Source organism: Oncorhynchus mykiss, chromosome 26, assembly GCF_013265735.2.
Source record: "Oncorhynchus mykiss isolate Arlee chromosome 26, USDA_OmykA_1.1, whole genome shotgun sequence".
Taxonomy (NCBI): domain Eukaryota; kingdom Metazoa; phylum Chordata; class Actinopteri; order Salmoniformes; family Salmonidae; genus Oncorhynchus; species Oncorhynchus mykiss.
Genome location: NC_048590.1, coordinates 7,860,446 through 7,913,278, shown reverse-complemented (window position 1 = coordinate 7,913,278; position 52,833 = coordinate 7,860,446). Strand labels below are relative to the sequence as shown.

Here is a 52,833-nt window from a genome sequence, read left to right as displayed (position 1 = left end):
CCAATCTCAGATAGGGTATTAACCTAGTACATTACATTGAACCTCCTCTATACCAATCTCAGATAGGATATTAACCTAGTACATTACATTGAACCTCCTCTATACCAATCTCAGATAGGATATTAACCTAGTACATTACATTGAACCTCCTCTATACCAATCTCAGATAGGGTATTGACATGCATGACAAGGTGCAAAGTGCACCAACAAGGGTTAGGGTGTTAGGGGGTGATGGTAGTTGATGACATCATTGTCGTCTGCTCTCAATCTTGGTCACATGACTCTGGACCCAGGCTTTAGAAGGGTCAACACAAAATGTGTTCCCTTTCTTTGTGGTGAAACTGCAACAGATACACAACACATTGTCTCTCAGAACATCCAGTCTGTAATATGAATGCTCCATCTTGTCTTGTACAGTGTAGCCTGGATGTAGCCTGGTTCCAGGTGTGTTTGTGCTATCATACCAACTCCTTGTCACTCCTGGTCCTGTTTGGCATGACAAGGAGTTGACGTGAAGTCACAAACAGATCTGGGACCAGGCTAGCCCAGATGTTGACAGTTTACAGTAGACTATGCTTACTTACATCAGTGCTTTGCGAGGGCAGCTACTGGAGGTTGTTCTGAGAGAAACTACTTGTTGAAGAGGGATCCTCGGGCTGAACTTTAGACAGCAGTCAGTTGACGTTTCCAACTTAATGACATCTGTAAACAAATTATCATAAACCACAGTTAACATGAAGAGCTCCAGCGTATTACACAATATGGGTAGTCATCCACTCCCCAACACACACACACACACACACACACACACACACACACACACACACACACACACACACACACACACACACACACACACACACACACACACACACACACACACACACACACACACACACACACACACACACACACACACACACACACACACACACACACACACACACACACACCTGCAGACGTCATATGCAGGGAGCAGAGCAGTCCCAGGAGGAGTAGAGCAGTCAGGGTCTTCATGGTTCAGAGATGGTTGAGATGCTGAAGATTGTATTGTCTGAGATGTTCTCTGATGTTCTGGTCTTCTATGTCTGAGTTCTGTTCTCTCATTATATATAAACAGCTATTACATAACAACTCAACCATGAAAAGCCCTTCCCTCAATTTCTGTTCCTCTTCCCTGGTCAAAAGTGGACTCACTTCTTCATTGCTGACAATAACAACTTGTGTAGAATTGCTTGCTCAGCATTCATATGTACATTATGCATTGGTTCTGACATTCTTGAAAGGTATCAAAATAGTTTGTTGGTTAATGTTCAGAGTTATAGACCTGTTAGGTTGTTGGTTAATGTTCACAGAGTTATAGACCTGTTAGGTTGTTGGTTAATGTTCAGAGTTATAGACCTGTTAGGTTGTTGGTTAAAGTTCAGAGTTATAGACCTGTTAGGTTGTTGGTTAATGTTCAGAGTTATAGACCTGTTAGGTTGTTGGTTAATGTTCAGAGTTATAGACCTGTTAGGTTGTTGGTTAAAGTTCAGAGTTATAGACCTGTTAGGTTGTTGGTTAATGTTCAGAGTTATAGACCTGTTAGGTTGTTGGTTAAAGTTCAGAGTTATAGACCTGTTAGGTTGTTGGTTAAAGTTCACAGAGTTACAGACCTGTTAGGTTGTGGGCTAAAGATCACAGCTTTTGGTCCGTTAGGTGTCAGAGGAAGGCACATTATGTAAAATAACATTCATGCAGAAACGATCTGCCTCCAAGTCTACAGCCATACTGGAGCAAGAAGTCAACTTGCAACACACACAACACTCTCTTGGATAAAACCTAAATCTTTCACAACGTGGGTTCTAGCGTTGCTTGGCCCCAGTCACACACAACGTATCGGATCCAAGCTATGAGGTGTGATATTGCCTCCTAGAACTGCCCCCCGAAATCCCTGCCCGCTCCCCACCCCACTCCCCTGTTTTCAAATAAGCTGATGTCAGATGTGATACAGAGACTGACTCCAGGTCAGTTTGGCACTGGTGTTGTGCTGTGAGATGTGTGTTGGTCAGTATGGAGCTGCACTGGCCTGGGGTCAGATCTATAATAGCACTGAGTGGCAAGGAGACTCTTTTCTGCTATGGATAGAACAAATACCATATTAAACAGAATAAACCATTTATATTTAAATGTTTATGTTCATGTTTGTTGTTGATGTATTGATTTCTGATTGGTTGATCTGTAGAAATCTAAATACCAAAATATTAAAATATGAACACTTCTCAGATCAGTGTCTAATACATTCCAAAATGTAAATTACAGAAAGTTATAGACCTCAGTTTCAAAGTGTCGTTTTAATAAATAATCTGTGAATCCCAGATTATTTCCAGAACATAAATTGTTCAACATTCATGCAATACAAATGATAAGAGAGTGATGATTAAAATGCAGTCTACAGAAGTCTAACTTCAGCAGGGCTGCGTTCAGCAGGTTGTAATACACTGAACACTGCAGAGAGAAATGCTATGAATAGAGCTGACACAATTCCACAACGTAGTGCCCTGCTGAACGCAGCCCAGGTGAGTTCTAATCTAAACCCATCCAAGGCACGTCAACAACACCACCTTTCTCCTCTAAAGCTGATCACGCATGTGAATTTTTTGGCTGCCTGACGGTATGTATTAAGGTTGCCATGGTAGCATATGATCTCAGGAGGCCTGTCCCTTTACATAAGGGTGTGTTCCTCTGCCCAGATGTTGGGCCAGTTGTGTGCCCCCCTATGGGACTCCCAGTCACGGCCGGTTGTGATACAGCCTGGAAGATACATTTCTATCTGGTCTGACTGGTCTGAACATCCATTGGCACTTGGTAGTTTCAGCTTCTTTAGATTCTTAGTGTTCTTTACCTGGGATCTGGAGTAGAACTTAGTGCTCCTTGGTGTTCTTTAACTGTGTTCTGGAGTAGAACTGAGTGCTCCTTAGTGTTCTTTAACTGACTTCTGGAGTAGAACTGAGTGCTCCTTGGTGTTCTTTACCTGTGTTCTGGAATAGAACTGAGTGCTCCTTGGTGTTCTTTACCTGTGTTCTGGAATAGAACTGAGTGCTCCTTGGTGTTCTTTACCTGTGTTCTGGAATAGAACTGAGTGCTCCTTGGTGTTCTTTACCTGGGTTCTGGAATAGAACTGAGTGCTCCTTGGTGTTCTTTACCTGTGTTCTGGAATAGAACTGAGTGCTCCTTGGTGTTCTTTACCTGTGTTCTGGAATAGAACTGAGTGCTCCTTGGTGTTCTTTACCTGTGTTCTGGAATAGAACTGAGTGCTCCTTGGTGTTCTTTACCTGTGTTCTGGAATAGAACTGAGTGCTCCTTGGTGTTCTTTACCTGTGTTCTGGAATAGAACTGAGTGCTCCTTGGTGTTCTTTACCTGTGTTCTGGAATAGAACTGAGTCCTCCTTGGTGTTCTTTACCTGTGTTCTGGAGTAGAACTGAGTGCTCCTTAGTGTTCTTTAACTGACTTCTGGAGTAGAATTGAGTGCTCCTTAGTGTTCTTTACCTGTGTTCTGGAGTAGAACTGAGTGCTCCTTAGTGTTCTTTAACTGACTTCTGGAGTAGAATTGAGTGCTCCTTGGTGTTCTTTACCTGACTTCTGGAATAGAACTGAGTGCTCCTTAGTGTTCTTTAACTGACTTCTGGAGTAGAATTGAGTGCTCCTTGGTGTTCTTTACCTGTGTTCTGGAATAGAACTGAGTGCTCCTTAGTGTTCTTTAACTGACTTCTGGAGTAGAATTGAGTGCTCCTTGGTGTTCTTTACCTGACTTCTGGAATAGAACTGAGTGCTCCTTAGTGTTCTTTTTGGCAAAGTTGAACAATGTAAAGTTTCAAACAATGATCTCCACAAAAAGGAGACACACTGAGTGTACAAAACATTAAGAACACCTCTCTAATACTGTTCTTCCTTCAGAACAGCCTCGACATGAACACTAGGTGTCCATAGCATCCCACAGGGATACTGGCCCATGTTGACTCTTATGCTTCCCACAGGGATACTGGCCCATGTTGACTCTTATGCTTCCCACAGGGATACTGGCCCATGTTGACTCCTATGTTTCCCACAGGGATACTGGCCCATGTTGACTCCTATGTTTCCCACAGGGATACTGGTCCATGTTGACTCCTATGTTTCCCACAGGGATACTGGCCCATGTTGACTCCTATGTTTCCCACAGGGATACAGGCCCATGTTGACTCTTATGCATCCCACAGGGATACTGGCCCATGTTGACTCTTATGCTTCCCACAGGGATACAGGCCCATGTTGACTCTTATGCATCCCACAGGGATACTGGCCCATGTTGACTCCTATGTTTCCCACAGGGATACTGGTCCTATGCTTCCCACAGGGATACTGGCCCACGTTGACTCTTATGCTTCCCACAGGGATACTGGCCCATGTTGACTCCTATGTTTCCCACAGGGATACTGGTCCTATGCTTCCCACAGGGATACTGGCCCACGTTGACTCTTATGCTTCCCACAGGGATACTGGCCCATGTTGACTCCAATGTTTCCCACAGGGATACTGGCCCATGTTGACTCCTATGTTTCCCACAGGGATACTGGCCCATATTGACTCTTATGCTTCCCACAGGGAGACTGGCCCATGTTGACTCTTATGCTTCCCACAGGGATACTGGCCCATGTTGACTCCTATGTTTTCCACAGGGATACTGGTCCATGTTGACTCCTATGCTTCCCACAGGGATACTGGCCCATGTTGACTCCTATGCTTCCCACAGGGATACTGGTCCTATGCTTCCCACAGGGATACTGGCCCATGTTGACTCCTATGCTTCCCACAGGGATACTGGCCCATGTTGACTCTTATGCTTCCCACAGGGATACTGGTCCTATGCTTCCCACAGGGATACTGGTCCATGTTGACTCCATTGCTTCCCACAGTTGTGTGATGTGGATGGTGGACCATTGTTGATACACACAGGAAACTGTTGAGGATGAAAATCCCAGCAGTGTTGGAGATTATTGTGGAGCAGTTTGAGGAAAACATTGTGTTGAAAGCGTTCCACATGTTGACTCCAATTTTTCCCACAGTTGTGTGAAGTTGGCTGGATGTTCGTTGGACCATTCATGATACACACAGGAAACCTTTGAGCAAGGAAAATCCAACAGCGTGGCAGTCCTTGACAAAGTCAGACCGGTGCCCTTGACACCTACTACCGTACCCCGTTTAAAGGCACTTATATCTAACACTAGAATGAATATCATAGAATTCTTCAGAAGTCTTCATTTATTAAAAAAACAACAGATGCACAACAGTTGACAGTATAGTAGAAAAATACAATATCTACATCAGTTGAATAGACCTAGTTACAACCCATTAATATCTATATCAGTAGAATAGACCTAGTTACAACCCATTAATATCTATATCAGTAGAATAGACCTAGTTACAACCCATTAATATCTATATCAGTAGAATAGACCTAGTTACAACCCATTAATATCTATATCAGTAGAATAGACCTAGTTACAACCCATTAATATCTATATCAGTAGAATAGACCTAGTTACAACCCATTAATATTTATATCAGTAGAATAGACCTAGTTACAACCCATTAATATCTATATCAGTAGAATAGACCTAGTTACAACCCATTAATATCTATATCAGTAGAATAGACCTAGTTACAACCCATCAATATCTACATCAGTTGAATAGACCTAGTTACAACCCATTAATATCTACATCAGTTGAATAGACCTAGTTACAACCCATTAATATCTATATCAGTAGAATAGACCTAGTTACAACCCATTAATATCTATATCAGTATAGCAGAATAGACCTAGTTACAACCCATTAATATCTATATCAGTAGAATAGACCTAGTTACAACCCATTAATATCAGTGGAATAGACCTAGTTACAACCCATCAATATCTATATCAGTAGAATAGACCTAGTTACAACCCATTAATATCTATATCAGTAGAATAGACCTAGTTACAACCCATTAATATCTATATCAGTAGAATAGACCTAGTTACAACCCATTAATATCTATATCAGTAGAATAGACCTAGTTACAACCCATTAATATCTATATCAGTAGAATAGACCTAGTTACAACCCATTAATATTTATATCAGTAGAATAGACCTAGTTACAACCCATATATATCCATCAATACATTAATTGAATCATATGAACCACTCTTTCACAGGATGTTTGAAATTTTCAACGGCTTTACAAAATATAAAATATTAAATAGGTTACTGAAGAGTTACATTTTTTACAGTTATTGAAAAATAAACAATTAGTATATCCTAGACCTAGTACATTACATTGAACCTCCTTTATACCAATCTCAGATAGGGTATTGACCTAGTACATTACACTGAACCTCCTCTATACCAATCTCAGATAGGGTATAGACATGCATATGACAAGGTTTGCGTCACTAATGGCAACCTATTCTCTTTATAGTGCACCAACAAGGGGTTGGTGTGTTAGGGAGTGATGGTGGTTGATGACATCATTGTCGTCTGCTCTCAATCTTGGTCACATGACTCTGGACCCAGGCTTTAGAAGGGTCAACACAAAATGTGTTCCCTTTCTTTGTGGTAAAACTGCAACAGATACACAACACATTGTCTCTCAGAACATCCAGTCTGTAATATGAACGCTCCATCTTGTCTTGTACAGTGTAGCCTGGATGTAGCCTGGTTCCAGGTGTGTTTGTGCTATCATACCAACTCCTTGTCACTCCTGGTCCTGTTTGGCATGACAAGGAGTTGACGTAAAGTCACAAACAGATCTGGGACCAGGCTAGCCCAGATGTTTACAGTTTAGAGTAGACTATGCTTACTTACATCAGTGCTTTGCGAGGGCAGCTACTGGAGGTTGTTCTGAGAGAAACTACTTGTTGAAGAGGGATCCTCGCGCTGAATTTCATACAGCATTCAGGTGCTATTTCCAACGCGATGACACCTGTAAACAAACCACAGTTAACATAAAGATCTCCAGGTCTCCAACAGCGTATTACACAGCATTGCTACACACACACACACACACACACACACACACACACACACACACACACACACACACACACACACACACACACACACACACACACACACACACACACACACACACACACACACACACACACACGCACACCTGCAGACGTCGTATGCAGGGAGCAGAGCAGTCCCAGGAGGAGTAGAGCAGTCAGTGTCTTCATGGTTCAGAGATGGTTGAGATGCTGAAGATTGTATTGTCTGAGATGTTCTCTGATGTTCTGGTCTCTGATGTTCTGGTCTCTGATGTTGTGGTCTCTGATGTTGTGGTCTCTGATGTTCTGGTCTCTGATGTTCTGGTCTCTGATGTTCTGGTCTCTGATGTTCTGGTCTCTGATGTTCTGGCCTCTGATGCTCTGTTCTGGTTCTGTGTCAGAAGTCTAGCTGATGCTCTGGTTCTATGTCTGAGGTCTGATCTGACCTGTCTTTTATACAGAGAGCTGGTCTTTCAGACCCATTAGCAATTGACGGGGGAATCTCCCCTCTATTCCTTCATTCACTCTGAATATCTTTCTAAGAACCAACATTCTGCCCTTCAGGTTCCTCTTCTTCAATTCTCTGTAACTCTGTTTCCTCCAGGATGTTCGGCAGAGCTGCTATTTTCTGAAATACTCAGAATACATTTACTGGAGAATTGCATGTCAAAGGAAGGATATTAAAGTGGACTATATACTATATGATACATTACATCAAGTACAAGAACAATTCAAATTAAATTAAGTTCTCTACATCATAACCAACTAGTTTGTAAGTCATTCTTGAAATCAACTATGTGTCTTTCAACATTTAATTGCAGATTTTAGGATGTGTGTATTTTGATTAAAAACCTGTAGTATACTGTTAACCTTTACATCATAGTGAAATTAAATCATAGAATATTGTATAAATTAATCTCAGATTTAGTGTGGTGTGGTTTGTGTCTCCCCTCAGTTTGGAAGGTTGGTGGTTTGATCCCTGGTCGAGTTTATAACAAAAACATTCTACAGTTGCTATATCCATTATTGGACTAAAGAGAAGAATATAACTTCTAAATGCTTCTTGAGTTTAGTTGAACTGTCATACCCCATCAGAACCCAGAATATAAGCTTATTTTACTATAATTTAAAACATAGGAAATGTAAACACCCACTGTATATCCTGAGAAGGTGGTTAAAACTATAATGTTGACATCGTGGATGGTCAGTCCTTCCATCCGTAGCTCTGTCTATGAATTTGAGAGTGGTTACATTTATCCAAACCCATCCCTAGCTTTTCACAAAAACAAGGACAGGAAATGTTTTGATATACTATGGGCAGTAATGGACCGGACAAGACTCCTGTACTCTCCCCACACTCACACCAACTTCACTAGACTACTGTACTCTCCCTACACTCACACCAACATCACTAGACTCCTGTAGACTCTGTATCTCTCCCCACACTCACACCAACTTCACTAGACTACTGTAGACTCTGTATCTCTCTCCACACTCACACCAACTTCACTAGACTACTGTAGACTCTGTATCTCTCCCTACACTCACACCAACTTCACTAGACTACAGTAGACTCTGTATCTCTCCCTACACTCACACCAACTTCACTAGACTACTGTAGACTCTGTATCTCTCCCTACACTCACACCAACTTCACTAGACTACTGTAGACTCTGTATCTCTCCCTACACTCACACCAACTTCACTAGACTACAGTAGACTCTGTATCTCTCCCTACACTCACACCAACTTCACTAGACTACTGTATACTCTATCTCTCTAATCTATCTTGACCCACACTCACACTCACTTCACACTCAGCAGAAACAGCCTTTAACTGTAAAATATAATTTCAAGAAATTCTAGACAAATAATTCCATTATGTTCTCTATTCAAAATGACAGAAGACTTCCTGTAGGCCTGATATGCAATCATACTGACTGACCCATCTGTTATACAATCATACTGACTGACCCATCTGTTATACAATCATACTGACTGACCCATCTGTTATACAATCATACTGACTGACCCATCTGGCTCTACAAGCATACTGACTGACCCATCTGTTATACAATCATACTGACTGACCCATCTGTTATACAATCATACTGACTGACCCATCTGTCTCTACAATCATACTGACTGACCCATCTGTTATACAATCATACTGACTGACCCATCTGTTATACAATCATACTGACTGACCCATCTGTTATACAATCATACTGACTGACCCATCTGGCTCTACAATCATACTGACTGACCCATCTGGCTCTACAATCATACTGACTGACCCATCTGTTATACAATCATACTGACTGACCCATCTGTTATACAATCATACTGACTGACCCATCTGGTATACAATCATACTGACTGACCCATCTGTTATACAATCATACTGACTGACCCATCTGGCTCTACAATCATACTGACTGACCCATCTGGCTCTACAATCATACTGACTGACCCATCTGGCTCTACAATCATACTGACTGACCCATCTGGCTCTACAATCATACTGACTGACCCATCTGTTATACAATCATACTGACTGACCCATCTGGCTCTACAATCATACTGACTGACCCATCTGTTATACAATCATACTGACTGACCCATCTGTCTATACAATCATACTGACTGACCCATCTGTCTATACAATCATACTGACTGACCCATCTGTCTATACAATCATACTGACTGACCCATCTGGCTCTACAATCATACTGACTGACCCATCTGTTATACAATCATACTGACTGACCCATCTGTTATACAATCATACTGACTGACCCATCTGTTATACAATCATACTGACTGACCCATCTGGCTCTACAATCATACTGACTGACCCATCTGTTATACAATCATACTGACTGACCCATCTGGCTCTACAATCATACTGACTGACCCATCTGGCTCTACAATCATACTGACTGACCCATCTGTTATACAATCATACTGACTGACCCATCTGGCTCTACAATCATACTGACTGACCCATCTGGCTCTACAATCATACTGACTGACCCATCTGTTATACAATCATACTGACTGACCCATCTGGCTCTACAATCATACTGACTGACCCATCTGGCTCTACAATCATACTGACTGACCCATCTGGCTCTACAATCATACTGACTGACCCATCTGGCTCTACAATCATACTGACTGACCCATCTGTCTATACAATCATACTGACTGACTCATCTGTCTATATAATTGTACTGACTGACCCATCTGTCTATATAATTGTACTGACTGACCCATGTCTCTCTATCTATATAATTGTACTGACTGACCCATCTGTTATACAATCATACTGACTGATCCATCTGACTACAATCATACTGACTGACCCATCTGTCTATATAATTGTACTGACTGACCCATGTCTCTCTATCTATATAATTTATTAGGGTTCAGTAGAAGATACATATTTAGCTGACACACGCACTGAACCAAGTATCCTGTTTCAGTTCAGATCAGAAAGATTCAAGTAAAGAGAGACGTCTCTTTTTAATTAACTCTCACTTCCCCGTTCTGTCACCAGAACTTCGTATGATGCAAATGACTGCAGGTTTTCTAAGTACAAACACTGCGGCACTCTTCTCTCGTTGTCATTCTCTAAATGTTTGTAATAACTTGAAGCCAGAGTTCACAGTACTGCACAGAGTTACTGGTGGAAACAGGGAGGGACTGACAGTAACTGAACTGGCACGTAAATAACAAACATGTTCATTAAGAAACAGGGTGTTTTATAATGTGGTTTGACCATTTCTTTGTGTGCAACCGTTTCTGAGAGTGTTGTTCCAGTTGTAGTGTTCTGTTGTGTGATGGCATAATAGTTTAATCTTGTACGCTGCCAGTATGAAGTCTTTAAATGATTGCATCTGACATGTGAGAAACGTAACTATTTATCTTGTAAAAAATATATTTGCGATAGTATCAACTTGGTTGACTTTCTGATACAATGTAACATGTTTTCTGAATAACTTTATGGCATTATAATGATACAATTTCTCTGTCTCTCTCTCTCTCTCTTTCTCTTTCTCAATTTAATTCAATTCAAGGGTCTTTCTTGGCATGGGAAACATATGTTAACATTGCCAAAGCAAGTGAGGTAGATAATATACAAATGTGAAATAAACAATACAAATTAACAGTAAACATTACACATACAGAAGTTTCAAAACAACAAAGACATTACAAATGTCATATTATAAATACTGGATATCTCTCTCTCTCTCTCTCTCTCTCTCTCTCTCTCTCTATCTCTCTCTCTGTCTCTCTCTCTCTCTCTCTCTCTCTCTCTCTCTGTCTCTCTCTCTCTCCCTCTCTCCCTCTCTCTCTCTCCCTCTCTCGCTCTCTCTCTCTCTCCCTCTCTCTCTCCCTCTCTCTCTCCCTCTCTCTCTCTCTCTCTCTCTCCCTCTCTCTCTCTCTCTCTCTCTCTCTCTCTCCCTCTCTCTTTCCTTCTCCCTCTCTCTCTCTCTCTCTCTCTCTTTCCTTCTCCCTCTCTCTCTCTCTCTTTCCTTCTCCCTCTCCCTCCCCCTTTAAACTTTGACCTGTACTGAGGAAGAGTGAATTGGAAAGAGATGGTCTCCTGACTACCATGCCTCAGATCTGACTACCGTCCCTCAGATCCAGTGCTGAATGAACAGACCATCTCCAACACAGACACCAAGGCAATAAGTGGATCCAATGCAACATGATGGACAGAGAGGAGGTAACATACAGACACACAGAGTTCTCCCCAGAGAATGTTCGAGCGGCGCCACCTGGTGGACTGGCAGCACCATTATGTAAAACACAATACTTCAATATTTCTGAGTAGATTGCAGGAAATGTCAGTTACAGGTGTTGAAAACACCTGCTCAGCTGCACCACCTTGATAAATAATCCTGGGGAGAACCCTGACATGTACACATTCTCACACCTGTCCACACACACACACACCTGCACTCGCACAGAAACACCCAGATTGTAACAAGCCCAGAATTCCATTCTTTTGATCGTGTCTCTATTCCTTCTTGCCGTCCAGGAAAACCTTTGTTACCTCAACTTGTGACCCTTTCGTGGCAGAAACGATCTGCCTCCAAGTCTACAGCCATACTGGAGCAAGAAGTCAACTTGCAACACACACAACACTCTCTTGGATTAAACCTAAATCTTTCACAACGTGGGTTCTAGCGTTGCTTGGCCCCAGTCACACACAACGTATCGGATCCAAGCTATGAGGTGTGATATTGCCTCCTAGAACTGCCCCCCCGCCCCGAAATCCCTGCCCGCTCCCCACCCCACCCAGCTCAACTCCCCTCTGTTTTCAAATAAGCTGATGTCAGATGTGATACAGAGACTGACTCCAGGTCAGTTTGGCACTGGTGTTGTGCTGTGAGATGTGTGTTGGTCAGAATGGAGCTGCACTGGCCTGGGGTCAGATCTATAACAGCACTGAGTGGCATGGAGGCTCTTTTCTGCTATGGATAGAACAAATACTATATTAAACAGAATAAAACATTTTTATTTAAATGTTTTAGTTCATGTTTGTTGTTGATGTATTGATTTCTGATTGGTTGATCTGTAGAAATCTAAATACCTAAATATTAAAATATGAACCCTTCTCAGATCAGTGTCTAATACATTCCAAAATGTAAATTATAGAAAGTTATAGACCTCAGTTTCAAAGTGTCGTTTTAATAAATAATCTGTGAATCCCAGATTATTTCCAGAACATAAATTGTTCAACATTCATGCAATACAAATGATAAGAGAGTGATGATTAAAATGCAGTCTACAGAAGTCTAACTTCAGCAGGGCTGCGTTCAGCAGGTTGTAATACACTGAACACTGCAGAGAGAAATGCTATGAATAGAGCTGACACAATTCCACAACGTAGTGTCCTGCTGAACGCAGCCCAGGTGAGTTCTAATCTAAACCCATCCAAGGCACGTCAACAACACCACCTTTCTCCCTTACAACCAATCACGCATGTGCCTTGACAAAACATAGGAAAGGAGGAATCTGCCGTGATTGGTCAGCTTTGGCTGCCTGACGGTATGTATTAAGGTTGCCATGGTAGCATATGATCTCAGGAGGCCTGTCCCTTTACATAAGGGTGTTTTCCTCTGCCCAGACGTTGGGCCAGTTGTGTGCCCCCCTATGGGACTCCCAGTCACGGCCGGTTGTGATACAGCCTGGAAGATACATTTCTATCTGGTCTGACTGGTCTGAACATCCATTGGCACTTGGTAGTTTCAGCTTCTTTAGATTCTTAGTGTTCTTTACCTGGGATCTGGAGTACAACTGAGTGCTCCTTGGTGTTCTTTAACTGTGTTCTGGAGTAGAACTGAGTGCTCCTTAGTGTTCTTTAACTGACTTCTGGAGTAGAACTGAGTGCTCCTTGGTGTTCTTTACCTGTGTTCTGGAATAGAACTGAGTGCTCCTTGGTGTTCTTTACTTGTGTTCTGGAATAGAACTGAGTGCTCCTTGGTGTTCTTTACCTGTGTTCTGGAATAGAACTGAGTGCTCCTTGGTGTTCTTTACCTGTGTTCTGGAATAGAACTGAGTGCTCCTTGGTGTTCTTTACCTGTTTTCTGGAATAGAACTGAGTGCTTCTTGGTGTTCTTTACCTGGGTTCTGGAATATAACTGAGTCCTCCTTGGTGTTCTTTAACTGTGTTCTGGAGTAGAACTGAGTGCTCCTTAGTGTTCTTTAACTGACTTCTGGAGTAGAACTGAGTGCTCCTTGGTGTTCTTTACCTGTGTTCTGGAATAGAACTGAGTGCTCCTTGGTGTTCTTTACTTGTGTTCTGGAATAGAACTGAGTGCTCCTTGGTGTTCTTTACCTGTGTTCTGGAATAGAACTGAGTGCTCCTTGGTGTTCTTTACCTGTGTTCTGGAATAGAACTGAGTGCTCCTTGGTGTTCTTTACCTGTTTTCTGGAATAGAACTGAGTGCTTCTTGGTGTTCTTTACCTGGGTTCTGGAATAGAACTGAGTCCTCCTTGGTGTTCTTTACCTGTGTTCTGGAGTAGAACTGAGTGCTCCTTAGTGTTCTTTAACTGACTTCTGGAGTAGAATTGAGTGCTCCTTAGTGTTCTTTACCTGACTTCTGGAATAGAACTGAGTGCTCCTTAGTGTTCTTTAACTGACTTCTGGAGTAGAATTGAGTGCTCCTTGGTGTTCTTTACCTGACTTCTGGAATAGAACTGAGTGCTCCTTAGTGTTCTTTTTGGCAAAGTTGAACAATGTAAAGTCTAAAACAATGATCTCCACAAAAAGGAGACACACTGAGTGTACAAAACATTAAGAACACCTCTCTAATACTGTTCTTCCTTCAGAACAGCCTCGACATGAACACTAGGTGTCCATAGCATCCCACAGGGATACAGGCCCATGTTGACTCTTATGCTTCCCACAGGGATACAGGCCCATGTTGACTCTTATGCTTCCCACAGGGATACTGGCCCATGTTGACTCCAATGTTTCCCACAGGGATACTGGCCCATGTTGACTCTTATGCTTCCCACAGGGATACTGGCCCATGTTGACTCTTATGCTTCCCACAGGGATACTGGCCCATGTTGACTCCTATGCTTCCCACAGGGATACTGGTCCATGTTGACTCCTATGTTTTCCACAGGGATACTGGTCCATGTTGACTCCTATGCTTCCCACAGGGATACTGGCCCATGTTGACTCTTATGCTTCCCACAGGGATACTGGTCCTATGCTTCCCACAGGGATACTGGTCCATGTTGACTCCATTGCTTCCCACAGTTGTGTGATTTGGATGGTGGACCATTGTTGATACACATGGGAAACTGTTGAGCATGAAAATCCCAGCAGTGGTGGAGATTATTGTGGAGCGGTTTGAGGAAAACATTGTGTTGAAAGCATTCCACATGTTGACTCCAATGCTTCCCACAGTTGTGTGAAGTTGGCTGGATGTTCGTTGGACCATTCATGATACACACAGGAAACCTTTGAGCAAGGAAAATCCAACAGCGTGGCAGTCCTTGACAAAGTCAGACCGGTGCCCTTGACACCTACTACCGTACCCCGTTTAAAGGCACTTATATCTAACACTAGAATGAATATCATAGAATTCTTCAGAAGTCTTCATTTATTAAAAAAACAACAGATGCACAACAGTTGACAGTATAGTAGAAAAATACAATATCTACATCAGTTGAATAGACCTAGTTACAACCCATTAATATCTATATCAGTAGAATAGACCTAGTTACAACCCATTAATATCTATATCAGTAGAATAGACCTAGTTACAACCCATTAATATCTATATCAGTAGAATAGACCTAGTTACAACCCATTAATATCTATATCAGTAGAATAGACCTAGTTACAACCCATTAATATCTATATCAGTAGAATAGACCTAGTTACAACCCATTAATATCTATATCAGTAGAATAGACCTAGTTACAACCCATCAATATCTATATCAGTTGAATAGACCTAGTTACAACCCATTAATATCTATATCAGTAGAATAGACCTAGTTACAACCCATTAATATCTATATCAGTAGAATAGACCTAGTTACAACCCATCAATATCTATATCAGTAGAATAGACCTAGTTACAACCCATTAATATCTATATCAGTAGAATAGACCTAGTTACAACCCATAAATATCTACATCAGTTGAATAGACCTAGTTACAACCCATTAATATCTATATCAGTAGAATAGACCTAGTTACAACCCATTAATATCTATATCAGTAGAATAGACCTAGTTACAACCCATTAATATTTATATCAGTAGAATAGACCTAGTTACAACCCATTAATATCTATATCAGTAGAATAGACCTAGTTACAACCCATTAATATCTATATCAGTAGAATAGACCTAGTTACAACCCATTAATATTTATATCAGTAGAATAGACCTAGTTACAACCCATTAATATCTATATCAGTAGAATAGACCTAGTTACAACCCATCAATATCTATATCAGTAGAATGGACCTAGTTTACAACCCATTAATACATTAATTGAATAATATGAACCACTCTTTCGCAGGATGTTTGAAATCTTCTACAGATGTATAAAAAATAATATATTAAATAGGTTACTGAATAGTTACATGTCAAATATGTTTACAGTTATAGAAAAACAAAAATGCAGTACATTACACTGAACATATTTACTACCAATCTCAGATAGGGTATAGACATGCATGACAAGGTCTACGGCACTAATGCAACCTATTCTCTTTATAGTGCACCAACAAGGGGTTGGGGTGTTAGGGGGTGATGGTAGTTGATGACATCACTGTCGTCTGCTCTCAATCTTGGTCACATGACTCTGGACCCAGGCTTTAGAAGGGTCAACACAAAATGTGTTCCCTTTCTTTGTGGTGAAACTGCAACAGATACACAACACATTGTCTCTCAGAACATCCAGTCTGTAATATGAATGCTCCATCTTGTCTTGTACAGTGTAGCCTGGATGTAGCCTGGTTCCAGGTGTGTTTGTGCTATCATACCAACTCCTTGTCATTCCTGGTCCTGTTTGGCATGACAAGGAGTTGACGTGAAGTCACAAACAGATCTGGGACCAGGCTAGCCCAGATGTTTACAGTTTAGAGTAGACTATGCTTACTTACATCAGTGCTTTGCGAGGGCAGCTACTGGAGGTTGTTCTGAGAGAAACTACTTGTTGAAGAGGGATCCTCGCGCTGAATTTCATACAGCATTCAGGTGCTATTTCCAACGCGATGACACCTGTAAACAAACCACAGTTAACATAAAGATCTCCAGGTCTCCAACAGCGTATTACACAGCATTGCTACACACACACACACACACACACACACACACACACACACACAAACACACACCTGCAGATGTCGTATGCAGGGAGCAGAGCAGTCCCAGCAGGAGTAGAGCAGTCAGGGTCTTCATGGTTCAGAGATGGTTGAGATGCTGAAGATTGTATTGTCTGAGATGTTCTCTGATGTTCTGGTCTCTGATGTTCTGGTCTCTGATGTTCTGGTCTCTGATGTTGTGGTCTCTGATGTTCTGGTCTCTGATGTTCTGGTCTCTGATGCTCTGGTCTGGTTCTGTGTCAGAAGTCTAGCTGATGCTCTGGTCTCTGATGTTCTGGTCTCTGATGTTGTGGTCTCTGATGTTGTGGTCTCTGATGTTCTGGTCTCTGATGTTCTGGTCTCTGATATTCTGGTCTCTGATGTTCTGGTCTCTTATGCTCCGGTCTCTGAAGTTCTGGTCTGGTTCTGTGTCAGAAGTCTAGTTGATGCTCTGGTGGTCTGATCTGACCTGTCTTTTATACAGAGAGCTGGTCCTTCAGACCCATTAACAATTGACGGGGGAATCTCCCCTCTATTCCTTCATTCACTCTGAATGTCTTTCTAAGAAACAACATTCTGCCCTTCAGGTTCCTCTTCTTCAATTCTCTGTAACTCTGTTTCCTCCAGGATGTTCAGCAGAGCTGCTATTTTCTGAAATACTCAGAATACATTTACTGGAGAATTGCATGTCAAAGGAAGGATATTAAAGTGGACTATATACTATATGATACATTACATCAAGTACAAGAACAATTCAAATTAAATTAAGTTCTCTACATCATAACCAACTAGTTTGTAAGTCATTCTTGAAATCAACTATGTATCTTTCAACATTTAATTGCAGATTTTAGGATGTGTGTATTTTGATTTAAAACCTGTAGTATACTGTTAACCTTTACATCATAGTGAAATTAAATCATAGAGTCTTTTTCAATCAATTCATCTCAGATTTAGTGGGGTGTGGTATACACACATTGATTCTTGAAGAATATAACTTCTAAATGCTTCTTGAGTTTAGTTGAACTGTCATACCCCATCAGAACCCAGAATATAAGCTTATTTTACAATAATTTAAAACATAGGAAATGTAAACACCCATATATCCTGAGAAAATGGTTAAAACTATAATGTTGACATTGTGGATGGTCAGTCCTTCCATCCGTAGCTCTGTCTATGAATTTGAGAGTGGTTACATTTATCCAAACCCATCCCTGGCTTTTCACAAAAACAAGGACAGGAAATGTTTTGTTATACTATGGGCAGTTATGGACCGGACAAGACTCCTGTACTCTCCCCACACTCACACCAACTTCACTAGACTACTGTAGACTCTGTATCTCTCCCCACACTCACACCAACTTCACTAGACTACTGTAGACTCTGTATCTCTCCCTACACTCACACCAACTTCACTAGACTACTGTAGACTCTGTATCTCTCCCCACACTCACACCAACTTCACTAGACTACTGTACTCTCCCCACACTCAAACCAACTTCACTAGACTACAGTAGAATCTGTATCTCTCCCTACACTCACACCAACTTCACTAGACTACAGTAGACTCTGTATCTCTCCCCACACTCACACCAACTTCACTAGACTACAGTAGACTCTGTACCTCTGTACTGTACTGATGAAGAGTGAATCTCTCACCATCCCTTTAAACTGACCTGTACTGATGAAGAGTGAATCTCTCACCATCCCTTTAAACTGACCTGAACTGATGAAGAGTGAATCTCTCACCATCTCTTTAAACTGACCTGTACTGATGAAGAGTGAATCTCTCACCATCCCTTTAAACTGACCTGTACTGATGAAGAGTGAATCTCTCACTGTCCCTTTAAACTTTGACCTGTACTGATGAAGAGTGAATCTCTCACCATCCCTTTAAACTGACCTGTACTGATGAAGAGTGAATCTCTCACTGTCCCTTTAAACTTTGATCTGTACTGATGAAGAGTGAATCTCTCACCATCCCTTTAAACTGACCTGTACTGATGAAGAGGGAATCTCTCACTGTCCCTTTAAACTTTGATCTGTACTGATGAAGAGTGAATCTCTCACTGTCCCTTTAAACTTTGATCTGTACTGATGAAGAGTGAATCTCTCACCATCCCTTTAAACTTTGACCTGTACTGATGAAGAGTGAATTGGAAAGAGATGGTCTCCAGACTACCATGTTCTGTGTCCCTCAGATCCAGTGCTGAATGAACAGACCATCTCCAACACAGACACCAAGGCAATAAGTGGATCCAATGCAACATGATGGACAGAGAGGAGGTAACATACAGACACATACAGAGTTCTCCCCAAAGAATGTTTGAGCGGCGCCACCTGGTGGACTGGCAGCACCTTTATGTAAAATAAAATACTTAAATATTTTTGAGGAGATTACAGGAAATGTCAGTTACAAATGATAAAAGAGTGATGATTAAAATGCAGTCTACAGAAGTCTAACTTCAGCAGGGCTGCGTTCAGCAGGTTGTAATACACTGAACACTGCAGAGAGAAATGCTATGAACAGAGCTGACACAATTCCACAACGTAGTGCCCTGCTGAACGCAGCCCAGGTGAGTTCTATTCGAAAACCATCCAAGGCACAGAGGAATCTGCTGTGATTGGTCAGCTTTGGCTGCCTGACGGTATGTATTAAGGTTGCCATGGTAGCATATTATCTCAGCGGCCTGTCCCTTTACATAAGGGTGTGTTCCTCTGCCCAGATGTTGGACCAGTTGTGTGCCGCCCTATAGGACTCCCAATCACGGCCGGTTGTGATACAGCCAGGAAGATACATTTCTATCTGGTCTGACTGGTCTGAACATCCATTGGCACTTGGTAGTTTCAGCTTCTTTAGATTCTTAGTGTTCTTTATCTGTTCTGGAATAGAACTGAGTGCTCCTTGGTGTTCTTTACCTGTGTTCTGGAATAGAACTGAGTGCTCCTTAGTGTTCTTTACCTGTGTTCTGGAATAGAACTGAGTGCTCCTTGGTGTTCTTTACCTGGGTTCTGGAATAGAACTGAGTCCTCCTTGGTGTTCTTTACCTGTGTTCTGGAGTAGAACTGAGTGCTCCTTAGTGTTTTTTAACTGACTTCTGGAGTAGAACTGAGTGCTCCTTGGTGTTCTTTACCTGGGTTCTTTACTGGTCCATGTTGACTCTCATGTTTCCCACAGGGATACTGGCCCATGTTGACTCCTATGCTTCCCACAGGGATACTGGTCCTATGCTTCCCACAGGGATACTGGTCCATGTTGACTCCTATGTTTCCCACAGGGATACTGGCCCATGTTGACTCCTATGCTTCCCACAGGGATACTGGTCCTATGCTTCCCACAGGGATACTGGTCCATTTTGACTCCTATGTTTCCCACAGGGATACTGGCCCATGTTGACTCTTATGTTTCCCACAGGGTTACTGGTCCATGTTGACTCCTATGTTTCCCACAGGGATACTGGCCCATGTTGACTCTTATGCTTCCCACAGGGATACTGGTCCATGTTGACTCTTATGCTTCCCACTGGGATACTGGTCCATGTTGACTCCTATGTTTCCCACAGGGATACTGGCCCATGTTGACTCTTATGTTTCCCACAGGGATACTGGCCCATGTTGACTCCAATGTTTCCCACAGGGATACTGGCCCATGTTGACTCTTATGCATCCCACTGGGATACTGGTCCATGTTGACTCTTATGCTTCCCACTGGGATACTGGTCCATGTTGACTCTTATGCATCCCACTGGGATACTGGCCCATGTTGACTCTTATGCATCCCACTGGGATACTGGTCCATGTTGACTCTTATGCTTCCCACTGGGATACTGGCCCATGTTGACTCCTATGTTTCCCACAGGGATACTGGTCCTATGCTTCCCACAGGGATACTGGCCCATGTTGACTCTTATGCTTCCCACAGGGATACTGGTCCATGTTGACTCTTATGCTTCCCACGGGGATACTGGCCCATGTTGACTCCTATGTTTCCCACAGGGATGCTGGTCCTATGTTTCCCACAGGGGTACTGGCCCATGTTGACTCTTATGCTTCCCACAGGGATACTGGTCCATGTTGACTCTTATGCTTCCCACAGGGATACTGGCCCATGTTGACTCCTATGTTTCCCACAGTTGTGTGATGTGGATGGTGGACCATTGTTGATACACACAGGAAACTGTTGAGCATGAAAATCCCAGCAGTGTTGGAGATTATTGTGGAGCGGTTTGAGGAAAACATTGTGTTGAAAGCATTCCACATGTTGACTCCAATTTTTCCCACAGTTGTGTGAAGTTGGCTGGATGTTCGTTGGACCATTCATGATACACACAGGAAACCTTTGAGCAAGGAAAATCCAACAGCGTGGCAGTCCTTGACAAAGTCAGACCGGTGCCCTTGACACCTACTACCGTACCCCGTTTAAAGGCACTTAAATCAAACACTAGAATGAATATCATAGAATTCTTCAGAAGTCTTCATTTATTAAAAAAACAACAGATGCACAACAGTTGACAGTATAGTAGAAAAATACAATATCTACATCAGTTGAATAGACCTAGTTACAACCCATTAATATCTATATCAGTAGAATAGACCTAGTTACAACCCATTAATATCTATATCAGTTGAATAGACCTAGTTACAACCCATTAATATCTATATCAGTAGAATAGACCTAGTTACAACCCATTAATATCTATATCAGTAGAATAGACCTAGTTACAACCCATTAATATCTATATCAGTAGAATAGACCTAGTTACAACCCATTAATATCTATATCAGTAGAATAGACCTAGTTACAACCCATTAATATCTATATCAGTAGAATAGACCTAGTTACAACCCATTAATATCTATATCAGTAGAATAGACCTAGTTACAACCCATTAATATCTATATCAGTAGAATAGACCTAGTTACAACCCATTAATATCTATATCAGTAGAATAGACCTAGTTACAACCCATTAATATCTATATCAGTAGAATAGACCTAGTTACAACCCATTAATATCTATATCAGTAGAATAGACCTAGTTACAACCCATTAATATCTATATCAGTTGAATAGACCTAGTTACAACCCATTAATATCTATATCAGTAGAATAGACCTAGTTACAACCCATTAATATCTATATCAGTAGAATAGACCTAGTTACAACCCATTAATATCTATATCAGTAGAATAGACCTAGTTACAACCCATTAATATCTATATCAGTAGAATAGACCTAGTTACAACCCATTAATATCTATATCAGTAGAATAGACCTAGTTACAACCCATCAATATCTATATCAGTAGAATAGACCTAGTTACAACCCATTAATATCTATATCAGTAGAATAGACCTAGTTACAACCCATCAATATCTATATCAGTAGAATAGACCTAGTTACGACCCATTAATATCTATATCAGTAGAATAGACCTAGTTACAACCCATTAATATTTATATCAGTAGAATAGACCTAGTTACGACCCATTAATATCTATATCAGTAGAATAGACCTAGTTACAACCCATTAATATCTATATCAGTAGAATAGACCTAGTTACAACCCATTAATATCTATATCAGTAGAATAGACCTAGTTACAACCCATTAATATCTATATCAGTAGAATAGACCTAGTTACAACCCATTAATATCTATATCAGTAGAATAGACCTAGTTACAACCCATTAATATCTATATCAGTAGAATAGACCTAGTTACAACCCATTAATATCTATATCAGTAGAATAGACCTAGTTACAACCCATTAATATCTATATCAGTAGAATAGACCTAGTTACAACCCATTAATATCTATATCAGTATAATAGACCTAGTTACAACCCATCAATATCTATATCAGTAGAATAGACCTAGTTACGACCCATTAATATCTATATCAGTAGAATAGACCTAGTTACAACCCATTAATATCTATATCAGTAGAATAGACCTAGTTACAACCCATTAATATCTATATCAGTAGAATAGACCTAGTTACAACCCATTAATATCTATATCAGTATAATAGACCTAGTTACAACCCATCAATATCTATATCAGTATAGTAGAATAGACCTAGTTACAACCCATTAATATCTATATCAGTAGAATAGACCTAGTTACAACCCATTAATATCTATATCAGTAGAATAGACCTAGTTACAACCCATTAATATCTATATCAGCAGAATAGACCTAGTTACAACCCATTAATATCTATATCAGTAGAATAGACCTAGTTACAACCCATTAATATCTATATCAGTAGAATAGACCTAGTTACAATCCATTAATATCTATATCAGCAGAATAGACCTAGTTACAACCCATCAATATCTACATCAGTAGAATAGACCTAGTTACAACCCATCAATATCTACATCAGTAGAATAGACCTAGTTACAACCCATTAATATCTATATAAGTAGAATAGACCTAGTTACAACCCATTAATATCTATATAAGTAGAATAGACCTAGTTACAACCCATTAATATCTATATCAGAAGAATAGACCTAGTTACAACCCATTAATATCTACATCAGTAGAATAGACCTAGTTACGACCCATTAATATCTATATCAGTAGAATAGACCTAGTTACAACCCATTAATATCTATATCAGCAGAATAGACCTAGTTACAACCCATTAATATCTATATCAGTAGAATAGACCTAGTTACAACCCATTAATATCTACATCAGTAGAATAGACCTAGTTACAACCCATTAATATCTATATCAGTAGAATAGACCTAGTTTACAACCCATTAATATCTATATCAGTAGAATAGACCTAGTTACAACCCATTAATACATTCATTGAATAATAAGAACCACTCTTTCGCAGGATGTTTGAAATCTTCTACAGATTTATAAAAAATAATATATTAAATAGGTTACTGAATAGTTACATGTCAAATATGTTTACAGTTTTAGAAAAACAAAAATGCAGTACATTACACTGAACATATTTACTGAACCTATTCTATACCAATCTCAGATAGGGTATTAACCTAGTACATTACACTGAACATATTTACTGAACATATTCTATACCAATCTCAGATAGGGTATTAACCTAGTACATTACACTGAACATATTCTATACCAATCTCAGATAGGGTATTAACCTAGTACATTACATTGAACCTCCTCTATACCAATCTCAGATAGGGTATTGACATGCATGACAAGGTTTGCGTCACTAATGGCAACCTATTTCCTTTATAGTGCACCAACAAGGGGTTGGGGTGTTAGGGGGTGATGGTGGTTGATGACATCATTGTCGTCGGCTCTCAATCTTGGTCACATGACTCTGGACCCAGGCTTCAGAAGGGTCAACACAAAATGTCTTCCCTTTCTTTGTGGTGAAACTGCAACAGATACACAACACATTGTCTCTCAGAACATCCAGTCTGTAATATGAATGCTCCATCTTGTCTTGTACAGTGTAGCCTGGATGTAGCCTGGTTCCAGGTGTGTTTGTGCTATCATACCAACTCCTTGTCACTCCTGGTCGTGTTTGGCATGACAAGGAGTTGACGTGAAGTCACAAACAGATCTGGGACCAGGCTAGCCCAGATGTTTACAGTTTACAGTAGACTATGCTTACTTACATCAGTGCTTTGCGAGGGCAGCTACTGGAGGTTGTTCTGAGAGAAACTACTTGTTGAAGGGGGATCCTCGCGCTGAATTTCATACAGCAGTCAGTTAACGTTTCCAACGCGTTGACACCTGTAAACAAATGATCATAAACCACAGTTAACATAAAGATCACCAGGTGTGTCTCCAACAGCGTATTACACAGCATTGCTACACACACACACACACACACACACACACACACACACACACACACACACACACACACACACACACACACACACACACACACACACACACACGTACCTTGTGCAGACGTCGTATGCAGGGAGCAGAGCAGTCCCAGGAGGAGTAGAGCAGTCAGGGTCTTCATGGTTCAGAGATGGTTGAGATGCTGAAGATTGTATTGTCTGAGATGTTCTCTGATGTTCTGGTCTCTGATGCTCTGGTCTCTGATGCTCTGGTCTCTGATGCTCTGGTCTCTGATGTTGTGGTCTCTGATGTTCTGGTCTCTGATGTTCTGGTCTCTGATGTTCTGGTCTCTTATGCTCTGGTCTCTGATGCTCTAGTCTGGTTCTGTGTCAGAAGTCTAGCTGATGCTCTGGTTCTATATCTGAGGTCTGATCTGACCTGTCTTTTATACAGAGAGCTGGTCCATCAGACCCATTAACAATTGACGGGGGAATCTCCCCTCTATTCCTTCATTCACTCTGAATATCTTTCTAAGAACCAACATTCTGCCCTTCAGGTTCCTCTTCTTCAATTCTCTGTAACTCTGTTTCCTCCAGGATGTTCAGCAGAGCTGCTATTTTCTGAAATACTCAGAATACATTTACTGGAGAATTGCATGTCAAAGGAAGGATATTAAAGTGGACTATATACTATATGATACATTACATCAAGTACAAGAACAATTCAGATTAAATTAAGTTCTCTACATCATAACCAACTAGTTTATAAGTTACACTTAAATTCAACTATGTATCTTTCAACTTTTAAATGCAGATATAAGGATGTGTCCATGTTGATAAGAACAATACCTGTATTATTTCCAATTCATTCAGATATATAAAAAAGTAATTTTTATTTAGAAGAATTATAAATAATGAAGGCTAAAATATTGGTCCCTGTAGGCTGCCCACATTCGGCAAACAAGCAATTTGCTCATCGGCTCCACGATGGTCCTCAAGGCAGGTGGCCCCAAGGCAGGTCGCCTCAAGGTAGGTGAGGAGAAGAACTGTGTGCAAACCATGCCCCAAAATATTCTAATGAGCCCCCGCCTCAACACTATGAAGTAGCTGGCACTGGATGTGGACTAACCCGTTGGGCTGATGTGGGCTTTTTGTGGGCTTGGTGTGGATTAGCCCGTTGGGTTGGTGTGGGCTTGGTGTGGATTAGCCCGTTGGGTTGGTGTAGGCTTGGTGTGGGATATCCCATTGGAGTGGTGTGGGCTTGGTGTGGATTAGCCCGTTGGGTTGGTGTGGGCTTGGTGTGGATTAGCCCATTGGGTTGGTGTGGGCTTGATGTGGGCTTGGTGTGGATGAGCCCGTTGGGCTGGTGTGGGCTTGGTGTGGATTAGCCCGTTGGGTTGGTGTGGGCTTGGTGTGGGATATCCCATTGGACTGGTGTGGGCTTGACGTGAGCTTGGTGTGGACTAACCCGTTGGGCTGGTGTGGGCTTGGTGTGGACTAGCCCATTGGGCTGGTGTGCTCTTTATGTGGTCTTGGTGTGGACCCGCCCATTGGGCTGGTGTGGGCTTGGTGTGGACTAGCCCGTGCCCACATGGGGCAAATGGGGTCATGTTTGCTGGGTGGTAACTGTAGTTTGTTTCAATTAATTTATTCATAAATTCATTCATTTGTTAATTTATTTATTCCTTCATTCACTTCTCTGAGCAGACATTTAAAAATTATTCTGTATTTTAATTAAAATGTTTGTTATTTGCATGCCAGTTCAGTTATTGTCAGTCCCTCCCTGTTTCCACCAGTAACTCTGTGCAGTACTGTGAACTCTGGCTTCAAATTATTACAAACATTTTGAGAATGACAATGAGCGAAGAGTGCTGCAGTGTTTGTTCTTAGAAAAGCCGCAGTCATTTGCATCATACGAAGTTCTGGTGACAGAACAGGGAAGTGAGAGTTATTTTAAAAAGAGACGTCTCTCTTTACTTGAGTCTTTCTGAACTGAACAAAAACAGGATACTTGGTTCAGTGCGTGTGTCAGCAAAATATGCATCTTCACTTGAAACGTATTTACGTCACACCCTGATCTGTTTCACCTGTCCTTGTGATTGTCTCCACCCCCCTCCAGGTGTCGCCCATCTTCCCATTATCCCCTGTGTATTTATACCTGTGTTCTCTGTTTGTCTGTTGCCAGTTTGTCTTGTTTGTCAAGCCAACCAGCGGTTCTGTGTCAGCTCAGATCTTCCCCAGTCTCTCTTCCTCCTGGTTTTTAACCCCTGCCTGTCCTGACACTGTACCCATCTGTCAGACCACTCTGCCTGCCCCTGAGCCTGCCTGCCGTCCTGTACCTTTGCCCCTTTTGCTGCTATAAACATTGTTACTGCGACACGGTCTGCATCTGGGTCTTACCTTGATCCCTGATAATTTAATGATATAGAAAGAGAGCCATCAGTCAGTATGATTGTAGAGCCAGATGGGTCAGTCAGTATGATTGTAGAGCCAGATGGGTCAGTCAGTATGATTGTAGAGCCAGATGGGTCAGTCAGTATGATTGTAGAGCCAGATGGGTCAGTCAGTATGATTGTAGAGCCAGATGGGTTAGTCAGTATGATTGTATAGACAGATTGGTCAGTCAGTATGATTGCAGAGCCAGATGGGTCAGTCAGTATGATTGTAGAGCCAGATGGGTCAGTCAGTATGATTGTAGAGCCAGATGGGTCAGTCAGTATGATTGTATATCAGGCCTACAGGAAGTCTTCTGTAATTTTGAATACAGAACATAATGGAATCATTTTTCTAGAATTTCTTGATAATCAATTATACAGTTAAATTCTTTCTGCTGAGTGTGAAGTTGGTGTCAGTGTGGAGAGAGTACAGTAGTCTAGTGAAGTTGGTGTGAGTGTGGGGAGAGATACAGAGTATACTGTAGTCTAGTGAAGTTGGTGTCAGTGTGGAGAGAGATACAGAGTCTACTGTAGTCTAGTGAAGTTGGTGTGAGTGTAGGGAGAGATACAGAGTCTACTGTAGTCTAGTGAAGTTGGTGTGAGTGTGGGGAGAGTACAGTAGTCTAGTGACGTTGGTGTGAGTGTAGGGAGAGATACTGAGTATACTGTAGTCTAGTGAAGTTGGTGTCAGTGTGGAGAGAGATACAGAGTCTACTGTAGTCTAGTGAAGTTGGTGTGAGTGTAGGGAGAGATACAGAGTCTACTGTAGTCTAGTGAAGTTGGTGTGAGTGTGGGGAGAGATACTGAGTATACTGTAGTCTAGTGAAGTTGGTGTGAGTGTAGGGAGAGATACAGAGTCTACAGTAGTCTAGTGAAGTTGGTGTGAGTGTAGGGAGAGATACAGAGTCTACTGTAGTCTAGTGAAGTTGGTGTCAGTGTGGGGAGAGATACAGAGTCTACTGTAGTCTAGTGAAGTTGGTGTGAGTGTAGGGAGAGATACAGAGTATACTGTAGTCTAGTGAAGTTGGTGTGAGTGCGGGGAGAGATACAGAGTCTACAGTAGTCTAGTGAAGTTGGTGTGAGTGTAGGGAGAGATACAGAGTATACTGTAGTCTAGTGAAGTTGGTGTGAGTGCGGGGAGAGATACAGAGTCTACAGTAGTCTAGTGAAGTTGGTGTGAGTGCGGGGAGAGATACAGAGTATACTGTAGCCTTGTCTAGTCCAAAACTACCCGTAGCGTTTGTTAACTTGTTTCTAGTGCATGAGCACACAATTGGCCCAGCGTCGTCCGGGTTCGGCCGATGTAGTCCGTCATTGTAGATACGAATATCCCTTTTACTGACTTGCCTAGTTAAATAAAGGTTAAATTTACTTTGTTTACAAGCATTTGAGTCAAATAAGCTTATATTCACAGTTGAACGTAGCTCATGAAGCATTTACAGTTGAAGTCGGAAGTTTATATACACTTAGGTTGGAGTCATTAAAACTTGTTTTTCAACCACTCCACAAATTTCTTGTTAACAAACTATAGTTTTGGCAAGTCGGTTAGGACATCTACTTTGTGCATAACACAAATAATTTTTTCAACAATTGTTTACAGACACATTATTTCACTTATAATTCACTGTATCACAATTCTAGTGTGTCAGAAGTGTGCATACACTAAGTTGACTGTGGCTTTAAAAAGTTTAGAGAATTCCAGAAAAATATGTCATGGCTTTAGAAGCTTCTGATAGGCTAATTGACATCATTTGAGTCAATTGGAGGTGTACCTGTGGGTGTGTTTCAAGGCCTACCTTCAAACTCAGTGCCTCTTTTGCTTGACATCATGGGAAAATCAAAAGAAAACAGCCAAGATCTCAGAAAAAACATTGTAGAGCTCCACAAGTCTGGTTCATCCTTGGGAGCAATTTCCAAACACCTGAAGGTACCACGTTCATCTGTACAAACAATAGTATGCAAGTATAAACACCATGGGACCACGCAGCCGTCATACCGCTCAGGAAGGAGACACGTTCTGTCACCTAGAGATGAACGTACTTTGGTGCGAATAGTGCAAATAAATCCCAGAACAACAGCAAAGGACCTTGTGAAGATGCTGGAGGAAACAGGTACAAAAGTATCTATATATAGAGTAAAACAAGTCCTATATCAACATAACCTGAAAGGCCGCTCAGCAAGGAAGAAGCCACTGCTCCAAAACCGCCATAAAAAAGCCAGACTACGCTTTGCAACTGCACATGGGGACAAAGATCATACTTTTGGAGAAATGTCCTCTGGTCTGATGAAACTGTTTGGCCATAATGACCATCATCATGTTTGGAGGAAAAAGGGGGAGGCTTGCAAGCCAAAGAACACCTTCCCAATTGTGAAGCAGGGGGGTGGCAGCATCATGTTGTGGGGGTGCTTTGCTGCAGGAGGGACTGGTGCACTTCACAAAATAGATGGCTTCCTGAGGAAAGAAAATTATGTGGATATATTGAAGCAACATCTCAAGACATCAGTCAGGAAGTTAAAGCTTGGTCGCAAATGGGTCTTCCAAATGGGCAATGACCACAAGCATACTTCCAAAGTTGTGTCAAAATGGCTTAAGGATAACATAGTCAAGGTATTGGAGTGGCCATCATAAAGCCCTGACCTCAGTCCTATAGAAAATTTGTTTGCAGAACTGAAAAAGCGTGTGCGAGCAAGGAGCCCTACCAACCTGACTTAGTTACACCAGCTCTGTCTGGAGGAATGGGCCAAAATTCACCCAACTTATTGTGGGAAGCTTGTGGAAGGCTATCCTAAATGTTTGACCCGAATTAAACAATTTAAAGGCAATGCTACCAAATACCAATTGAGTGTATGTAAACTTTTGACCCACTGGGAATGTGATGAAAGAAATAAAAGCTTAAATATATAATTCTCTACTATTATTCTGACATTTCACATTCTTAAAATTAAAGTGGTGATCCTAACAGACCTAAAACAGGGAATTTTTACTAGGATTAAACGTCAGGAATTGTGAAAAACTGAGTTTACATGTATTTAGCTACGGTGTACGTAATCTTCCGACATCAACTGTATAAGTTATATTCTTCAAGTATCAATGGGTGTTTATAACTATTTCATTCATCCAAAAATGGAATTCACAGATTGCTTGGCACTCAGCATTAAAGGGGCAAAGAGGATTTGGGCCCCATTTTTGGGGCTTTTGTTATGACTCGACCTGGGAACGAACCACCAACCTTCCTTCCACCAACCTTCCTGGGAACGAACCACCAACCTTCCTTCCACCAACCTTCCTGGGAACGAACCACCAACATTCCTTCCACCAACCTTCCTGGGAACGAACCACCAACATTCCTTCCACCAACCTTCCTGGGAACGAACCACCAACCTTCCTTCCACCAACCTTCCTGGGAACGAACCACCAACCTTCCTTCCACCAACCTTCCTGGGAACGAACCACCAACCTCCCTTCCACCAACCTTCCTGGGAACGAACCACCAACCTTCCAAACGGAGGGAAGACACAAACCACACCCCACTAAATCTGAGATGAATTTATAAAATATTCTATGATTTAATTTCACTATGATGTAAAGGTTAACAGTATGCTACAGGTTTTAAATCAAAATACACACATCCTAAAATCTGCAATTAAAAGTTGAAAGACACATAGTTGATTTCAAGAATACTTACAAACTAGTTGGTTATGATGTAGAGAATTTAATTTAATCTGAACAGTTGTTGTATTTGATGTAATGTATCATATAGTTTATAGTCCACTTTAATATCCTTCCTTTGACATGCAAATCTCCAGTAAATGTATTCTGAGTATTTCAGAAAATAGCAGCTCTGCTGAACATCCTGGAGGAAACAGAGTTAAAGAGAATTGAAGAAGAGGAACCTGAAGGGCAGAATGTTGGTTCTTAGAAAGATATTCGGAGTGAATGAAGGAATAGAGGGGAGATTCCCCCATCAATTGTCAATGGGTCTGATGGACCAGCTCTCTGTATAAAAGACAGTTCAGATCAGACCTCAGACATAGAACCAGAGCATCAGCTAGACTTCTGACACAGAACCAGACAAGAACTTCAGAGACCAGAGCATAAGAGACCAGAACATCAGAGACCACAACATCAGAGACCACAACATCAGAGACCACAACATCAGAGACCAGAGCATAAGAGACCAGAACATCAGAGACCAGAACATCAGAGACCAGAACATCAGAGACCAGAGCATCAGCTAGACTTCTGACACAGAACCAGACCAGAGGTTCAGCTAGACCTCTGACATAAAACCAGACTAGAGCATCAGAGACTAGAGCATCAGAAACCAGAACATCAGAGAACATCTCAGACAATACAATCTTCAGCATCTCAACCATCTCTGAACCATGAAGACCCTGACTGCTCTACTCCTCCTGGGACTGCTCTGCTCCCTCCATACGACATCTGCACAGCGTACGTGTGTGTTTGTGTACAGTGTGTCTACAGTCTGTGTGTACAGTATGCATATGAGTGTATAGGAAAAAGCACCACATGAGATGCCTGTGTTGACCAGTGAGTGTGATCATTCTTTGTTTCCAGCTGTCATGGGGATTTCAGCAATGACTGCCAGAGACTGCTGTGTGATGTTCTCCCCGAGGAGGATCCCTCTTGGTGCAGTGGTTTCAGTTTCTAGAACCTCTAGTAGCTGCCCTCAACAAGCACTGGTGTAAGTTAACCACCACCACACACACACACACACACACACACACACACACACACACACACACACACACACACACACACACACACACACACACACACACAGTGCTGCATGGTTACAACCTCTGTTGCTAGGACTGCATGGTTACAACCTCTGATGCTAGGGCTGCATGGTTACAACCTCTGTTGCTAGGGCTGCATGGTTACAACCTCTGTTGCTAGGGCTGCATGGTTACAACCTCTGTTGCTAGGGCTGCATGGTTACAACCTCTGTTGCTAGGGCTGCATGGTTACAACCTCTGTTGCTAGGGCTGCATGGTTCCAACCTCTGTTGCTAGTGCTGCATGGTTACAACCTCTGTTGCAGGGCTGCATGGTTACAACCTCTGTTGCAGGGCTGCATGGTTACAACCTCTGTTGCTAGGGCTGCATGGTTACAACCTCTGTTGCTAGTGCTGCATGGTTACAACCTCTGTGTTGCTAGGTATGCATGGTTGCAACCTCAGAGGTTCTATATTAATATATACAGTGGGGCAAAAAAGTATTTAGTCAGCCACCAATTGTGCAAGTTCTCCCACTTGAAAAGATGAGAGAGGCCTGTAATTTTCATCATAGGTACACTTCAACTATGACAGACAAAATTAGATAAAAATCCAGAAAATCACATTGTAGGATTTTTAATGAATTTATTTGCAAATTATGGTGGAATACTTTTTTTTCCCCACTGTATATATATATAGATTAATCGTAAAACATATTCTGGATAGAATGTAATGGTTTGACAGTCCTAATAATGACACAGTGATTCTGAATGTAACTGAAAGGTCCGATACTTGTCTTCATACTCAGCCAGTAGGACTGTAGGTACCTGCACAATACACACAGAATCATGTTGGAACATCCATACAGAAGTCTTCCACATGTGAGTTTGGTGTGTGCTTTGTTTAGTTACCCCTAAATATATGTCTGTTGTTTATTGGTTGCAGGTTTACAACAAAGAAAGGGAATCGATTTTGTGTCGACCCATCTCAGGCCTGGGTCCAGAGTCATGTGACCAAGATTGAGAGCAGATCGTTGTCTCTGCCAGGACAACGATGATGTCATCAACCACCGCCACCACAAACTCACTGCCATAACTGTCAGATCTGTCAAGAAAAAAAACATATTTTTGTTGTACATACAGTAATATTATTTCATTCTTATTTATTTACAAAACTGTGAAGTAACTGTATTTTGAAATTGTTTTGTCAACAATTTTTTTATTTTTTTTCAGCAATAAAGCTAAATAATTTCAACATTTTAATAATGAAGTTAATTGTATTCTTATTGTGGTATTCATACTTTGATTACAAGAGCTTCACATTTTGTGAGTGCGAGTTCTTCACAACTACTTGAGCCGTGTTGCCAGTTACATGGACAGATATCAACTATTTCCATAGACTAGAGACCAGCAGATTCAGCCATGTTGGTTGTTTCTTCTTTCAGGAAACAGTTCATGTGTTAGAACTCATGGAACTACAGAGAACTCTGTTTCCAAGACAACAGAGGTCAACAGTCAGGAGCACAGAAACAGAATAAACTGTTCAACTCAACTCCAACAAAACTCTTAGATATATGTTTAACTGTCACACACTCCAGATTGGTGAAATGTGCTGTCTTTCACTTTCCCTTCCTCATTTCCAAGTTGTGAACTTTAAATCACAACCTAACAGGTCTATAACTCTGAACATTAACCAACAACCTAACAGGTCTATAACTCTGAACATTAACCAACAACCTAACAGGTCTATAACTCTCTGAACATGAACCAACAACCTAACAGGTCTATAACTCTGAACATTAACCAACAACCTAACAGGTCTGTAACTCTGAACATTAACCAACAACCTAACAGGTCTGTAACTCTGAACATTAACCAACAACCTAACAGGTCTATAACTCTGAACTTTAACCAACAACCTAACAGGTCTATAACTCTGAACATTAACCAACAACCTAACAGGTCTGTAACTCTGAACATTAACCAACAACCTAACAGGTCTGTAACTCTGAACATGAACCAACAACCTAACAGGTCTATAACTCTGAACTTTAACCAACAACCTAACAGGTCTATAACTCTGAACATTAACCAACAACCTAACAGGTCTGTAACTCTGAACATTAACCAATAACCTAACAGGTCTATAACTCTGTGAACTTTAACCAACAACCTAACAGGTCTATAACTCTGAACATTAACCAGCAACCTAACAGGTCTATAACTCTGAACTTTAACCAACAACCTAACAGGTCTATAACTCTGAACATTAACCAACAACCTAACAGGTCTATAACTCTCTGAACTTTAACCAACAACCTAACAGGTCTATAACTCTGAACATTAACCAACAAGTCTATAACTCTGTGAGATTTAACCAACAACTTATTTTGACAAACTATTTTGATACCTTTAAAGAATGTCAGAACCAATGCATAATGTACATATGAATGCTGAGCAAGCAATTCTACACAAGTTGTTATTGTCAGCAGTGCTGAAGTGAGTCCTACTTTTGACCAGAGAAGAGGAACAGAAATTGAGGGATGGGCTTTTCATGGTTGAGTTGTTATGTAATAGCTGTTTATATATAATGAGAGAACAGAACTCAGACATAGAACGAGACTAGAACATCAGATACCAGATCAGACAATACAATCTTCAGCATCTCAACCATCTCTGAACCATGAAGACCCAGACTGCTCTGCTCCCTCCATATGACGTGTGTGTGTGTGTGTGTGTGTGTGTGTGTGTGTGTGTGTGTGTGTGTGTGTGTGTGTGTGTGTGTGTGTGTGTGTGTGTGTGTGTGTGTGTGTGTGTGTGTGTGTGTGTGTATATATATCTTGATTTTTTTTGGTCTTCACCAATTCATTTTTATTTGTTTTCTGAGGTCAAGCGGCAGATTCATGACGTATCGTCTGGGACTGGCAGAGACTGCTGTTTAGAGTCCTACACCACCAGGAAGCCTGTCTCTCTCTGGTGGTTTCTGCTGTTTAAAGTCCTACACCACCAGGAAGCCTGTCTCTCTGATGGTTTCTGCTGTTTAAAGTCCTACACCACCAGGAAGCCTGTCTCTCTGATGGTTTCTGCTGTTTAGAGTCCTACACCACCAGGAAGCCTGTCTCTCTCTGGTGGTTTCTGCTGTTTAGAGTCCTACACCACCAGGAAGCCTGTCTCTCTGATGGTTTCTGCTGTTTAGAGTCCTACACCACCAGGAAGCCTGTCTCTCTCTGGTGGTTTCTGCTGTTTAGAGTCCTACACCACCAGGAAGCCTGTCTCTCTCTGATGGTTTCTGCTGTTTAGAGTCCTACACCACCAGGAAGCCTGTCTCTCTGATGGTTTCTGCTGTTTAAAGTCCTACACCACCAGGAAGCCTGTCTCTCTCTGGTGGTTTCTGCTGTTTAGAGTCCTACACCACCAGGAAGCCTGTCTCTCTGATGGTTTCTGCTGTTTAGAGTCCTACACCACCAGGAAGCCTGTCTCTCTCTGGTGGTTTCTGCTGTTTAGAGTCCTACACCACCAGGAAGCCTGTCTCTCTCTGATGGTTTCTGTTGTTTAGAGTCCTACACCACCAGGAAGCCTGTCTCTCTGATGGTTTCTGCTGTTTAGAGTCCTACACCACCAGGAAGCCTGTCTCTCTCTGATGGTTTCTGCTGTTTAGAGTCCTACACCACCAGGAAGCCTGTCTCTCTCTGATGGTTTCTGCTGTTTAGAGTCCTACACCACCAGGAAGCCTGTCTCTCTGATGGTTTCTGCTGTTTAGAGTCCTACACCACCAGGAAGCCTGTCTCTCTCTGATGGTTTCTGCTGTTTAGAGTCCTACACCACCAGGAAGCCTGTCTCTCTGGTAGTTTCTGCTGTTTAAAGTCCTACACCACCAGGAAGCCTGTCTCTCTGATGGTTTCTGCTGTTTAAAGTCCTACACCACCAGGAAGCCTGTCTCTCTCTGATGGTTTCTGCTGTTTAAAGTCCTACACCACCAGGAAGCCTGTCTCTCTGATGGTTTCTGCTGTTTAGAGTCCTACACCACCAGGAAGCCTGTCTCTCTCTGATGGTTTCTGCTGTTTAAAGTCCTACACCACCAGGAAGCCTGTCTCTCTGATGGTTTCTGCTGTTTAAAGTCCTACACCACCAGGAAGCCTGTCTCTCTCTGATGGTTTCTGCTGTTTAGAGTCCTACACCACCAGGAAGCCTGTCTCTCTGGTAGTTTCTGCTGTTTAAAGTCCTACACCACCAGGAAGCCTGTCTCTCTGGTGGTTTCTGCTGTTTAAAGTCCTACACCACCAGGAAGCCTGTCTCTCTCTGATGGTTTCTGCTGTTTAAAGTCCTACACCACCAGGAAGCCTGTCTCTCTCTGGTGGTTTCTGCTGTTTAAAGTCCTACACCACCAGGAAGCCTGTCTCTCTGATGGTTTCTGCTGTTTAAAGTCCTACACCACCAGGAAGCCTGTCTCTCTGGTGGTTTCTGCTGTTTAAAGTCCTACACCACCAGGAAGCCTGTCTCTCTCTGATGGTTTCTGCTGTTTAAAGTCCTACACCACCAGGAAGCCTGTCTCTCTGATGGTTTCTGCTGTTTAAAGTCCTACACCACCAGGAAGCCTGTCTCTCTGGTGGTTTCTGCTGTTTAAAGTCCTACACCACCAGGAAGCCTGTCTCTCTGATGGTTTCTGCTGTTTAAAGTCCTACACCACCAGGAAGCCTGTCTCTCTCTGGTGGTTTCTGCTGTTTAAAGTCCTACACCACCAGGAAGCCTGTCTCTCTGATGGTTTCTGCTGTTTAAAGTCCTACACCACCAGGAAGCCTGTCTCTCTGATGGTTTCTGCTGTTTAAAGTCCTACACCACCAGGAAGCCTGTCTCTCTCTGGTGGTTTCTGCTGTTTAAAGTCCTACACCACCAGGAAGCCTGTCTCTCTGATGGTTTCTGCTGTTTAAAGTCCTACACCACCAGGAAGCCTGTCTCTCTCTGGTGGTTTCTGCTGTTTAAAGTCCTACACCACCAGGAAGCCTGTCTCTCTGATGGTTTCTGCTGTTTAAAGTCCTACACCACCAGGAAGCCTGTCTCTCTGATGGTTTCTGCTGTTTAAAGTCCTACACCACCAGGAAGCCTGTCTCTCTCTGGTGGTTTCTGCTGTTTAAAGTCCTACACCACCAGGAAGCCTGTCTCTCTGATGGTTTCTGCTGTTTAAAGTCCTACACCACCAGGAAGCCTGTCTCTCTGATGGTTTCTGCTGTTTAAAGTCCTACACCACCAGGAAGCCTGTCTCTCTGATGGTTTCTGCTGTTTAAAGTCCTACACCACCAGGAAGCCTGTCTCTCTGGTGGTTTCTGTCATAACGACCCCCAGCAGCTGCCCTCGTAAAGCTCTGCTGTAAGTAGCATACAATGTACATGGACTATATACTCAACACAACAAGATGGGCTGCTTTCTGAATTGACCTAGAGACACCAAAACATCACATTTATAGAACACGGCGAAGATTGTTCCACAAATAAGGTGCAGGAAAACCAAAAGCTGATTTACCAAACTCCGTAGAGACCAAAGGAATTTCCAGAGTTGGCCATCCCTGAGACTGGGCGTGGTGACTCGTGTCTAGAGGTTAGTAATGATGTTAGGTACAGTGGCCGTTTTTGTAGAATATTTATTTTTTTAAATGAAAACACAGCAATGTATCAACCTAGGTGATATCAGAGACGGCCAACCCAACTTCACGGTAGAGAATGCGGTGCCGAGTGCTGATATTACCACCCGTAATGAAGAGCGGTGCGCTATGAGGAACTGAATCTAAAGGCTCTATTAACGAAGTGGCAGCTGCGTTAGTATAGATGATGTCGCCATAGTTTCGGACCGATATAGGAACGTCGACTGAAATATCTGCTTTCTACCATTTAGCGAGAGGCAGGACCTGTTTCTATAGAAGAAAAGCCCATTTTAATTCTCAGCTTCTCAGCTAACTCATCAATGTGTTTTTATAAAAGACAGCTTTCCATCTATCCAGATGCCCAGGTATTTGTGAGCAGGGACACGATCAATATGAAGAACCATCCAAAGTACATATGCTGAAATCATCGTAGTTGTTTTTATGTGCTCTAGAGAACAACATGTACTTTGTTTTTACCTGCATTCAATACTAATTTCAGGTCAATTGAGTTGTTCTGTAATACAATGAATTCAGACTGTAGTTCAGATAGAGCCTGGTCAACGTTGGGGTCAATATCATACACAACAGTATCAACGGCATACAAGTGTAGGTTACAGTTTGTTTTACAGACAAGTCGATATTTTTGATGCAAACAGTAAAGAGTACAGGACCCAGAATTGACCCCTGCGGGACACCTTTCTTAATATCAAGGAACCCCGATTTAGCATCATCAGTAGATACACAGCTCTATCTGTCAAGTAATTGTTTAAACCAGTTACATGCAGCCTGGTCTAGGCCAACTGAGGAAATTAGCAGTGAGTGATCAACAGTATCAAATATTCTACTAATCTATACTAGCCTACTTATATTGATTAATGGTTACATGAAATTAAATTAACCAAAATGTGAAATCATACACGAACCAATGTTATTTTATAAACTTAACTCTGAAATAAAACTCATTTTGAGGATCTTTCTATTCTATGCAGAGTGATTGTAGTAAGTAACATAGCTTACATTTTGTTGATTAAATTATTATGCTGTTAAAAGGGGCAGTACAGTGAAAAACGTGATTCTCCTATTTATTTTTAAAATTATATTTCCACTCTATGAGGTCGAAATAACACTGAAATTGTGAACATTACGATAATGTATTTTTAGTGTAATCTTTTTGGAGAGAGAGGGGAAAAAAAATCGCCTGGAATTTCATTCTGTTCAGGCAGGATGGAGTTATTGGCTCACAGCATGACATCACAATCAGATTATTATGACCAATGACCAGTCATCTTTTATTTGCATATGCCTCCTCCTAGCTTGAAGAGGTAAGCAATGGTCGGCTCTAGACTAGAGCCTGGAGGATCCTATTCTCCAGCATATTAACATGTGTATCGGCAGAGCCACACAATCAGATTGAGCATTTCAATGGCAAAAGGAATCTCAGGAAAATAAATGATAAACAAAAAAATATATGAAATAAACACACAATGAATGATATATTAGACAAAGTTATTTAAACATTTAATTAAAAAGACTGCATGGGGACTTAATTGAAGACCTTTGGATGGGAAGGCTTCTGGGGACCGTTTAACCATAGGTCTATTGACTGATAGATAGAAATACCCAGAGCCTTACAGTGATTTCGGAAAGTATTCAGACCCCTTGACTTTTTCCACATTTTGTTACGTTACAGCCATATTGTAAAATTGATTAAATAGTTTTTTTCCCCTCATCAATCTACACACAATACCTCATAATGACAAAGCAAAAACAGGTTTAGAATTTGTTTTCTCATTTATAAAAAAAAGAAAAACTGAAATATTAAATTTACATAAGTATTCAGACCCTTTACTCAGTACTTTGTTGAAGAACCATTTGCTGCGATTACAGAGTTGAGGCTCTGGGTATGACGCTACAACCTTCTCCCCCGATTGCTCAGTTTGTCAGGGCGGCCAGCTCTAGGAAGAATTTTGGTGGTTCCAAACTTCTTCCATTTAAGAATGATGGAGGCCAGCTGTGTTCTTGGGGACCTTCAATGTTGCAGAAGGTTTTTGTACCCTTCGCCAAATCTATACCTCGACACAATCCTGTCTCGGAGCTCTACAGACAATTCCTTCAACCTCATGTCTTGGTTTTTGCTCTGACATGCACTGTCAACTGTGGGACCTTATATAGACAGGTGCGTGCCTTTCCAAATCATGTCCAATCAATTGAATTTACCACAGGGGAACTCCAATGGATGATCAATGGAAACAGGATGCACCTGAGCTCAATTTCAAGTCTCATAGCAAAGGGTCTGAATACTTATGTAAATAAGGTATTTCTGTTTTTTGATAAATTTGCAAAGATTTTTTTTTTAACGGTTCTTGATTTGTCATGCGGTATTGCGTGTATGTAGATTGCTGAGATTTTTTTTTGTTGTCATTTAATCCATTTTATAATACGTAAAAAAAATCTGGAAAAAGTAATGGGGTCTGAATACTTTCCGAAGGCACTGTATATCTCAATATATGGATTTCACTATAAAGACTCTAACCGTTATAATTGTGTGGGGCTTATGTGAACCTCGCGGAACGTAGCCTACGTGCTCCTCGTTGCTCTGTTGCCTCCGAGAGATGCCAAGTGCGTAAGGACGCAGAATAGCGGCACGCACTGCGCATGGCACTTTCGAGTTCCTCAGCTGTGCCATCGCGTCATATCTTCCAACACAGTCCGAACTTCCTCGCGTGCCTCTCCGGGCGGCCCATCCACTATAGCTGCTCATATCCAATGAGCATTTTTCACCGGGCGCCACCGGAAACCTTCCCGCGGCTCATTGTGGAGAGCACAAGCAGAGCTGGGCGTCATGAATTAAAGAAAAGCCTGCATTTACAAATCTGATCACCAAACCCCGCTGCAAGGTAAAAACATTTATGAATACGATTATTGTAGTTTCGGTTATTGTCTTGTTTTATTCATCCTCGATTTATTATCTGATTCAGAAGATCAGATCAGAAGAAAACTACACATGTTGATAGAAAACCGTTATTTTTTTGTCGATTCATCCTTTACTGTCATTGAATTACAATATATTGACAATTATGGCTATTGGCATGACTATATATAATAACACGGTGTCATAAAACCGGTTTGCTGTACTCTACAACAGACTATTTGTTCCATTACATTACGACAATGTCCCAATAACGGAGAGATATCCTGCAAATGTGTATGCAATACACTTTGGTGGTCCGAATGGATCATGAAACCTCAATACAACACACACGGCAGAAGTCGCGATCGCCTTGTGTAAATACAGGCTACATGTGTAGTAGGCTAAAACATCTATATGATTCGGATATTTTGTTTTGAAGTCATTACTAGTCCCATATATGGGATGACTGGAGCCCGTCCCGCCGTCCCGACCACCTAGTTTCGTATTCAGCAGCACAGAAACCCCGCCCCTGACCGAGCCCTGTCTATGTTGCAGGGCAGGCCGATTCGAATCGGGAGCTATACTATGTGTGTGTCCCTGTCCAGATGGCTCCATGGCCAGTAAGGGATTCATGTAATCCAGTTAAAGCAAAATGGCACAAATGATTTTGAACTTGTTGTCTGTCTCCTGTTCCTGACACAAGCACTGATTGCATTAAAAAGGTCATACCAATCAATGGGTCGTTTGTGACAGACCCTAAAGCTGACCGTCTTGTGTTTGCAGTGTGGTGTGGTTGGACCAGCGGCAGCAGAGCTGTTGCAGTGGAGATGGTTTTGGACCCGGGTGAGGACTGTATGGATCGGACGGACGTCGACGGGGTCGGAGGGAGCAGCAGCACCACAGACCTGACGGGTCCAGAAACAAGACCGGACCCTCGCAAAACCACCACAACCTACAGCACCGGACTAGAAAACACCAGCCCAGAGCCTCCCAAACCCACCACCAACACCAGACTAGAAAACACCAGCCCAGAGCCTCCCAAACCCACCACTAACACCAGACTAGAAAACACCAGCCCAGAGCCTCCCATAACCACCAACAACAACAGCACCAGACTAGAAAACACCATACCAGAGCCTCCCATAACCAACAGCACTGGACTAGAAAACACCAAACCGGATGCCCCCAAAACCACCACCAACAGCACCCCCACTAAAACAGAAGAGACCATTCCTGACACTACCAAAACCGCGAAAAGAACAGAGGAACCAACAGCGGATCCTCCCACCACCACCAACACTAGGCTCCACGCCAGGACAAGCCGTGTCACCAAGAGGGAGCGGGTATCCAACTCCCACAATGGACCCCAGCCCCAACCTCAGTCGTTGGTGGCAGATGTCAGCCTTACCCCCAGCCCTCGGGCCAGTGTTGGCTCCTCTACCAACTCCTCTCGCTCAGTTTTGCCATACGATGGACCGGTTGTCTCTCTGCGGCGGGACGTCACCGTGGCAACGGCCTCGTCTCGGAATAAGGTGGCGACCCGACCCGCTCTCCACCGGCCCCTCAGCCTGGACGTGACGCCCCTGCGCCTCCGTGGCTCCGAGCCCGCTCTGGACCGTGGGGTCCTACAACCCCCCTGGCGTAGCGCTGGTGGTCCCTCCACTGCCCCGTCGCCCCCAGCACGCTCCCTCACCAGCCCCAGCCTGGGCCCCGGAGGCTGGATGCGCCGCAGCGAGAGCACCTGTACCGTCAACAACTCCTCAATGGGCCTCCGGGCCACCAGGGGGCGTATGCGTCCAGCCACCTCCCTTCCGCACATTTCCCGGGGGTTTGGAGGGGCCTCCCCACTGCCCTTGCCCTCCACACCGCGAGGCCCCTGTCTCCTTGTGGCCCTAAGACCCGTTAACCTAGACCAGGAGAGGCAGGCCTTCTTCCAGTCCGACTATAAATACGACCCCCAGTTTGAGTACTCGACCCCGGAGCCCAGCACTGTGCTGGAGAAATACAGAGATGGATCTGACCTCTTCCTCGCACAGGTAGGCCTCTCTGTCTGGCAAAGATATTATCTGACCTCTTCCTCGCACAGGTAGGCCTCTCTGTCTGGCAAAGATATTATCTGACCTCTTCCTCGCACAGGTAGGCCTCTCTGTCTGGCAAAGATATTATCTGACCTCTTCCTCGCACAGGTAGGCCTCTCTGTCTGGCAAAGATATTAGATGGTAGGAAGATAACCCACTCTGGGGATTTCTGCATTTTTAGCTATTATGTGTGTTTTGTGGCAAATAACTTGAAATGTCTTCCTCCTGACATATTGTATCTTAATAAACTCTCTTTCACTGGATGTTTCGCTCTGTCTCTGTCTCTGTCTTTCTCTCTCTCTCTCTCTCTCTCTCTCTCTCTCTCTCTCTCTCGCTCTCTCTCTCTCTCTCTCGCTGTCTCTCTCTCTCTCTGGGTGTTTCTCTCTCTCTGTCTCTCTCAATTTCAATTTAAGGGGCTTTATTGGCATGGCAAACATATGTTAACATTGCCAAAGCAAGTGAAATAGATTATTTCACTTGTTTATTATCTATCAAATATTAACAGTAAACATTACACTTACAAAAGTTCCGAAATAATTAAGACAATTCAAATGTCATATTATATGTATATATACAGTGTTGTAACGATGTACAAATAGTTAAAGTACAAAAGGGAAAATAAATAAACATAAATATGGGTTGTATTTACAATGGTGTTTGTTCTTCACTGGTTGCCCTTTTCTTGTGGCAACAGGTCACAAATCTTGCTGCTGTGATGTCACACTGTGGAATTTCACCCAGTAGATATGGGAGTTTATCAAAACTGGATTTGTTTTCGAAATCTTTGTGGATCTGTGTAATCTGAGAGAAATATGTCTCTCTAATATGGTCATACATTGGGCAGGAGGTTAGGAGGTGCAGCTCAGTTTCCACCTCATTTTGTGGGCAGTGAGCACATTGCCTGTCTTCTCCTGAGAGCCATGTCTGTCTACGGCTGCCTTTCTCAATAGCAAGGTCACTGAGTCTGTACATAGTCAAAGCTTTCATTAAGTTTGGGTCAGTCACAGTGGTCAGGTATTCTGCCACTGTGTACTCTCTGTTTAGGGCCTGTTTTTTTGCTCTGTTTTTTGGTAAATTCCAACGTGTCAAGTAATTATCTTTTTGTTTTCTCATGATTTGATTGGGTCTAAATGTGTTGCTGTCCTGTGGCTCTGTGGGGTCTGTTTGTGAACAAAACTCTCTCTCTCTCTGGGTGTCTCTCTCTCTCTCTGGGTGTCTCTCTCTCTCTCTCTCTCTCTCTCTGGGTGTTTTTCAATCTCTCTCTCTCTCTCTCTCTCTCTCTCTCTCTCTCTCCCTCTCTCTCTGGTTGTTTCTCTCTTTCTCTCTGGGTGTTTCACCCTCTCTCTCTCTCTGGGTGTTTCTCTCTCTCTCTCTCTCTCTCTCTCTCTCTCTTTCTCTCTCTCTCTCTCTCTCTCTCTCTCTCTCTCCCTCTCTCTCTGGGTATTTCACCCTCTCTCTCTCTGATTGTTTCTCTCTTTCTCTCTGGGTGTTTCACCCTCTCTCTCTCTACGGGTGTTTCACCCTCTCTCTCTCTATCTCTGGGTGTTTCTCTCTCCTCTCTCCTCTCTCTCTACAGGCTGTTGGGATTATGGAGTGTATTCTGAGGAAGTTTGGTAACTATGAGAACTTTGAGGAAGTGACGGGAGGAAGTATTTTACCAAAGAGTCGAGTCTGGGCTGCTGCACGCAAGTACCTGCAGAAGGAGAACTGTGTAGGAGAGGTGAGTGAGGTTTCACATGTTACGTGTGGTGTGTTGGAGGGTTGGTGTGTTATGGGTGGTGTGTTGGAGGGTTGGTGTGTTACGGGTAGTGTGTTGGAGGGTTGGTGTGTTACGGGTAGTGTGTTGGAGGGTTGGTGTGTTACGGGTAGTGTGTTGGAGGGTTGGTGTGTAATGGGTAGTGTGTTGGAGGGTTGGTGTGTTATGGGTAGTGTGTTGGAGGGTTGGTGTGTTACAGGTAGTGTGTTGGAGGGTTGGTGTGTTATGGGTAGTGTGTTGGAGGGTTGGTGTGTTACAGGTAGTGTGTTGGAGGGTTGGTGTGTTATGGGTAGTGTGTTATGGGTGGTGTGTTGGAGGGTTGGTGTGTTATGGGTAGTGTGTTATGGGTAGTGTGTTGGAGGGTTGGTGTGTTAACAAGATGTCTTTGTGCAATGATGATGATGATGAGGATGAAGGTAATAATGATAACATTGTCTAGGTGGTGGTATGTCTGATGATGATGATGATGATGATGAAGATAATAATGATGATGAAGGTAATGATGATAACCTTGTCTAGGTGGTGGTGTGTCTGATGATGTAATGATGAAGGTAATGATGATGATGAAGGTGATGATGATAAACCTTGTCTAGGTGGTGGTGGTGTGTCTGATGATGTAATGATGAAGGTAATGATGATGATGAAGGTGATGATGATAAACCTTGTCTAGGTGGTGGTGGTGTGTCTGATGATGTAATGATGAAGGTAATGATGATGATGAAGGTGATGATGATAAACCTTGTCTAGGGGGTGGTGGTGTGTCTGATGATGTAATGATGAAGGTAATGATGATGATGAAGATGATGATGATAAACCTTGTCTAGGTGGTGGTGGTGTGTCTGATGATGATGATGATGATGAAGGTAATGATGATGATGACGGTGATGATGATAAACCTTGTCTATGTGGTGGTGGTGTGTCTGATGATGATGATGAAGGTAATGATGATGATGAAGGTGATGATGATAAACCTTGTCTATGTGGTGGTGGTGTGTCTGATGATGATGATGATGATGATGATGATGATGATGAAGGTGATGAAGGTAATGATGATAACCTTGTCTAGGTGGTGGTGTGTCTGATGATCTAATGATGATGATGAAGGTGATGATGATAAACCTTGTCTAGGGGGTAGAGGTCGACCGATTATGATTTTTAAACGCCGATACAGATTATTGGAGGACCAAAAAAAGTCGATACCGATTAATCGGTCGATTTTTATATGTATTTGTAATAATGACAATTACAACAATACCGAATGAACAATGAACACTTATTTTAAGTTAATGTAGTACATCAATAAAATCATTTTAGTCTCAAATAAATAATGAAACATGTTCAATTTGGTTTAAATAATGCAAAAACAAAGTGTTGGAGAAGAAAGTAAAAGTGCAATATGTGCCATGTAAGAAACGTTTAAGTTCCTTGCTCAGAACATGAGAACATATGAAAGCTGGTGGTTCCTTTTAACATGAGTCTTCAATATTCCCAGGTAAGAAGTTTTAGGTTGTAGTTATTATAGGACTATTTCTCTCTATACCATTTGTATTTCATTAACCTTTGACTATTGGATGTTCTGATTGGTACTTTAGTATTGCCAGCCTAATCTCGGGAGTTGATAGGCTTGAAGTCATAAACAGCGCAAAGCTTGAAGCACAGCTAAGAGCTGCTGGCAAACGGAGGAAAGTGCTGTTTGAATGAATGCTTACGAGCCTGCTGCTGCCTACCACCGCTCAGTCAGACTGCTCTATCAAATATCAAATCATAGACTTAATTATAACATAATAACACACAGAAATACGAGTCATTAATATGGTCAAATCCGGAAACTATCATTTCGGAAACAACGTTTATTCTTTCAGTGAAATACGGAGCCGTTCCGTATTTTATCTAACGGGTGGCATCCCGATGTCTAAATATTGCTGTTACATTGTACAACCTTCAATGTTATGTCATAATTATGTACAATTCTGGCAAATTAATTACGGTCTTTGTCAGGAAGAAAAGGTGTTCACACAGTTGGCAACGAGCCAGGCGGCCCAAACTGCTGCATATACCCTGACTGCTTGCACAGAACGCAAGAGAAGTAACACAATTTCCCTAGTTATAAGAAATTCATGTTAGCAGGCAATATTAACTAAATATGCAGGTTTAAAAATATATACTTGTGTATTGATTTTAAAGAAAGGCATTGATGTTTATGGTTAGGTACACATTGGTGCAACGACAGTGATTTTTCCGTGAATGCGCTTGTTAAATCACCCGTTTGGCGAAGTAGGCTGTGATTCGATGATAAATTAACAGGCACCGCGTCAATTATATGCAACGCAGCGCAGGACAAGCTAGATAAACTAGTAATATCATCAACCATGTGTAGTTAACTAGTGATTATGTTAAGATTGATTGTTTTTTTATAAGTTTAATGCTAGCTAGCACCTTACCATGGCTCCTTGCTGCCCTCGCCTAACAGGTAGTCAGCCTGCCACGCAGTCTCCTCGTGGAGTGCAATGTAATCGGCCACGATCGGTGCTCCAAAAATGCAGATTACCGATTGTTAAAAAAAAAAAAAACTTGAAATCGGCCCTAATTAATCGTCCATTCCGATTAATCGGTCGACCTCTACTAGGGGGTGGTGGTGTGTCTGATGATGATGAAGAGTATGGTGGTAACTTTGTCTAGGTGGTGGTGTGTCTGATGATGATGAAGAATATGGTGTTAACGTTGTCTAGGTGGTGGTGGTCTGTGTGATGATGAAGAGTATGGTGGTAACGTTGTCTAGGTGGTGGTGTGTCTGTCTGAAGAGCTGCTGTCCCAGGTGATGATGATGATGAATAGTATGGTGTTAACTTTGTCTAGGTGGTGGTGTGTCTGTCTGAGGAGCTGCTGTCCCAGGCGGTGATGATGATGATGATGATGAAGAGTATGGTGTTAACTTTGTCTAGGTGGTGGTGTGTCTGTCTGAGGAGCTGCTGTCCCAGGCGGTGATGATGGTGGAGAGTTGTCGTCCCACTCTGACTATCAACCTGTCTGGAGCACGACAACACTGGCTGGAGGGCATGCTCAGGCATGAGATAGGTACAGTACGCTGACTGCACCATACAGCATGTGTTTACTGTGGGGGATCTGGGATGTACAGTACGCTGACTGCACCAAACATGCTGATGTTTTTACTGTGGGGGATCTGGGATGGGAGATGGGGGGGTATGGGATGTGTGATGGGGGGTGTGTTTATCATCCACACAGCATCATAAATTAGTTCTGAGTTATAATTTGCGTGTCCTACTAGGTACACAGTGCCTCTATTACATCCTCATGTTATTCCATCTCTGTCCCTCCCAGGAACCCACTACCTTCGAGGTGTGAACAACAACCTCCAGCCCTGGTCTACTTCCGCAGGCAGGAAGCAGTATGGCCTCAAACCGGCCAATCCCACGGAAGAAGGCCTGGCCAGCCTGCACAGTGTGTTGCTACGGAAACAGCCCTACCTGTGGCGCGCCGCTCTGCTCTACTATACAGTGTATCACGCCACCAGGATGGGCTTCAGCCAGCTCTTCAGCCACATCGCTCAGTTCGTCCAGGATCCCGCGGTGCGCTGGGAGTACTGCCTCAGAGCCAAGAGGGGACAGACGGACACCTCGGAGCCTGGTGAGAGAGTGTGGGTGTGTGTGTGTGTGTGTGTCGTGTGTGTGTATGTGTGTGTGTGTGTGTCGTGTGTGTGTGTGTGTGTTGTGTGTGTCGTGTGTGTGTGTGTCGTGTGTGACTACACTAACCATTGCACATGTACCAGTAGTAGATCTATGCACCCAAAATAATCTTGACTTATTTTGTAAACATTTTTTTAAAGGATTGGTAGTCTCTGTGTTGACTTGATGGTTTGTGTGGTTGTGAATCAGGCTGTTTCAGTAAAGATCAGGTGTACCTGGACGGAATCCTCAGGATTCTACGACATCGGAGGAACATCGACTTCAAGATGCTGACCTCGCTAGGCAAGGTCAGTCGTCATCCTCCCGTACAGGATCGGTTCATGTTTATTTCCCCCCCACGGCGATGACATATAGTTTGGTTGTTTCATGGTGGACACATTTGCAGCAAAAAAAAAGCTGAATTGTAGTTTATACATACCTCATAATAGAGCACAGACAAGGCTGTTGTAATATCAGATGGGGTTGGAAAGAGGTTGAGTCTGTAAATTTGCCACCGATGTGATGATGATGACCTTAACCTATCCTTCTTCTGGCCCTCCAGGTGTCGTTTGAGGACGTAGAAAGGCTACGGCACATCGCTGTCCTGCGCCGGACCAGAATCCCTCACTTCATGCAGGACCAGGAGAAATACCTTCAGCATCTGGACCACATCGTCACGGTCAACGAACTGAGCGACGCTCAGCTTAGAGAACTCCTTCCCTGACCGACCTTCAGCTGAGCGTGGTAGATCACCTTCTGGGCGTCAACAAAGGTGGCGAGTCAACATGTAGAATAGTCGGGAAATGAATAGAAAATGGCGGATGATGTTCGGTGGTCAGAGGCGTTAAGAATGGTCACCTGCTGCTAATTACCTCTGGTCAGCGTGGTCCGTTTTCCCCTTGACTGACTGACCCCCCCTCTGGTCTAGACTGGCCATCCCATCCTTGACTGACTCCCTCTGGTCTAGACTGGCCATCCCATCCTTGACTGACTCCCTCTGGTCTAGACTGGCCATCCCATCCTTGACTGACTCCCTCTGGTCTAGACTGGCCATCCCATCCTTGACTGACTCCCTCTGGTCTAGACTGGCCATCCCATCCTTGACTGACTCCCTCTGGTCTAGACTGGCCATCCATCCTTGACTGACCCCCTCTGGTCTAGACTGGCCATCCCATCCTTGACTGACCCCCTCTGGTCTAGACTGGCCATCCCATCCTTGACTGACTCCCTCTGGTCTAGACTGGCCATCCCATCCTTGACTGACTCCCTCTGGTCTAGACTGGCCATCCCATCCTTGACTGACCCCCTCTGGTCTAGACTGGCCATCCCATCCTTGACTGACTCCCTCTGGTCTAGACTGGCCATCCCATCCTTGACTGACTCCCCCTGGTCTAGACTGGCCATCCATCCTTGACTGACCCCCTCTGGTCTAGACTGGCCATCCCATCCTTGACTGACTCCCTCTGGTCTAGACTGGCCATCCCATCCTTGACTGACTCCCTCTGGTCTAGACTGGCCATCCCATCCTTGACTGACTCCCCCTGGTCTAGACTGGCCATCCCATCCTTGACTGACCCCCTCTGGTCTAGACTGACCCTAATCCTCCCAAGTGTCATTCATCACTCTGCTGTTGGAAAGCCCTGGAAATGAAGGCCAGTGTCCGACAGACAGAGTGTGTGGAACGAACAGATCAACACTCAGATCATATCTACTACGCTTGGATCATATTCACTGTGGCTGAGTCCTAAACAGCACCCTATTATCTGTATAGAGCCCTATGGACCCAGATCAACAGTAGTGCACTACCCTATGGACTCAGGTCAACAGTAGTGCACTACCCTATGGACCCTGGTCAACAGTAGTGCACTACCCTATGGACCCTGGTCAACAGTAGTGCACTACCCTATGGACCCTGGTCAACAGTAGTGCACTACCCTATGGACCCTGGTCAACAGTAGTGCACTACCCTATGGACCCTGGTCAACAGTAGTGCACTACCCTATGGACCCTGGTCAACAGTAGTGCACTACCCTATTGGACCCTGGTCAACAGTAGTGCACTACCCTATGGACCCTGGTCAACAGTAGTGCACTACCCTATGGACCCTGGTCAACAGTAGTGCACTACCCTATGGACCCTGGTCAACAGTAGTACACTACCCTATTGGACCCTGGTCAACAGTAGTACACTACCCTATTGGACCCTGGTCCAAAGTAGTGCACTATAAAGGGAACAGGCAGCCATGTGGGATGCATCCTATATCATGGTCATACAGTCCAACAGGTTGTTGTGATGACAGCAGTCCTGCAGGGAAACAGAATGCTTCTTCTGATACCTGGATGATGTCTACCCTGGGGTTCATATTCAACCCCCTGGATGATGTCTACCAACCCCCTGGATGATGTTTATCTTGGGTTCATATTCCACCTCCTGGATGATGTCTACCAACCCCCTGGATGATGTCTACCAACCCCCTGGATAATGTTTATCTTGGGTTCATATTCCACCTCCTGGATGATGTCTACCAACCCCCTGGATGATGTCTACCAACCCCCTGGATGATGTTTATCTTGGGTTCATATTCCACCTCCTGGATGATGTCTACCAACCCTCTGGATGAGATCTACCCTGGGGTTCATATTCCACCTCCTGGATGATGTCTACCAACCCCCTGGATGATGTCTACCTGGGGTTCATATTCAACCCCCTGGATGATGTCTACCAACCCCCTGGATGATGTCTACCAACCCCCTGGATGATGTCTACCTGGGGTTCATATTCAACCCCCTGGATGATGTCTACTTGGAGTTCATATTCCACCCCCTGGATGATGTCTACCTGGGGTTCATATTCAACCTCCTGGATGATGTCTACCAACCCCCTGGATGATGTATACCTGGGGTTCATATTCCACCCCCTGGATGATGTCTACCTGGGGTTCATATTCAACCCCCTGGATGATGTCTACCTGGGGTTCATATTCAACCCCCTGGATGATGTCTACCTGGGGTTCATATTCTACCCCCTGGATGATGTTTATCTTGGGTTCATATTCAACCCCCTGGATGATGTCTACCAACCCCTGGATGATGTCTACCAACCCCCTGGATGATGTCTATCTTGGGTTCATATTCAACCTCCTGGATGATGTCTCCCTTGGGGTTCATATTCAACCTCCTGGATGATGTCTACCAACCCTCTGGATGATGTCTACCAACCCCCTGGATGATGTCTACCAACCCTCTGTTTGAAATGATTTGTTTTTTAGTCAAATATATGTGTTGTGGCTTCTTGTGGTCAATGTGCAGTCTATAAATAATTTCTAATGATGTTTTCCAAACCTCTGAACATCTGCTAAAGAATGTAAAAATGGTTCTGTGGCTGAATCTAGTTGATGTCCCCCTGCTGTAACCACCAGCTAACCTGGCTACACGGTTGAGCTCAATTCAGGAAGTACACTGAAATTCCAAATCTCTTCAATAAAGAACATTTGGAATTAGGTTTACTTTCTCTATGGACTGGAAATGGAATTGAGCCCAACCCTGTCTGGCTGTATCCTATAAAATACCCACTGGGCAAAAAACTGGTTGAATCAACATTATTACAGCATTGCAACCCCAAAAAAATGATCTGCGATGAAATTCAATCAATGTGGAAAATTGATTGGATTAGAAAGTTATCAACCAATGGCAATTTAGTCTATTTTACACCCATCGTTTAACCTAAATCCAATGTCATGGTGACATTTTGTTGTTGATTTCATGTTGAATTCATGTTAGTTGACAACCAAATGTACCAAATCAACCAAATGTAAATCAAAACTCGACGTTGAACTGCCGTCTGTGCCCAGCGGGAACATAGCCTACATTATACCACTGCAGCCCATGTCTGTAAAACTGGGCTTCTGCTTCTTATACCTCTGGAAACAACCACAGGGTCATGTCATGGAATTTGTAAGTTATTTCATTTGTCTGTTTTTATTTTCAGGACAAAAAACTATGAATGTCTATGGTATTAGTTTTGTATCTCCTTTTTGTGGAGCTGATTGTTTTAAGCGTTTAGCTTTGCTAAAAAGAACAGCAAGGAGCACTCAGTTCTATTCCAGAACACACGTAAAGAACACCAAGGAGCACTCAGTTCTATTCCAGAACACACGTAAAGAACACCAAGGAGCACTCAGTTCTATTTCAGAACACAGGTAAAGAACACCAAGGAGCACTCAGTTCTATTCCAGAACCCAAGTAAAGAACACCAAGGAATTATTTTCCAGAAACCAGCTAAAGACAAACTATTGAGAGCCAATACTCATTCTGACTGGTCTGAATGTTCACTTAAAATAAATATTCCCTGGTATTAGTTTCTACCACTATTTAACAACACATGTATCTTATTGTGTGGTTAAATCAGACCCAGTTCTGATTGTTATTTTGTTGTGTTGAGCGAGAGCTCCCTTGGTGGGCTTCAAGCTCCCCTGATATCAGCGCTACTGTATTAATGTGATGTGACTGAGCTGAAGGCCTGAGCTTGCCTTGCCTCACGTGGGATCCTTTGTCTTCGATGCCAGGTCCATGGACGTTATCGGCCGCGTTCCCCTGCTCAGACATTGCTGGACTCAACCAATGGTTGAGTGCCACTTCATTGACTGTGCTGTCGGGCACCAGACCGATATAACATGATGTGGTTATCTGATCGGTTAAACACCTATCCAGGCGTCGTAAGATCTGGAATGCATCAGCAACATCTGGCCAGAGGAACACACTCATATATAAAATGACAGGCCTCTGAGATACACTACCATGGCAACCTTAATTCATACTGTCAGGCAGCCAAAGTTGACTAATCACAGCAGCTTCCTCCTTTCCTATGTTTGACAAGGAATGTGTGTGATTGGCTGT

The 52,833-nt window shown here is 42.8% G+C and overlaps 4 protein-coding genes and 2 long non-coding RNA genes across 12 annotated transcripts in view; 3 read left to right on the top strand and 3 right to left on the bottom strand.

Annotated features, from left to right (window-relative positions):
• LOC118944473 overlaps positions 1–1,112 on the bottom strand; it is a 12,474-nt gene extending 11,362 nt beyond the window's left edge. For 4 of the 6 annotated variants that reach the window (XR_005039805.1, XR_005039804.1, XR_005039806.1 and 1 more), the window contains exons 1-3: positions 954–1,112; positions 585–702; positions 128–341 (exon numbers count right to left, since the gene is read on the bottom strand). This is a non-coding gene — a long non-coding RNA (uncharacterized LOC118944473). Of the gene's footprint in view, positions 1–23; positions 342–584; positions 703–953 lie in introns of all 6 variants that reach the window. The other 2 variants (XR_005039809.1, XR_005039807.1) reach the window with 2 other exon arrangements.
• A 10,520-nt stretch (positions 1,113–11,632) lies between these two features.
• LOC110514892 lies at positions 11,633–12,184 on the top strand. Its single transcript, XR_002472179.2, has 2 exons — positions 11,633–11,789; positions 12,105–12,184. It is a non-coding gene; the product is annotated as an uncharacterized LOC110514892 (long non-coding RNA).
• A 4,075-nt stretch (positions 12,185–16,259) lies between these two features.
• Positions 16,260–17,638, bottom strand: LOC118944470 (C-C motif chemokine 13-like). The gene is made up of 3 exons (XM_036963999.1): positions 16,938–17,638; positions 16,704–16,821; positions 16,260–16,460 (listed from the first exon to the last, which is right to left on the bottom strand). Exons 1-3 carry the CDS (start codon positions 16,999–17,001, stop codon positions 16,367–16,369), a joined length of 276 nt encoding a protein of 91 aa, XP_036819894.1. The 5' UTR covers positions 17,002–17,638; the 3' UTR covers positions 16,260–16,366.
• A 6,266-nt stretch (positions 17,639–23,904) lies between these two features.
• LOC110514657 (C-C motif chemokine 13) lies at positions 23,905–25,138 on the bottom strand. The gene is made up of 3 exons (XM_036963998.1): positions 24,818–25,138; positions 24,526–24,643; positions 23,905–24,282 (listed from the first exon to the last, which is right to left on the bottom strand). Exons 1-3 carry the CDS (start codon positions 24,882–24,884, stop codon positions 24,189–24,191), a joined length of 279 nt encoding a protein of 92 aa, XP_036819893.1. The 5' UTR covers positions 24,885–25,138; the 3' UTR covers positions 23,905–24,188.
• A 6,229-nt stretch (positions 25,139–31,367) lies between these two features.
• On the top strand, positions 31,368–33,017 carry LOC118944444 (C-C motif chemokine 4-like). The gene is made up of 3 exons (XM_036963804.1): positions 31,368–31,590; positions 31,717–31,843; positions 32,822–33,017. Exons 1-3 carry the CDS (start codon positions 31,524–31,526, stop codon positions 32,931–32,933), a joined length of 306 nt encoding a protein of 101 aa, XP_036819699.1. The 5' UTR covers positions 31,368–31,523; the 3' UTR covers positions 32,934–33,017.
• Positions 33,018–40,203: 7,186 nt separating this feature from the next.
• LOC110515105 (uncharacterized protein KIAA0895-like) lies at positions 40,204–49,823 on the top strand. 2 transcript variants are annotated; one of them, XM_036964194.1, is made up of 7 exons: positions 40,204–40,407; positions 41,205–42,457; positions 44,076–44,219; positions 47,198–47,330; positions 47,595–47,900; positions 48,149–48,246; positions 48,501–49,823. In XM_036964194.1, the coding sequence occupies exons 2-7, from the start codon at positions 41,249–41,251 to the stop codon at positions 48,660–48,662; spliced, it is 2,052 nt and encodes a 683-aa protein (XP_036820089.1). In that variant the 5' UTR covers positions 40,204–40,407; positions 41,205–41,248; the 3' UTR covers positions 48,663–49,823. The 2 variants fall into 2 exon arrangements, with proteins under 2 accessions (XP_036820089.1, XP_036820090.1); XM_036964195.1 differs by lacking the exons at positions 40,204–40,407; positions 41,205–42,457 and adding an exon at positions 42,471–42,607.
• Positions 49,824–52,833: the final 3,010 nt, after the last annotated feature.

Excerpts from the sequence above, each read along its gene's own strand:
- LOC110515105 (XM_036964194.1), top strand. The coding sequence starts at position 41,249 with ATGGTTTTGGACCCGGGTGAGGACTGTATGGATCGGACGGACGTCGAC. Across the intron at positions 47,901-48,148 it reads GACGGACACCTCGGAGCCTG|GCTGTTTCAGTAAAGATCAG; the intron begins GTGAGAGAGTGT and ends GTTGTGAATCAG. Across the intron at positions 48,247-48,500 it reads TGCTGACCTCGCTAGGCAAG|GTGTCGTTTGAGGACGTAGA; the intron begins GTCAGTCGTCAT and ends CTGGCCCTCCAG.
- LOC118944470 (XM_036963999.1), bottom strand. The coding sequence starts at position 17,001 with ATGAAGACCCTGACTGCTCTACTCCTGCTGGGACTGCTCTGCTCCCTG. Across the intron at positions 16,822-16,937 it reads CCTGCATACGACATCTGCAG|GTGTCATCGCGTTGGAAATA; the intron begins GTGTGTGTTTGT and ends GTTTGTTTACAG. Across the intron at positions 16,461-16,703 it reads TGCCCTCGCAAAGCACTGAT|TTTCACCACAAAGAAAGGGA; the intron begins GTAAGTAAGCAT and ends TATCTGTTGCAG.
- LOC118944444 (XM_036963804.1), top strand. The coding sequence starts at position 31,524 with ATGAAGACCCTGACTGCTCTACTCCTCCTGGGACTGCTCTGCTCCCTC. Across the intron at positions 31,591-31,716 it reads CCATACGACATCTGCACAGC|CTGTCATGGGGATTTCAGCA; the intron begins GTACGTGTGTGT and ends CTTTGTTTCCAG. Across the intron at positions 31,844-32,821 it reads TGCCCTCAACAAGCACTGGT|GTTTACAACAAAGAAAGGGA; the intron begins GTAAGTTAACCA and ends TATTGGTTGCAG.
- LOC110514657 (XM_036963998.1), bottom strand. The coding sequence starts at position 24,884 with ATGAAGACCCTGACTGCTCTACTCCTCCTGGGACTGCTCTGCTCCCTG. Across the intron at positions 24,644-24,817 it reads GCATACGACGTCTGCACAAG|GTGTCAACGCGTTGGAAACG; the intron begins GTACGTGTGTGT and ends ATTTGTTTACAG. Across the intron at positions 24,283-24,525 it reads TGCCCTCGCAAAGCACTGAT|TTTCACCACAAAGAAAGGGA; the intron begins GTAAGTAAGCAT and ends TATCTGTTGCAG.